The sequence below is a fragment of the Hordeum vulgare genome, chromosome 4H, assembly GCF_904849725.1.
Source record: "Hordeum vulgare subsp. vulgare chromosome 4H, MorexV3_pseudomolecules_assembly, whole genome shotgun sequence".
In the NCBI taxonomy this organism is placed as follows: Eukaryota; Viridiplantae; Streptophyta; class Magnoliopsida; order Poales; family Poaceae; genus Hordeum; species Hordeum vulgare.
The window spans coordinates 4,234,413-4,304,036 of record NC_058521.1 but is presented as its reverse complement, the minus strand read 5'-3'; the positions used below and the strand labels follow the sequence as shown (position 1 = coordinate 4,304,036).

At 46.0% G+C, this 69,624-nt stretch overlaps 7 protein-coding genes across 7 annotated transcripts; 1 reads left to right on the top strand and 6 right to left on the bottom strand.

Moving 5' to 3' along the window:
* Positions 1-6,437: 6,437 nt before the first annotated feature.
* Positions 6,438-7,853, bottom strand: LOC123448352 (probable xyloglucan galactosyltransferase GT19). The gene has a single exon (XM_045125191.1). It carries the CDS (start codon positions 7,851-7,853, stop codon positions 6,438-6,440), a length of 1,416 nt encoding a protein of 471 aa, XP_044981126.1.
* A 3,672-nt stretch (positions 7,854-11,525) lies between these two features.
* On the top strand, positions 11,526-13,683 carry LOC123446906 (serine carboxypeptidase 1-like). Its single transcript, XM_045123449.1, has 6 exons — positions 11,526-11,934; positions 12,035-12,142; positions 12,245-12,792; positions 12,913-13,019; positions 13,122-13,211; positions 13,340-13,683. Exons 1-6 carry the CDS (start codon positions 11,544-11,546, stop codon positions 13,548-13,550), a joined length of 1,455 nt encoding a protein of 484 aa, XP_044979384.1. The 5' UTR covers positions 11,526-11,543; the 3' UTR covers positions 13,551-13,683.
* A 92-nt stretch (positions 13,684-13,775) lies between these two features.
* LOC123446905 (cationic amino acid transporter 3, mitochondrial) lies at positions 13,776-18,448 on the bottom strand. The gene is made up of 14 exons (XM_045123448.1): positions 18,068-18,448; positions 16,985-17,186; positions 16,771-16,855; positions 16,520-16,660; positions 16,318-16,436; positions 16,146-16,242; positions 15,893-16,065; positions 15,741-15,807; positions 15,378-15,536; positions 15,007-15,253; positions 14,780-14,888; positions 14,511-14,623; positions 14,351-14,426; positions 13,776-14,265 (listed from the first exon to the last, which is right to left on the bottom strand). Exons 1-14 carry the CDS (start codon positions 18,207-18,209, stop codon positions 14,112-14,114), a joined length of 1,884 nt encoding a protein of 627 aa, XP_044979383.1. The 5' UTR covers positions 18,210-18,448; the 3' UTR covers positions 13,776-14,111.
* A 1,399-nt stretch (positions 18,449-19,847) lies between these two features.
* On the bottom strand, positions 19,848-24,854 carry LOC123446904. The gene is made up of 10 exons (XM_045123447.1): positions 24,557-24,854; positions 23,979-24,171; positions 23,739-23,896; positions 23,470-23,615; positions 22,369-22,431; positions 22,159-22,251; positions 21,504-21,665; positions 21,286-21,383; positions 21,056-21,207; positions 19,848-20,610 (listed from the first exon to the last, which is right to left on the bottom strand). The coding sequence occupies exons 1-10, from the start codon at positions 24,768-24,770 to the stop codon at positions 20,294-20,296; spliced, it is 1,596 nt and encodes a 531-aa protein (XP_044979382.1). The 5' UTR covers positions 24,771-24,854; the 3' UTR covers positions 19,848-20,293.
* A 7,442-nt stretch (positions 24,855-32,296) lies between these two features.
* LOC123446903 (UDP-glycosyltransferase 73C6-like) lies at positions 32,297-33,775 on the bottom strand. The gene has a single exon (XM_045123446.1). The coding sequence runs from the start codon at positions 33,755-33,757 to the stop codon at positions 32,324-32,326; it is 1,434 nt and encodes a 477-aa protein (XP_044979381.1). The 5' UTR covers positions 33,758-33,775; the 3' UTR covers positions 32,297-32,323.
* Positions 33,776-34,236: 461 nt separating this feature from the next.
* LOC123446902 (protein PHR1-LIKE 3-like) lies at positions 34,237-36,542 on the bottom strand. Its single transcript, XM_045123445.1, has 7 exons — positions 35,570-36,542; positions 35,251-35,336; positions 35,065-35,150; positions 34,891-34,951; positions 34,772-34,804; positions 34,660-34,695; positions 34,237-34,574 (listed from the first exon to the last, which is right to left on the bottom strand). Exons 1-7 carry the CDS (start codon positions 35,757-35,759, stop codon positions 34,536-34,538), a joined length of 531 nt encoding a protein of 176 aa, XP_044979380.1. The 5' UTR covers positions 35,760-36,542; the 3' UTR covers positions 34,237-34,535.
* A 92-nt stretch (positions 36,543-36,634) lies between these two features.
* LOC123446901 (chlorophyll(ide) b reductase NOL, chloroplastic) lies at positions 36,635-41,188 on the bottom strand. The gene is made up of 13 exons (XM_045123444.1): positions 40,923-41,188; positions 40,600-40,668; positions 40,198-40,259; positions 39,981-40,067; positions 39,601-39,668; positions 39,447-39,495; positions 39,274-39,359; positions 38,709-38,766; positions 38,135-38,185; positions 37,865-37,915; positions 37,732-37,773; positions 36,971-37,081; positions 36,635-36,866 (listed from the first exon to the last, which is right to left on the bottom strand). The coding sequence occupies exons 1-13, from the start codon at positions 41,179-41,181 to the stop codon at positions 36,819-36,821; spliced, it is 1,041 nt and encodes a 346-aa protein (XP_044979379.1). The 5' UTR covers positions 41,182-41,188; the 3' UTR covers positions 36,635-36,818.
* Between the last annotated feature and the right edge of the window lie 28,436 nt (positions 41,189-69,624).

The following is a 69,624-nucleotide window of genomic DNA, read 5'->3' as shown; positions in this document are numbered from 1 at the left end:
TTAGGCCCAGAAATTTTCAAAAATTCCAGAAAAAATCATACTAATTTTTCAGGACCATCGAAGAACTTTTATTTTCGAGGTATTTTTCTCCGGGACGCTAGAACAGAAAACATGAAAAAATAAAGTAATCTTATCATTTTCTTCTAAGCAACAGAAAATGAAGATTCAAAACAGAGGTATGTGACTCTTTGATTCATCCGTCTCATGGTCATCGAAAGAAATCCGTCAATGGGGTTGATCAAGTCCTTATGACAAAATTTTCTCGAATCGCAAGAGAGAACGGAGAATTTTCGAATAGCCACTAAGTCACCTCAATGGGGATATGTATCTCCCCAACAAGCAAATCATACTTCATCTTGACACGAGGAATAGGGCATTCAAAGCTCCCAATAAGAATCGATGAAGTCTTTTCAATAACATTGATGCAATGTACTGGATATCGTTTCTTCGGAAAGTGCACTGCGTGCTCATTACCGTTGACATGGAAAGTGACATTGCCTTTGTTGCAATCTATAACAGCCCCTGCAGTGTTTAAAAAGGGTCTTCCGAGGATGACAACCATGGCATCGTCCTCGGGAATATCCAAGATAACAAAGTCTGTTAAGATAGTGGTGTTAGCAACCACAACAGACACATCGTCGCAAACGCCGATAGGGAAAGCAGTTGATTTGTCGGCCATTTGCAGAGAAATTTCAGTGGGTGTCAACTTATCCAACTCAAGTCTACGATAAAGAGAGAGCGGCATAACACTAACACCGGCTCCAAGGTCACATAAGGCAGTTCTTACGTAGTTTCCTTTAATGGAGCAAGGTATAGCGGGCACTCCGGGATCACCAAGTTTCTTAGGAGTTCCACCCTTGAAAGTGTAATTGGCAAGCATGGTGGAGATCTCAAGATCTGGTATCTTCCGTTTATTAGTCACAATATCTTCCATGTGCTCGGCATACGGAGACATCTTGAGCATATCAGTTAACCGCATCTGCAGAAAGACGGGTCTTATCATCTCAACGAAGCGCTCAAAATCCTCATCATCCTTTTTCTTGGATTGCTTAGGAAGAAAGGGCATAGGTCCCTGAACCCATGGCTCTCTTTCTTTACCATGCTTCCTAGAAGTAAAGTCATTCTTGTCGTATCTCTTAGGTTGTGGATTATCAGGATTAACCGTAGGTTCAATCTCCACATCCTCATCATGGCTAGGTTGAGCATTATTATGAACATCACTGTCCACATTGTCACCAGGTTCATGTTCATCACCTGATTGTGTTTCTGCATCAGACGCAGAAATATCATTAGGTTCTTCAGGTGTGATAGTATTTGGTGAACTGGCGTGCAGGTTTCTATCATCCTTCTCCTTCTCCTTAGGATGACTAGGTGTATCAGCATTGATTCCTTGAGAATCTTGATCAATTCTCTTAGGATGACCTTCAGGATACAAAGGTTCCCGAGTCATTTTGCCTCCTCTAGTAATGACTCTGACAGAGTTGTCATTTAATTCATTGAGCAGGTCATTCTGAGCTTTAAGTACTTGTTCTACCTGATTAATAATCATAGAGGCATGTTTACTCAGAAGCTTGAGAGCATTGACATTTCTGTCTACACAAGCACTTGAATGGCGAAGCATACAAGTACTTTGTTCCAAATGTTTGCTAACATAATCATTGAAACTCTGTTATTTGGCAACAAAGTTGTCAAATTCATCAAAGCATAGGCTAGCAGGTTTATCAAAAGGAATATCACTCTCGTCAAACCTACGCAGAGAATTCACTTCTACTACCTGTATCGGGTTATCGAGACCGTGGATCTCTTAGATAGGTGGTAGATTTTTGACATCTTCAGATCTAATGCCTTTCTCTTGCATAGATTTCTTGGCTTCTTGCATATCTTCGGGACTGAGGAATATAATACCTCTTTTCTTAGGAGTTGGCTTAGGAGGTGGTTCGGGAATAGTCCAAGCATTATCGTTGATCAAGAGGTTATTCAGCACGGTCTCAGCTTGTTCTACAGTTCGTTCCCTAAAAACACAACTGGCACAACTATCTAGGTAGTCTCTAGAGGCATCGGTAAGTCCGTTATAGAGGATATCAAGTATCTTGTTCTTCTTGAGAGGGTGATCAGGCAAAGCATTCTGTAGCTGGACGAGCCTCCCCCAAGCTTGTGGAAGACTCTCTTCTTGGAGTTGAGCAAAGTTGTATATTTCCTGCAAGGCAGCTTGCTTCTTATGGGCAGGGAAATATTTCTCACAGAAGTAATAGACCATCTCCTGGGGACTACGCACACATCCAGGAGCAAGAGAGGTGAACCAGGCTTTAGCATCATCCTTTAGAGAGAAAGGAAATAGCTTAAGGATATAGTAGTGGCGGATCTTCTCCTCATTAGTGAAAAGGTTGGCTATTTCGGATAGTTTGGCAAGATGGGCTATGACCGTCTCAGACTCATAACCGTGAAAATGATTAGATTCGACTAGAGAGATTATCTCAGGGTCGACACAGAATTCATAATCCTTATCGGTGACAAAGATAGGCGAAGTGGCAAACTTCGGATCATTTTTCATCCTAACTTCCCGAGATTTTTCCTTCCACTTGAGAATTAATTTCTCAGCGTCATAGGCATCCTTACACGCTGGAAAATCCTCAGCTATCTCTCCCTCCATAACGTAACCCTTAGGTATATCAGGCAATTCATATCTAGGAGAGCTAGATCTAGCAGGAGCAAAAGAAGGTTCTATCTCAATAGCATCGGCAATTTCAGAAGCATCACGAGCATTGGCAGTAACTCTAGCAATATGAGCATCAAGGAACACTCCTAGTGGAACATCAGGCAAAGGAGCATCTGTAGCAGTATCAAGCATAGCATCATCAGGCAAAATAGCATCTCTAGCATCATCAGGCAAAGCAGTATCAAGCATAGCATCTCTAGAAGTATCAGGCATAGCATCTCTAGCAGTATCAGGCATAGTATCAAGCATAGTATCATCAGGCATAGTATCACAAGCATCATCAAGCACAGGCGACATATCAAGATTTGTAGCAGGAGGTGAAGTCGCAAACTTACTCATAACTGAAGGTGAATCAAGTGCAGAGCTAGATGGCAATTCCTTACCTCCCCTCGTAGTTGAGGGCAAGACTTTGGTCTTCGGATCCTTCAGATTCTTCATAGTGATCAGCAGATATAAATCCCAAGTGACTCACAGAATATAGCAATACCTCCCCGGCAACGGCGCCAGAAAAATGCTGACGTCAGCTTTGCTTCCCTGGCAATGGCTCCAGAAAAGGGCTGATCCTGCAATCTCTGGCGTTAGCTAGACGAATGCTTATGGCAACGAACCTTCTCCTGCAACGGCACCAGAAGAATGCTGCTAGCACTCCCCGTCAATGAAACTGGAAGAATGTTGTTGATGGCCCACCAGCGCGTGGGTTCGCAGCAGTTTTCGAGGGTAGAGTATTCGACCCAATTTGTTGGTAAGCCCGTCAGGAGGTGAGAGTATACTCTCAAGTATTAGCAGCTGAATTTGTCAGATTCAACCACACCTGAAAGATTAGTATCTGCAAGCACAGTAGTAACAGCAAAGTAATATGATAACAACGGTGTCAGAAACGATCTGTTGACGGCAGACTATTCGTAACGATTGTATCAATGGCGCTTCCGTTGCCGCGTTGACGGAAGTTGTCAATTCCCGTCAATGGTCAGACGAATCAACAGTATAGCAGGTAGCAGCAGTGTAACGAGCAATAGCAATGGCAAGGAACAACAATAGTGACAGCGGTAGCAAGTAGCAACAGTAGCAAGCGACAGTGGTAGCAACAGTAGCAGCATAGCAAAACAAGTAACAGCAATAGCAACAGTAGTAGCAGCAGCAGCAGAGCAAGACAAGTAACAGCAGTAGCAATAGTAGGACAAACTCGTAGGCAATGGGTCGGTGATTTGTTTGGATGATATTCATCATGCAACATCTATAACACGGAGAGATAAGTGGCTAGCTCCCGCTCGTCAATGTGATGTAGGCATGCATTCCGTGTGTCGTCATACGTGCTTAGGGAAAAGAACTTGCATGCCATCTATTGTCCATCCCTCCCGTGACAGCGGGGTCCAAAAGGAAACTACGGGATATTAAGGTTCTCCTTTTAATAAAGAACCGAACCAACGCATTAGCACTTGGTGAACACATGAACTCCTCAAACTATGATCATCACCGGGAGTGGTTTCGGTTGTCGTCACTCCGGGGTTGCCGGATCATAACACATAGTAGGTAACTACAACTTGCAAGATCGAATCTAAAACACACATATATTGGTGACAACATAATAATTTCAGATCTGAAATCATGGCACTCGGGCCCTAGTGACAAGCATTAAGCATGGCAAAGTAGTAGCAACATCAAATCTCAGAACATAGTAGATACTAGGGATCAAACCCCATCAAAACTAACTCGATTACATGATAGATCTCATCCTACTCATCACCGTCCAGCGATCCTACGAATAGATTACTCACGAACGACGAAGAGCTTCATGGAATTGGAGAGGGAAGAAGGCTGATGATGACGATGGCGACGAGTTCCCCTCTCCGGAGCCCAAGACGGACTCCAGATCTGCCCTCCAGATGAAGAACAGGAGGTGGCGGTGCCTACGTATCGAAAACGCGACGAAAACTTCTCTTTTTATTTTTTCTAGGACGAAAGGCAACTTATAGAGCTGGAGTTGGGGGCGGTAGGTGCCTGTTGGCCCCACAAGCCTGCCCACCGCCACCAAGGGGGTGGTGGCGGAGCAGGGGCTTGTGGCCCACTGGCCCACCCCCTGAGGTGGAACTTGGCGCAGATATTTTTGATATTTTCCAAAACTGCTCCCCGTAAATTTTCAGGACGTTTGGAGAACTTTGATTTCTGCACAAAAATAACACCAAGGCAATTCTGCTGAAAACAGCGTCAGTCCAGGTTAGTTCCATTCAAGTCATGCAAATTATAGTCCAAAACAAGGGCAAAAGAGTTTGGAAAAGTAGATACGTTAGAGATGTATCAGTCTCATGTGAGTAAAAAAAAGTCTAGTCCCTGGGAAAGAAACACCAAGTGACAAACTCCACGTCGCGTTATCCGCCCACGACACCTACCGCATCTACGCCCGCCAGCCGCAGCAGCGCCCACCTCGCGCTAACCCTGTCTTCGTCTCCTCCTCCCTGCGATGGAATATGCCACTCGATTACCTCCCCCGGGGGGTATGGAAGGATCGTCGCTGGGAGCTTCTCGACATCCGGGGCGTCCTCCTCCTCCTCCTCCTCGTCACTTCCGTGTCTTTTGACGAAGGTCTCCTCATCTGCGACCCCCTGACGCGGATCAGCAAGGTGATCGCTCCTGCGGTGTGGTTCAAGAGGTGCGATTTACTAGGCGCCTTCTTCATTGATGACGAGAACACAGGCACCGGTGCGGGCCTCAGCATGTCAAACTGCAGGGTGACGTGCGCCGTCATTCATAGTGATAATCATGTCGTCATGTGCAACGTCTACTCTACCGCTGCAGGCCACTGGACCTCCACCGGTAGGCGCGCCAAACACTCCGGATTGGATCACATCTACTTCGTAGGGAGCGATGACAGGTTCTCCCGATCCATCCTTAGAGCATCTCCAACAGTCCGTATGTTCAATCGTTGGTATAAGTGTCCACGTCAATAACCAACAACACATCATACAAGCTCTTCAATGGAGTGTTTGTTAATTGTATGTAAAATAACTGAGCGGGTCCACTAAATATTGAAGAAATAACCATGATAGCCTCGGAGCTTGTGCGTGAACCGTTGCTTCAAGTTCATACGATGTCATTCTCTCTCTTCTTTTATTATACGCCATGTCATCAAAATCATCCGCGTGACAATTTTACCAATGATGATCATACGACCATTGGAGATGCCCTTAAGAGTACTCAACGAATGCATACAGTCAAACGCAATAAGAGCATTATCACATACTTCCTCCGTTCTTAAATATAATTCTTTTCAGAGGTTTCATTGGAAGACTACATACAAATGTATATAGACATACTTTAAGATATAGATTCACTCATTCTGCTTTCTATATAGTCACCTAGTAATAAAACCTTTCAAAAGACTTGTATTTAGAAACGGAGGAGTATTAGTTTTTCAGAAATAAAGGCACTTTGCATGAACGACTTGTTGATCCCAGTCCACCAAGAACAAGCAATACTCACAACCTTATTTACTACTCCTTCCGTTTTTAAATATAAATCTTTCTATAGGTTCCACTAATGGACTATATATAAATGTATATAGACATATTTTAGAATGTAGATTCATTAATTTTGTTTCGTATGTAAACCATGAAATCTCTTAAAAAGACTTATATTTAAGAACTCGAAGGAAGTATTAGAATCGGATTCTTCCAGGAATACACTTTGGCTACTCCCTCCGCTTTCATAATAGACAGAGGGATAATTAGATCTCTTGGTTGTCGTCGTCCATTGCGTACATGGCCTCCGGCTGTCCATCCTCTAGAGCGCGCACCCGCCTCCGTATCCTCCGCAGCGCGCCCTCAACGGCGATGTCCGCGGCGTCCATGCCCATCCCCTCCGCCGCGCTCCCGTGCCGCCGGTACACCACCCTCGGCGCCAGCTCCAGCAGTCGCTCCCGCATCCTCGTCACCTCCTCCTCCGGCACCGCCGCCAGGGTCTCCGCGATCTGCACGCCCCCCAGCACCACCGCGTCCTTGGGTATGGTCACCGAGAACTCGTCGTACCTCCCCGGCGGCAGGTGCCACCCGTACTGCGTCCTCGCCGACGCGTTCTCGAAGAATACCGGCACGCACCCGGCCACGATCGCGTCGAACGTCGACCGCCGCGTCGGCGTGTCCCCCGGCGGCTCCAGGCAGAACCTCGCCTTCAGCATGGCCCGCATGTACCGCACCGGGTTGAGGTCGCAGGACCCGCCGGAGCAGTCCACGACGGTGCACGTCCTGTCCGTGCGGTTGGCGCACTCGGCCAGGATGGAGCCCCGGATGTTGGGGCGCGACGGCTTGGACACGGCGCCGGCGTAGAGCATGAGCGCCGTGCGGCGCGACCGGCGCGCGCGGGCGAGCCACGCGCGGAGCCGCGGGAGCGACGACGGGTGGAAGGACGTCGGGTGCGGCACGGCGTGCTCCTGCCACGGCCACGCGCGGGACTCGAGCGTGAGGAAGGTGAAGTTGTCAAACTCGGGGTGGCGGAGCAGCGAGGTGGTGCCCCAGAGCCTGGGGTCGGTGTCCGGCGGCTGCGCGTAGTCCCAGGCCGGGCCGGCGAGCACGAGGAAGTGGTCGTGGCCGTGCCGGCGCTCGAGGATCCGCGGGCGGTCGCGCTTGAGGAAGTCGGCGAGCGGGGCGCCGTGGGCGGCGGACAAGTTGAGCATGGCGGGGTCGAGGAGGAAGGGGAGCGCGTCGAGGGAGGCGTAGTAGGGGAGGAAGACGGCGTCGGCGCGGGCGGGGTCGTCGGCGAGGCAGGCGCCGCGGTCGAGGAGGCGGCGGTGGAACAAGGGCTCGAGGAGGCGCGCGTCGGTGCGGTACCACGACCGGGAGCGGTTGTGGGTGCGCGGGCCGAGGCCGTGGTTGGCGAGCGAGGCGCAGGACGGCGTGGCGGACGGGTGGTCGGCCAGCGGGAAGGCGCCGTCGCAGTGCCGGAGGAGGTCCGTGTTGAAGCGCGCCGGGAGGCGACGGACGTGGATGCGCCGCCCGGCGCATGGGTCCGGCTCCGGCGGAGGCACGGCGGCGGTGAACGAGAGGATCAGCAGCGCCAGCACGGTTGTCAGGATTTGGAGATCGCGCGGCATGCCGATGCCAATGCCAATGCCATGCATGTTGGTTGCACGCGCGAATCCCTCCATCGGATCGAATCCAACGTAAGAAGAAGAAGAAGAGCGCGTGGATGCAAGCCTGTTTACCGGATCGGATCGATCAGGACCCGAATTTTCATGCCAATAATCCTTCATTTTCTTTTTATTAATATAATAACAGTAGCCAAGTGTATGAAACTTCCATGCGTGCCTAGAATTGAACTACCTTTTGCCTTTCCTTTTTGTTGGAAACGTGCCTAAAACTACCATGAATTAGTTTTTTTTTTAGTAAAACTATCATGTATTACTAGCTGATAAGGATTTGTGATTGGATGGTTAGAAGATGACTTCGTAAAATCTTAAAATGTCATATCGGTTCAGTCTTTCGAAGGTGTTCATAGAAGTAGGATGCATGTGCGTACAATCATAAAAATACGTGTATATTCATGTATGTGTATGATTTTAGTTGTACCGTGTTAAAAAAATTGATTAACAACTTCGTTAACTTATGCGCATTAATTACAAGAAACACAAATTGGTTAATTTTCATTTATACCTACTCAATCACATAGAAACTGTGACAACAAATCTCGAAATATCTTCTCCTCGTGTCAATGCCTTCGTTGCACACACGACGAACATGATCTTGTTTGCACATACACTTCTTTTCCTTGCACGCCACGCCACTAAGATCCACTCGGGCTCATTGTGTGAAAGCCAGCGATGAAAGTCGACAGAAACTGTCCGGTAAACACTTGGCAAACCTGATGATTGAAAATAGAAACCTCAACGAAAAACATAGTTGTGGGCACGTCAAAGAAGAGTAGAAGACGTAGCACAAGAGGCGGAGCTCGTTGGCCGCGATATGACTATAGAGGCTAGGGTGATATCCTATATCTAATGACCCGGAAAAAGGGTATGTATGTAGGGTAGGCTTTGCGAAGTGTAACACTAGGCGAAGCCCTTTGTCGATCGGATATCGGCCTTTGTCGAGTATTCCTGGTGCGAAGGGGGTTATCAACATTGCTTTTTTTTTTAGTGAACTTAGATCAACAAATCGTCCATGAATAAGATTAGGAAAGCTCTGGCAGTAATTGATGCTGGGAATGGTTCATGTGCCCTGTCAAGAATAGACGTTCAATCTGCAGTTCACCACTTTCTTTGTGACAGGTGTTGGCGTCCCTCCGTCTCCTACACGTACCTAGGCCTACAATGTCGTATGTGCACGTGTATTAGTTGATCAGCATTACTGAACTGACATGCGTACTGCCTGGTTTTCCGATTGCTATACGATTTTCTCATAAAGTTTTCAAATAAGTTTGTCATGGAGGCACCAGTGGTCTAGTGGTAGAATAGTACCCTGCCACGGTACAGACCCGGGTTCTAGTGGTAGAATAGATTGCTGGTGCACTTTTTTTAGTCTTTTTTGTATCATAGGTATGTTGTTTCATTTGATCTTGATATTAAACCATATATACAAGTTTATTTTGCTTTATACTTTCTTTGTATCTAAATACTTGTAGTTAGGGACAACTAGGTATTATAGGTATGTTGTTTCATTTGATCTTGATGTTAAACCATATATACAAGTTTATTTTGCTTTATACTTTCTTTGTATCTAAATACTTATAGTTAGGGACAACTAGGTATCATAGGTATGTTGTTTCATTTGATCTTGATGTTAAACCATATATACAAGTTTATTTTGCTTTATACTTTCTCTGTATGTAAATATTTGTAGGTAGGGACAACAAGGTATAGAAAGAGTAAACATCAGGAGCAGATAAAGAAGAATAGTGAGAGCGAAATCATGTTGTGCTTGTGCCCACTCTTCCCGCTAGCTCCCCTCACCGATCCAACACTTTCCATTCTTGCCGTTGTACATCACTTTTTTTTTAGTTCGGTATAATATCACGGTGGCATTTGTGTGTGTATTGCGAAATTCTAGTGGCATATTTCATAAGTGATATTTTCTAAAAGGGATGCTACCGCCTTACGGGAAGGCGTAGTTTTTGTTCTCCGTTTGAGATGTTCTAATCTCATGTCTTGTAGCCGAGTTTCATAATTGTGAGAGCACATATTTCATCTAATGAATAACATTACGCTTTCGGTCTCTGCATCAAGAAGATGTACCCTGACTACAAGTTTGATTATCCTGTTAAACCCAATACATTTGTTGGAAAAGCCCTAATAAACACTTACAGGGAAGGTTTTTTTTTTTTTGAAAGCTGTTGCTAGTGCTCTTATTATAACATAGTAAACAATTAGTGACTATAACATGGTATAACCTAGTAAACAAGCGGCTATAGCATGGTAATTACTAGTAAAAGTTAAAACATATCAATGTGTGATCTAATTTTATAGATTAGTCATAACAAAATGAATGTTGAAACTGATCGTCGATCAATACACCGTTGAGAAAACTACTGAAAATCCAAAAGAAAAAAAAATCTCAATGTTGGCACGCTTGCATTGTTTGATATTTTTGGTTGCATGCGTATTTGAAGGAAAGAGAAGGTATGGTGCAGAATTGGCACAAAATATAATAGTATGCATATTTGGTTTTTTTAATTATAGTAGATGTTTGATACCACTAGCTTGATGTATTTATAGTTTTTTGATTGTATAAGGGAAATGATTAGGATCATCCGACGGATAACGACGTGCGCTTGCGTTGTCTTCATGGTGTTGGATCTGATTTTAGTCAGATGGCTAGGAGCAACATATTGCGTACATTAGATTTAGCAACCGAGTCATTGTTGCAATCTTCTTCACTGCAACAACTGGTGTATTGCGGGATCTGGATATGGATCCTCATGAGAGTAGTGGCCACCCGTGCTCCTCCCGAGCTGCCCATCGAGGCGATGCCTCCTCGAGCTGCTTTGACCTCCGCCATCGACGCTCGCCGCCGGCAGTACGCGCCGGCGTGGGTGCCATCGCTGCCGCTCACCGTCACCATGAACTCAGCTATCACGGTGCGCCCGCGTCAAGCTGTATCCGCCGCCCCGTGGACGCATCGGCGTCCGCGCCCACCACGATGAGTTGCGTCCATCTTTGCCCCGTTGTCCCGGGGTCATAGTCCTTTCCTTCGGCCGACATGATCATTGCTTGCTGCTCACTAGAATAAATTTCTGCAACAAGGTCTCTGTTGCAAAAAAAAATGTAACAGGATCTCTATTACAAAACAAATTAAATTCTAACAAAATCTACGTTGCCAAAAAAATGCAACAATACCTATGTTGCAAAAAAACTGAAACAAGATATATATGTGTGTGTGTGTTGCAAAAATAATCTATAAGTTGACCTATGTTGCAAAATTTTCCGCAACATAACCCGCGTTGTGGAAATTTTCTGCAACACGATATGTCTTGCAGTGGTAGACGATGACTCTCAACCGATCCATCCGCCAGATCTGACGGCTCGCTAGGCGGTGGATCTTTTAAAAAGATCCATCGGCCAATGCGTAGAGGCGCCCATAGTATAGTGTAATTAAAGCATGAAATCTCTGGTAAATATATGAGACAAAAGAAAATCCCATCCAATCTGTATAGTTATAAAACATAGTATCATGGTAGATCTGGATTTGATATTGTGCAGATGATATGGAGCATTGGTCATAAATACATATATACGCTCCAGCAAAATATATCACAACCTCCACTCTTCCATGGCCTATAAAAACCTTCCACCATCATCGATCTCACTCACACACGATCATTGGGGAGATCCGAGATATTGGTCATGAAGTTTGCTGCTGCTGCATTGCACGTTTTGCTTTTTATTCCCGCTTTGGCATTGCACGCCCGTGCATCTCAAGAGGCCCATCTCACAAAATTCCTTTTATCTAGAACAACGAGCAGCACCACCACTAGTGATCCTAGTTTACATGACAAGCCATTTCTCGAAATCATCAGTGACCTCCGAACAGATGAGTACCCGGTCTCCGACCCCGGCGCTCAAAAGGCGTCCGACAAGATCACGGCGCTGCCGGGGCAGCCGGAGGGCGTCGACTTCGGACAATACGGCGGGTACGTGACCGTCGACAGCCACAACGGCCGTGCTCTCTTCTACTACTTCGTGGAATCGCCCGACGATGCAATGGCGAAGCCACTCCTCCTGTGGCTCAACGGAGGTAAGGAAGATGCTAAAAAAAGGGTTGCTACATCTATTGTTGAATTGTGTTGCACCGTGATTGTACAGTTGCAACATCACAAGGGTTTGGTGTGGAGCAGGGCCTGGATGCTCATCGCTCGGCCACGGAGCGATGCGAGAATTGGGTCCGTTCCGTGCAAACAGGGATGGAAAAACCCTCACGGTGAACAAGCATGCCTGGAACAAGGGTAATTTTCAATGACCATCCATTCCGTTCCGCCTTTTGAAATTAATGTCATTCGAATGTCATTCGATCTGCCTCCATCACATATATAAGATGTGATCTGCAGTGGCCAATGTCATCTTCCTGGAATCACCCGCCGGTGTGGGATTCTCCTACTCCAACACCTCCTCCGATTACGATAGGATGGGGGATCCAATGGCTGCCCAGGACGCCTACATCTTCCTTCTCAACTGGCTCGACAGGTTCCCCGAGTACAAGGCGCGCCCCTTGTACATCACCGGGGAGAGCTACGCCGGCCACTACATCCCCCAACTCGCCGCCACCATCTTAGCACACAACAACAACAACAAAAGCAACAACAACAACAACAACAACAACAACACCATTAATCTCAAGGGTATCATGGTCGGCAACCCTTACCTCGACAAGATGAAGAACCTCATAGGGCACTACGAGTACCTGTGGAGCCACGGTGCCATCTCCGACGAGGTCTGGGCCGACATCGCCAGCAGCTGCAGCATCGATCGCTCCTCGATCAACGTGAGGTGCTACCATGCCGTCATCGAATGCCAAGACGGCATCCTGGATCACGACAACATATACGGTCCCACCTGCATCATCGACGCCAACGGCTCCTACTATTCCAGCACTTACGTACGTAACCAAAAAACGTGCAAGTTTTATCGATTTGTTTTCTTCCTTTTTAAGCGGTACAATCGTGGATGCTTACATACAATCACCCCTATGGACACGCGCACGCATTATCATTTTCAGTTGCCCGGGTATGATCCGTGCAGCTATGTGCCTACCAAGGCCTACCTCAACAGCCCTCAAGTTCAGAAGGCTCTCCATGCCAGAGAAACCAAATGGCTCGATTGCAGGTTAGCCAGTGTTGAAGATTTTAGCTTTGATCAGCCTGCTACTTCAACTTGCCTGTACATTCTTCTTTCTTTCATTCCTCAACTTGCCCCTGTGCTGTGCAGATCCTTTGAGGATTTCAAGGACTCACCGGACACCATGGTGCCAACCTTGAAACGGCTAATCAACCGCGGCCTGCCCATATGGCTCTTCAGGTACGCCGGCACGAGGATTTCGCAGACCATCGGACAAAGATGCCGTCATTTTCTGTTCTTTTCCTTTCTTGCATGACAAAGATGTCGTTCTTATTGGTTGATGCTGAAACTGACGAAATGATTTTCAGTGGGGATTTCGACTCCGTTTGCCCCTTCACCGGCACGAGGTACACGGTCCGCGACCTCAACCTCTCCGTCGTGGAGCCGTGGCGCCCGTGGACAGCCGGGCACGAGGTAGGGGGCTATGTCCAGCAGTACGCCCGAGGGTTCACCTTCGCCACCTGCTCCAGTCCTTCCTCACAGGGATCCTTCCTCCATTCAACAGGGAATACTAGCTAGTTACTTCCGTTTTTTGTTTTTGTTTTGTTTTTGTTTTGAGAGAAAGCACAAATTGTTGCAGCAGTGACCTATCAATGCTTCAAAATCCAGACCTCCAGACATTTCTGCTTTGTTCCGGCTTCACCGTGTTTGTTTCAAGGTTCACATTTATACAGAGACAAAACAGCAAATGCACATTTTTTGTTGTTGTTGTTGTTGGTAATAACTGTATAACACTTGAAACTCTGAAAGAAATGGTTTGTGTTGCAAATTTTGTAAGATTCCATCCATCACCTGTTTTCAGTCAGTATTCACCCGTTCCAGTACAAGGGGCTTTTTCACCTCTTATACATGAATGAATTACAAACAATCACACACGCCACCACCCAATCCAAACTCTACTTTGTATGCTGATCATTCTCATGCACGGTCCCCAAAAAAACTGCATCAATCAGACCCTGTCGTCGACTAGGCTCCAACAATTCAACAGGCCCTTCCGGGCTGGCTGATATCCGGCTGCACATCTATGAGCATCTGAGGGCCGGCGAGGTTTTGTCAGCTCCACGGTGTGACGGTTCTTTTCTAGGACATGAAACCAGATGAACTCCTGCGTGCATCGGCCTTAGCCACAGGGGCGTACACAACGTCGACTAGCGAGCTGCGGGTTCGCCCGTAGAAAATGTAGACGAGAATACCTATCAGCAGCCATATCCCGACTCTCAGCCACGCATCACCGCTGAAAAACACATTGAAACTGATTATTCAGGATACTTGACAGAAAAAAAAGGAAACGAAGTAAGCATCTAATTATGTGCACTTACCCCAGGTTTATCAACAGATATGTATTTATGAGGATGCACACAACAGGTAGAAACGGAACAAAGGGGCACATGAATCCTGCAAGCAAAGACAGATTTCAGCCTAAAGAAACTCGCATCCTCTTCAACTGGGAAAAAAAAAAAGACAAGCAGTTTAAGGTACCTCCAGAATGACCAAAAGAGTGCCTGCCATCATCTTGGTCAATCCAGCAGAGTACAACAAGACCAGGTATGAGTAGCACACCGCCAACAATGCAACCAATGCAAAGCGGTAGGCTGACAATAAGAGACAAACATATATTTGTCAAGACTTTCTGGTGACTTGTAATAAACTGCACAATTATAGAGACTGGGGGTAATAAAGCTTCCATTTTCTTTAAAAAAAACAATGAGGCATATGAATATCTCTTTCCCAACTATATGCATACTTACAAAGGTAGCCATGTGGCAGAAGCTGAAGCCGTGAGGACCAGAACTCCTAGACAAACAGACCCTATGCTGAAAGCGGCTATCTTTCGACGCTTCATCTCATCCATCGTGCCTAATATATTATAAGGAAAGGCCATTTATCTTGGTTAGCTTTCGTTATAAAAAACGCACTGCTTGTGGGGAAAATGGAACGACTAGTTTAAATCTGAAAGCAACTATGTGCACATTACCTTTGTATTGCTTCTTCTCGAGAAGAGGGTCCTTCATTGGTTCTGTCACAATCAAATCCTTTATTTGAGATGTGTCGCGGATCTCATCTCCAAGTGGATCCCTGCCCTTTTCTTCATCATATTCTTGGTTCAAACCCATTGACTCTCGCTGAGATGATGATAGAGGGACCTCCTCTGGAGGAACATATCTGAGTATCAAGATCGATACTGCCACTATGGTGAACGCGAGGAGTGTGCCCACACTGACCTGAAACCATCAAGCGTTTAAATTTCTCTTCATGTTACTTAAATCTATGCAGCACTGTTATTTTTATTTGTACAAGACCATCAGATCAAAATATGCAAATGACAACGGCTTGATGTTTTCTTACCATTCCTGCCAACTGAGAAACATCCATGAAAAACGCTAGAGCAGCAGCACAGATACCAGCCACAACTGTGCCCTTGACAGGTACTTGTGTCTGCTTGTTCACGTCGGAGAAGAAAGATGGTAACAGTCCATCTCTTGCCATGGCCATCAGTATTCTAGGCTGCGAGGATGAAAAACTCAAGTATTTTAGCAACTATTTTGAAAGTCACTCAGCTTCAGCTAGCTACAAGGCTATGTTTGCTTGCGTACTGCGGAATAGTAGCTGCCCCAAGTACGGCAATTCCATATAGACTAAATGTTGTAGGGTAGAAGACTGCTAATTATCATTAGTTTGAGTCACACACCAAGTGATGTGTTTGTATACCTGTGGAAGAAGTGAGCCCATCAAGGTTGAACACAGTGCAAGAACAGCACCACTCGTGACAACATACCTAAAATAGTGAATAATTCAGTCAGAAACACGCTAGATGACCATTATAGCCAACAGCATAGAAAAAAAGGGAATTGAGTCCTTACATTGCCCACTGCATTCCATGTTTTGCAAAGGCGGATGAAATAGGTGTATCTGGGTCCATAGCAAAATACGGTACAATCCCAACAATAACAACAGCGACCATCATGTACAAGAAACAGCAAATAGACAATGCTGCTCCTATTCCCAGAGGTAGATCTCGTTGTGGGTTCTTCACCTGTAGAAGTAAAAACAACAAAAGTCAAATATCTCCTCAGCGGAGGTGGACAAAGTCAATAAGTAGGACCTTCTCCTTACCTCCTCAGCAGTACTGGCTACTGTGTCAAAGCCGATGTATGCAAAGAAAACAGTTGCTGATCCAGCAAGCACTCCATTTACTCCGTACGGAAAATACCTGAAAAGTATAGCTCCGTGAAATTTTTCCACTAGCAACCTCTCTGCAGTATGTGCGAGCTTTTAGGGTACATACCCGTCAGTGACCTTATAGCCATCCCATCCAATCTGGAAACCAATATAACAACCTGCTATTATCACAAATAGCATCACACAGGCATTCAGAATGGTCACAATCCCTTGTACAAACGAGCTCTGCAAGAAATTCAAATACAACAGTCATTGACGGTCCTATATTTTGGGGAAACGAGCAATCTCATAACCTGAGCAATACCAACCTCTTTTATCCCTAGGCATAATAAAGCAGTGACAGCAAGAACAAGAGCAGCAGCACAGGGATCAACAATAATGTCAAACCATGGAAGTTGATGCCGTGCTAAAATCCATGGCAAGCTATCTGGTCCTCCAAAAAACAAGGCCTGAAAAGAGAAATGTAAGTTCACAGAATAAGGAATATAGCAGAGTGGTAGTTGAAGCATTGACCAAACTTGCACAGGACAAAGCTCTAAGAAAGAGAGATGACACTCACTAAATTGGGGGATATGCCACGGGCAACAGCAGATCCGCCAAGAGTATATTCCAGCACTAAAGACCAGCCAATCAGCCAGGCAACGCTAGATAAATACAACGTGTGAACCATGTTAGATCATGCTGGCCTTATAAGATCTTATTAAATGTAACATGATAACAGAATTCACCATGGTATAGAATGCAATCTATGCCATGGGGCCAGTAATTTTTACCCTTCGCCAATGCAGATATATGAATAGTGATAGGCGCTTCCAGCAGAGGGGCAACGGCTAGCAAGCTCGGCATAACAGAATGCTGAAAGTGCAGCAGCTATTCCAGCTATCAGGAACGAAACTGCCAATGCTGGACCAGCATGCTCCCTGGCAACTGTTCCGACAAGAACATATACTCCAGCTCCAATTGTCGAACCAACCCCTGGTAAATAACGCAAGGGTTCATCAACAATCTTCAATCAATATATATAAAAAATTCACACAAGAAATGCATGTAGTAGGGAAAAATACTTCATTAAATCTAGAATCTCAAATATTTGCCAATGCCATTTGTCTATCAGATATTTGTCTAACAAAAATGTTTATACTCCATGGCTGTTTTATTTTATTATACTTTTCTGCAGCAGATTATAAGAATAGTTGTGCAACCACAATTGTGCTTAAGCAAGGAGGCAGCATACAAGCACGCAGCACGAGCGGAACTATGATTTAAGCTAATGAGTATATATACTGCACAAGATGACGACAAAATCAAGGTTGCAGTATGATGATGACCACCTTCCAGTGGCCAAACCAACAAGGACCTCCCTTTTGTTTCTGAATTTGAACTGATTTCAGCACCAGTTAACAGGTTGAAACAAAACAACTACGTAGTACCAAAAATAGAAGTGCTAATATAAGCATCCAGTTTTTTAAGATACTAATGTAAAAGCTGATTTATTTTATTCACTGTAATTTGTTTACATAGAGGAGAACAGAGTACCATGGCAAAGGAATTTAGAAAAGGTCTGTCCTAAGTAGAAACAATTTACCCCGATAATAAACTCTCAAAAGTAAGTATTGAAACGCATATAAGCAGAATAATCTGGAAAAATAAAGCAAATCCTCCAAATTAATCTAGCGGCTCCGGTGATCCAAGACCCGTGGGTTTAGTACAAACAGGAGCGTTTCCACCAGGAAACCTGCAGTCCCCAAACCACAAAAAAAGGGGCTCGCTTTTTTCCATTACAGATATACGCTACGGGCAGAAAAGAAGAGGGCAGAAAAAGGCGGAGGGAAGGGAAGGGAAGGACGTCGCCGCACCGATCGCGACCAGCTCGAGGACGTTGAGCTCCTTGGCGAGCTGCTGCTGCTGCCCCTCGGCGCGGGCCCTGTCGGAGTCGACCGGCTTCCGCCGCATCAGGCCCCGCAACCCGCCGCCGCCGCCGCCAATCTGCAATGCCATCGGGGGTGGGATTGCCGACGCCGAGAGCCAAGGAGTCTCGATCAGAGGGCGGATAAGGGCATCGGGTTCCGGCGGTTTACGCGGGGATTGGGCGGCGAGAAAGCGACGCAAGTGTTGGTTTCGTGAGGAGGAGGAGGAGGAGGAATATCGCGAGTCAAAGAAGGATTGAGATTCAGTCGCCGCCGTCCTCCTCAATACTACTCGTGGATTCTGTTTTTATGGAATACAATTACAGGATTAGTACAATACTAGTAATAGGAGTAGTACATTATTTCCTTTTATGAGTAGGAGTGCCTACAAAATTTCTAAAACACTCTAATATCTTTTTTTTAGGATTGTTAGGGAAAAAAAGCACTCTATTATCTGGCGACCGGTCGCCGGAGGAGAGGGCCGATCGAACGATTTCGTTCGCCGGGGGAGCAGCTCCCGGCGAACGTCTCGCCTCCCTCGATTGTTCGTCGCGGGTGGGTCAAGGCGAACCCTATTGATACAGAGGCCGAGTTTACTGTTTTTGCAAATGCAGTGATCAAAAAACACATTGTCTTATAAAAAAAACAAGAAAGCACAAAATGAATTATTGCCATGAGAAGAAAACATTTTTTTCTCATGAAAAACAGAGGAAACATGAATGTATAATTGCCATGATATGAAAAATATAGAAAAGGTCATGCTAATTTATAAAACTGTCATTGCTTTGCAAATTATAAATTTCCAGATGGTATGATTAAAACAATGTCCCCCTGTGAATCTGAAAAATAAATTTATGATTTTTTATGTTGAGTTGTTTCACTGCACAAGAAAATCATGTTTTGGAGAATTGTTTTCTTTATTTTTTGCCAAGGACGAAAAACACAAGTAAAGAACGAGAATAGTAGAACATTGCTACCTTTTGTAAGTAATACAAATTTGAAAGGACTCTAACATCTGCCGACCCGATCAAATGATTTCGTTCGTCAAGGGAGCAGCTTCGAGCGAACACTTCGTGTGTGCTCGGTAGGATGCATGGAGGATACATGAGCTTAATTTTTTTCCGCAGAACCTGCTTTATATTGTTTGGCAAGGTGTATGGATTCACCTCGACTATGCACATCTCATGCAAAAGGGCCTCCCAGTGGATAGAGCATGCCCAGATAGGGTGCATGGGCCAGCCATGCTCGCCCCGAACCTCAGAAAATGTTTACATTTTCAAAATTTCTTTCAATTCTCAGAAAATGTTCAAACTTTCAAAGCAAATCTAATAAAATGTTTGGAATTCCAAAATGTATTTAAATTCACAAAAAATATTCAGAATTTTGTTTAAATTCTTAAAAAATGTTTTGAATTCTAAAATGTATTTAAATTCACAAAAAATATTCAGAAATTCGAATTTCGTTTAAATTCTCAAACAATGTTTGGAATTCCAAAAAAATAATCTAAAAGATGTTCATAATTTAAAATTTTGCTTAAATTCTCAAAAAAATATTCATAATTTCAATTTTTGTTTAAGAATTTCAAAATTGTTCAGAATTTCCACAGTACATGTTTCCACAAAAACTGCTTCAGCCCAAGTGGTAAAGCGTGTGCGCCTCTCTGCAGGATGCCTCGAGCTTGAATTCCAGAAAACGGTTTTTTTTGTGTGTGTGTGGGTCCAGCGAACGGTTTACAGCAACCAACTCCAGTTGATCTACATGCCCAAACAATCTGGTTTACATGCCTGGCTAACAACAGATAAAGATCCTTGAAATGCTACCCTCACACCTGAGAATGAAACATGAGATGTTCAACAAGACAATGGCAAGATCCCGACAGGATCGAAGGTCCCTAATCCATCGAATGGCACCGGCCCATGTCCCCTGATGCATCGGCTAAAACTTAAAGATCCATGGATGGCAGACTGCCGGCTAAACCTAACATCAGTTGTCGAATTGAGATGGATGACGGTGGTTAACCAACCAGCTAACAGCCTACAGTCACCAAGCATTCTGCCGCAATGGCGAACCGCGTGGAGACGATGAACTTCCACCTCCTACTAGCTACTGCTACCAAGTTCCCAATCCTACCTTATACACATCGTCCGCAAAAGCAGCTTTAGTCGGGTGACGATATCACATGAACCTGCCCAACAGACTAGAAGCTTTTCCGCCTTTCTCGGCCTCTTCGGAAGAGCCTGAGGAGGTCTCAATCGACTCGTCCTCGGACGAGTCGTCCCGCTCCACCCGCAGCCGGTGAGCGTTGTCAGCAGCCCATTGGGCAAACTCTGGGGTGGCTGTGTGCTCCATCAGTGCGTTTCTGGTCGATTCCTCGGTGAACTCCTCCCATTCTCTCTTTGAGTACTTCCGTGGTTCGATGTTGTGGAAGGTGGAGTAGTAGTCTTCGTCTTGATTGGGTGCTAGCCTCTTTACCAGTGCTGAGGAGGCCAGACCTGCAAAGACAACAACAACAGTTGGCTAGTTATTATGTCAAATGCTTCAATGCGCCAGAGTTGAGGGTTTTATAGGTTTTCTGGAGTTAAATATGCCTAAAACATCATTACTAGTTCCTAGTACCAATTACCAAAGACAAGCAGAGAGCAACACAAGAATATGTGGCCCAGGGATGCAAATGGGTACCCTCCGACACTAACTAGTTCAATCAAATGAAGTAAAAATTCCCAAAACACGTATTTTCAAAAAAATAAAATGCTTCATTTGATTGAACTAGCTGGGGGCAGAGGGCACCCGAGCATCCACCAATTTTATTTTATATTTGCGATGGGAGCATCCACCAATTTGCATCCTTAAATATGCTGAGGTTACTTACGACTTACGAGTTGTGGCAGTTACACTGGACTCACAGTAGTATGCAGACAATGATAGTGGTTACTATACCTCCATTGGCTAAATAGTTCCAACCATACTGTGTTGTTGTGGCTCTTCCAGTACCCGCCCTTGATGATGGACTTAAGAACTGGACCTGGCGAGTGTTCGGTGATACTTGAGTAAACCTTGGATGAGAAGAAACATTTGATTGTTTTCGCTTCCTGCAGCAGAATCAGCATATTCAGGGCTTCAATAGCAACAGCAAATTCACAACAGTGATTAACTCAAGGGACACTCACGGTGCCGTTGGCTTGTGAACTTTCTTTGTTGTCAATACAGAGCAAACCCACGAGGTAGCAGCTAGAGCAGCGAATGCTAGAATAGGGTCGAGTGTGCTCTACAAGATAATGTCAAACATGAATTTCAAAGAGAATAAAATCTGATGTAGGCACTGACTGAGATTCAGAGTCCTCATAGATGCATGAGAAGAATACTTAGCATTTGAAAAGAAGACCACCTGCATAACAAAGAACATTCCAACAACACGCATAGCCCACTTGACAAACTGTGCTATCCCGGCATCAACACAGCCATCTTTTGAAATGATATATCTCCTCACCATCCAATAGCCAAAACCAGCTCCAGTCAAGACAACTGCTACCAGCAGGAAGATTGACACCTATAATTCATTTCAATACATTGTGTTATTTGAAGAGCTTAAAGATTACCCAAAGTAGTGGAAATGAGTATTATTACTAGACAAGACAAAATAATGTGAACCATTTCTGACAAGAAAAATAATTGAGAAGTCAGAAGATTGCTAGCAAATGATATAGTACCATGCAAAAGGGCGAACAAAAACTAGGCTAAATCGTATCCTAGGAACTAGGTCAGTCCATCACAAATATGGACAAGGACAATACAATGTCTTCCTCACACTCAACGGTGCTTTCATAATTATGCATTTCTGTGATGGCATTGGGATAATTAATTCTTGATGTAACATGTGGCTTCTGGCCCATGTGGCCTTTACATATCATACCATGATTATCCTTTTCTATTTCTATTAATATAATATACCGTAAGAGCCTCTCATGCTGTTTGCTGGGTAAAAAGAAGTATTATTCGATCACCAATTCTATAGTTGATACTTGGATGGATGAATTACTTACAGGATTGTGCATCTCCTCACTCAAGCCAAAGTTTTCCAGAATAGAAGCAACCACTGAGGAGAAGTAGTGTGCAGCGTAGGAGCCAACACCCAACTAAATATTGGAAAAGAAATGAACATATATCAAGAATTAGAGAGAATATATTCAGATAGGCATATTTATGGTGTAATAAAATGTTATAGCAGAATGCTGACGATATAGAAAACTTACAACAGATCCGTAAATTGTAAGGTAAAATAAACCTTTCTTGCCCATTGGTAGCAGTTTCATCCCCTATAACAAGAACAAGGTCAAAACATTAAGGGACCCAATTATCCATCAGCAAATAAATAGAAACATGATTGAGAATGACTGTTCTTTATCATAAATTGTAGCCAGGGCCACACTGATAACTTGGCATCATGTGCACTGAGCAAAGATTATGGAACTTGGGGGTGTACAGTTTTGATTACTGTAACATCAAATTAAATCAGTAACTAGTTATCTACAAGAGTAGAGAACAAACAAACAAACAGGAACATAATAAAAAATTAACTCCCTCGTCAGAAATGCTCACGATTCCCCAACCAGCAAAATCAGTACCAGTTACAAGAAAATATTCCGTATTAATTAAATGTACTAAAGTAAACACCAAACTTCGTTGTTGGTTGATCAATCAGACCCTCCCACTGATACACTAAAAAACTTCACATGGTTCAAACACTGAAGACTCACAAGATGCTAGTCCATCTGTACACAACCTGATGCTACAAGGAGCTACAAAGTTCAATAAAATAAGAGACACCGTTAAGGTATTATCTTAAAAAGCTTGCTGTTCATGTCTAAATCACCAAGATGGACCTGACTTTCAAGTATTTGTACAAGAGAACTTCAGATACTACTACGGCATGGTTGATCGAGGGACTACTGAATTACTATAGTGCTATGTTGAATCTCCATCGAAATCAAGTTTACAGGGCATAAGTATCTTACTTAATGTAGTGTACTCAAGTTTCTAGGTTTGCTAAAAAATGTCAGCATTAACACTTTGCATATAACTGCAAGAATCCTCATGGTGCCAAGCTTTAAACTTGATTCATGGCGTACTCTACTTGAAACTAGCATAATAACAAAGCCTATTTAACCTGCATCCATGCAGCTTACATGTACTTAAGAATATGGAACATCAATCAACTAGATTAATAGAAAAACTTTCAAGAAAGCCTTGAAAAATAGGTCATCCTAACATAATGCATTAATTTCATTTCACTTCTTTTAATAATGAAATCTTTATCAAGAGAATCATATACAAGTATTTGACTAAAACAGTACCTGGAAAAGGACAATCAGCACCACAAGTAGGATTCCAAGAGCCATAGAGCTGCTATAGTAAAATGGTGCCCATTTACTAACGATGGGTGACAGGAATAGCAGAACAAATCCAATACCAAGGCAAGCTAAACGCCACTTCTGAAGCTCTGCAAATTTTGATTACACGGAACGAGGATGAATTAGTATTTCAGAGAAAAGGGCAGATACATATGCTCTTAAATATGTATGACTGGTAGAAACAGAAGGGTTTCAGGGAAAGAAATCTTTACCTTCTTGAATGGAAAGGCTGAAGACAGCAGATTTCTTATCAGTAAGTTTCACATCAACATATCTGCTGTTATACGGAGACTTGACAGCATTCCACGTGCCACCTTGCAGAGCTTGCCATTCACCCATCTCACATTGGCACAGACCGGTAGAAACATTCCTGGAAATGAAAACCGCTTCAATTTGCTGCATAGCAAAGATGCATATATTCATTCTTTTTCTTCAGACAATGCAAGACTTACCCATGAAAGCAAATCTGTATTTTCCAATGGAACTTTTCTGGCAATGAATGCGAGACATTCATTCTTATATGTATTTGATTTGCATAGCTTTGAAACTGCCACCTTGGTATTTTAGATATGCGGATTCGCTCACAGAAAATTCCACCCATGGATGAGGGAGCAAAAGTCACCTCCGGATATTCCAAGCTAACGTCTGCAGTAATGAATAAATAGTTAGTCCAACATTGGTACAGGCGTGTGTGTGATACTGCGACAAGAAGAAATGAACACTCGACCCCCCCAGTAGTTGACCCCAGATCACGAGTTCTGAGGGCAAATTGCTGAACATATTTGACCAAAAAGAAGGTGACGCAATACTGCAAGCGAAGAGAAAATCGACCTAAAAAAATCCTATTCGGAAACGAAGCCCCAACCAACAGTCACGGGGAGGGGACGCATCCCGAACTCGAAGGCAGGCAGGACCGCGGAAAAACCCTAAACCCTAGCGGGAGGCCGGAACCGATCCCCACGCGCGCGCGCAGCACGGACCCAAATCCGAGCACAGAGAGCGGTCGCGGGGCGGGGCGGGGCGCGCGAACCTTTGAGGGGGCGCCCGGAGTCGGCGTCGGGGTCGTGGGCCTCGCCGGAGGAGAGGATGAGGAGAGCGGCGAGGGAGATGAAGAGGAGGAGCGCCGGGACCGTGCGCCTGGGCGGCGACTGGGAGGAGGAGGCGGTGGAGGGCGGGCGCGCGGAGCTCGCCGACGAGGAGCAGGCGGTGGCGGCCGGCGCCGGCGCCGCGGCGGCGGGGGCCATCGTCTCCACCCCGCGGCGGCGCGTGCCTTCTCTTCCGTCGAGTTTAAGAAACCCGCTTCATTTGTGGCGTGTGCGTATCTACTTACCAACTTGCTTAGCCGAGTTAGTATTAAAAAAAGGGAATTATGGTTTGACAGTTGCAAATAGACACAAGATCTTATGGCCGTCCAAACCCAAACTTGCATTATATTCTCAAAAATACAAAAAGCTAGCATACCACTAGGCAAAAAAAAAAAAAAAAAAAGAGGGGGAAATGACTAAAATCGACCGACTGTTTACGGTCAACCTACACCCGCCTCCATCGACCGACACATGCCCCTTGGCCCACCCATCGACCTCCGCCTCTCCCACGATCCAGTCTCGTCCCCTCATCTTGAAAATCTCCGCTCCTTCGTCTTTCCTGGCACCCTCTCCCATTGCGACGGACGTCGCCGGCTGAGCTCGCTCTACATATCCGGGCCGTGCTGCTGCAAGGCGACCACGGGATGCTGCAAGCCCCGCCTCCCTGTGCTTCGTTGCCCAAATCTCATGGCCATCTAGGAGTGCTTCAAGTGAATGTTGCGAACGCCAATGACGGGGCGGTTAGGGTTTTTTGTTGCGGTTGCGTCGATTCGGTTCGATTTGAGCCAAGCCGTTATGACTATGATCGGTGTATAATTGCTAAGATTTTTAGGATTGCTGGTGCGTGTTCATGGCTATGATTGTTGTAGAATCGATAGGGTTGCTTGCCTAGAATGTGCATTGATCATTGGGGGTGCTCGCATGGACTCTCTGGACACCGTTCGCAATAAACTTGTGCTTCAACGTGTTCTTCTTCGACGTGCCACTGATGCGGTGTTTAAAATGTGTCGTTACCTGCAGCTTTGGCGGTCACTTAGCCACTCCCGGGAACGAGCCACCATCAACTCCATCATCGCCGACCTACGCTCGATGGCCCTTTGCTTGGCGCCACCGCTTCCTCCACCCCCCCCCCCCCCCGAGCCGGATTAGCCTTGTTGAGGCCCGCTTGTTGTTGTTTTTGTTTGTTCTTCCTTTAGGGCTTGTTGAGTTGTTCCCTCAGCAGAACCCTGCGATACTATCTTGTGCCACTCCGTTTGTGTGTGTGTGTGTGTGTGTGTGTATGTCTGTGTCTGTGTGTTCGGTGAACATTTGTTGGATACTGTGCTCTGGTGATTTGTTTTACATATAAAGCGGGACGAAAGCCTTTTTCGGTATGTAGTGTTATAGTTGTGCTCCTGTAATATGTTTTTTCCTTTTTTCTCTTGGTTTGCTGCTTGGGGATCTAACTTGGACTATCCAGGTTTTCTCCCGCGTTCTTGTATGACTCGTGATTTCTTTTTTCTTTAATCCAAAGGCAGAGCTCCTGTTGTTCACCTCAAAAAATGCCAAAGCAAGAGAGGGGACGAGGAAGAAGATGACTAATACTGACATGTGGGGTCCACCAGTCATAACGGTCTGAAATAACAAAGTTAACTTTTTCAGCACGTCATCACTGACAAACGGGCCCATCCGTCATAAGTGTGTTTAAATCGTCTAAACCGGCCATTATTCGAAACTGGTAGTTTTTAATAACAAAATTATGAATTTTTTAGTAGTTTTCAATCACTTTTTTTGAAAATGATAGCTCTTTGGGATGACAGCCCCTAAAGTGATAGTTTTTTCGTCAATCACTCTAAAATATAAGACTCTTTTTAGTTTAATTTTAGACTAAAAAGGTCTTATATATTTTGATAGGGAGGGAAGTCCAATGTAAAATGATTAGCATCCATCGACGGATTGCTCCTGGGCGTCAACCGCATCCATCATCTACCACGTGTCTATGTGGCCTCATCCGTTCTCCACCTTTCCTTTCCCAGAAACATATCCATTTTATATAAGAAAAGTTGCAGGGCCTCGACTCGTACGTACATCGATTATAAAAAGACTATAAATTTTTGTCACAAGATCTTCATTGCAGAATAATTCTGCAACAAGACCTTTGCTGTGAAAAAATTATACAATTTTTTTCTATAATAAGACTTTTGTCATGAAAATTTATGCAACAAGGGAAAAATTGCAGCAAGATTTTTATTGTAAAAACGATTCTACAACTTGACCTATGTTGTAAAAATTTATGCAACATGACCCGTATTATAGAAAATTTATGCAACGAAACCTAGCAAGATGCTCGGCCACTCAATCTTTGATATCCGACGGTTTGCGAGGTGACGGGTCTTTCCAAAATTTCCGTTGGCTGACCCGTCGCAGCGCCCCCCCCCCCCCCCTCCTAAACTAGCTTGTGTCTGATTTGGTTCAAGTTTTAACCCTAAACTCTTCTGAAAACAGCCGAGAATTTACCTCCTTTATTAATCCTTTCATATTTACACAAGCTGATGTAGAAGGTTTGCAAAAGAGGACGACCGACTCGGTTTACTACGGCGTGGACTGCAAAGAAATTAAGTATTAGAAAGAGGAGGCCAAAAAAAAAACAAAAAACGAGAGACCGACTTGATCCCGGTCTGTCCATATCTCTCCCAATTAATCTCCGTGCGGGCAAGCAAACCCTACCTCGTCTCTCCTCGCCGCAGTCGCCGCCGGCCGTGCAAGCAAACCCTACCTCGTCTCGTCTCTCTGCAGTCGCCGCCGGCCGTGCAAGCAAACCCTACCTCGTCTCGTCTCCCCGCAGTCGCCGCCGGCCGTGCAAGCAAACCCTACCTCGTCTCTCCTCGCCGCAGTCGCCGCCGGCCGTGCAAGCAAACCCTACCTCGTCTCGTCTCCCCGCAGTCGCCGCCGGCCGTGCAAGCAAACCCTACCTCGTCTCGTCTCCCCGCAGTCGCCGCCGGCCGTGCAAGCAAACCCTACCTCGTCTCTCCTCGCCGCAGTCGCCGCCGGCCGTGCAAGCAAACCCTACCTCGTCTCGTCTCCCCGCAGTCGCCGCCGGCCGTGCAAGCAAACCCTACCTCGTCTCGTCTCCCCGCAGTCGCCGCCGGCCGTGCAAGCAAACCCTACCTCGTCTCTCCTCGCCGCAGTCGCCGCCGGCCGTGCAAGCAAACCCTACCTCGTCTCGTCTCCCCGCAGTCGCCGCCGGCCGTGCAAGCAAACCCTACCTCGTCTCGTCTCCCCGCAGTCGCCGCCGGCCGTGCAAGCAAACCCTACCTCGTCTCGCCTCGCCGCAGTCGCCGCCGGCCGTGCAAGCAAACCCTACCTCGTCTCTCCTCGCCGCAGTCGCCGCCGGCCGTGCAAGCAAACCCTACCTCGTCTCTCCTCGCCGCAGTCGCCGCCGGCCGTGCAAGCAAACCCTACCTCGTCTCTCCTCGCCGCAGTCGCCGCCGGCCGTGCAAGCAAACCCTACCTCGTCTCGTCTCCCCGCAGTCGCCGCCGGCCGTGCAAGCAAACCCTACCTCGTCTCTCCTCGCCGCAGTCGCCGCCGGCCGTGCAAGCAAACCCTACCTCGTCTCGCCTCGCCGCAGTCGCCGCCGGCCGTGCAAGCAAACCCTACCTCGTCTCTCCTCGCCGCAGTCGCCGCCGGCCGTGCAAGCAAACCCTACCTCGTCTCGTCTCCCCGCAGTCGCCGCCGGCCGTGCAAGCAAACCCTACCTCGTCTCTCCTCGCCGCAGTCGCCGCCGGCCGTGCAAGCAAACCCTACCTCGTCTCGTCTCCCCGCAGTCGCCGCCGGCCGTGCAAGCAAACCCTACCTCGTCTCGTCTCCCCGCAGTCGCCGCCGGCCGTGCAAGCAAACCCTACCTCGTCTCTCCTCGCCGCAGTCGCCGCCGGCCGTGCAAGCAAACCCTACCTCGTCTCGTCTCCCCGCAGTCGCCGCCGGCCGTGCAAGCAAACCCTACCTCGTCTCGCCTCGCCGCAGTCGCCGCCGGCCGTGCAAGCAAACCCTACCTCGTCTCTCCTCGCCGCAGTCGCCGCCGGCCGTGCAAGCAAACCCTACCTCGTCTCTCCTCGCCGCAGTCGCCGCCGGCCGTGCAAGCAAACCCTACCTCGTCTCTCCTCGCCGCAGTCGCCGCCGGCCGTGCAAGCAAACCCTACCTCGTCTCGTCTCCCCGCAGTCGCCGCCGGCCGTGCAAGCAAACCCTACCTCGTCTCTCCTCGCCGCAGTCGCCGCCGGCCGTGCAAGCAAACCCTACCTCGTCTCTCCTCGCCGCAGTCGCCGCCGGCCGTGCAAGCAAACCCTACCTCGTCTCTCCTCGCCGCAGTCGCCGCCGGCCGTGCAAGCAAACCCTACCTCGTCTCTCCTCGCCGCAGTCGCCGCCGGCCGTGCAAGCAAACCCTACCTCGTCTCGTCTCCCCGCAGTCGCCGCCGGCCGTGCAAGCAAACCCTACCTCGTCTCTCCTCGCCGCAGATGGCGTCTTCTTCCGGCAGCTCCGTATCCGTTCCACCTGGGACTGGTCGGAGGGGGCTCATCTCGTGCCTGCACAGCCTCAACTGCCGCGACGAGGACGAGCCTCTTCTCCACGACGACGACTTGCAACAAGCCATGTACGAGCTCATCGTCGGTTTCTACGACGAGGCGTTCGCCCGGCTCCGGCTGCCCTGCGAGGCCATGCCGGACCTCTACGGCCTCCTCAGCAACGCCGGCATCTGCCTCGGCCTCCTCGACCCTGTCTCCAACATCATCCTCAACACCCTCGCCCTCCTAAACCCCGAACCCCAACCCCCCAAACACACCGACACCAGCAGCGACGACGACGACGACAGTGACAGCGACAACGACGACAACGACGACAACGACGACGACGACGCTAACAGTAACAGAGGAGGTTCCAGGAGAAAGAGACGCAGGCACGGTTTCAACCCGTGGCACCAGGTGGCAAGGAGGTCCGCCCACAGCCTCATGGCTTTCCTGGTGGCATACTTCGGATGCCTCAAGGAGGCACAGGCCATCCGCTACCTCTACAGGGCCAAGGCCAACCTCCTCCTCGCCGTCATGCTCGTCCAGCACGATCTCTACTATGCTGAGCCGCTGGACCCTGAGTCCGACAGGACGCAGGCCGCCCTCGAGTGGGCGGCCACCTCAGCGGGCCACGGTTCGCCCGCCACCTTGGCTCAGGTCATGGCAATCCGGCTCAAAAACGGCGACCTCGACCTTGTCAAGACGAAGCTGTTTTCAGCCGCCCCTCTCACGGCCGAGGATGTGCAAGCAATCCACCGCGTCTTGCACATGATGATGACCCCGATGTGTGTTGCCAACATCACCCACGCCAAGGACGGGCTGGTTGTCCATGTCCGTCAGAACCTCGACGACGACGCCATCTGGTCCGAGACAAAGTCCGTCGTCGTCTCCGCAGACGGCGCCGCCAGGATCACCTCCACCGCCTTCCGATGGGACGGGACGGCCATCTCGTCCCTGCAATCCGGACTGCCTAGCAAGCTGCTGGATTGCCTGAGGCTAGCAGACGGCCAGAAGCACATTCTCAGGACCCCGTGCGGCGCCGGCGACGACGCATGCCATTACGTGCGCTCTCTCAAGATATACCTCCATGGCATGATACACAACCTGTACGTCCAGGCGCTCAAGTTGCTGCACGCACCCTCGGGCTCGCTCATGCGCAGCATCCTCATGGCCGGCCACTGCTACGGCCCCTGCAGTGACCCTCTCTCCAACATCATCCTTAACTCAATCTGGCATGAGACGTGTGGCTCCGTCCTCTCGTCTGCTGACCGCATGGTGTTGAACGAGTACAACGACGTCCTCGACCCCCTATCTCTGCTCCGCCTAGTTGTTCGTTCCCTCGAGGGGCTCGTAAACCTCGCCTTGTCCGTCGACCCCCGATCCTCGATTGCCCGTGCTCTGGAGAAACTCTGCGGCGCGAAATGCGCCGTCCTTGTTGGCGACATGTTATCACCTGCAACAACAACAACAACAACAACAGAGAGGTCTGAAAAGAACCCCTTCCACGAGGCGGCCATGGCGGCTAGGCACCCGCTGCCCCTTGAGCTCGGTGAGTTTCACCGGATGCTGCTGCTCGAGCCCGATGGCCGGAGAGAGCTGCTCTCACATATAACCAAGGCGCAAACCGGTGGCGGTGTGTTGTGCATCGATGACATGAGAGCCCTTATGTCGGCCTTGTGGTTCAAGTCTCAAACTAGTGGCACCGTGCAAGCTCCTGCTCCTGCTCCTGAACTCTGTGTCGACGAGGCCGCCTTGAGGGCGGTATCAAGCGGGAGATCACAGTATGAGGGGCAGAGGAGATGGTTGCGTTCAAAGATTGAACAGGTGCTCAAGGATTACACGGACCAACATTTTTGGGTAGGCATATATATATATATTGAGCTTCTTCTCTTGTTTTCAATCAATCATTATTCATTAGCTGCTACTTAGGCTCGTACGTATATATATTAGCTAGCTTTAAAGTAGTAATTACCTTGATCGATTTGACCAACAAATTTCCTCTTGCTTGTTGCAGGGACCAAAGTATGAAGTTGATTTCATACTAGGTGTGGAGAAAAGAGGCGGTGGCCGGCCCCGCTTCTGTGATACGTGCCACCGCATCAACTTCATGGCAACTTCCGATGAGAATGTTCCGGGGACCCTATTTTACGCCGAGTTGTGGTCATGGCCCTCGCGTGAGCCAAGGACAGACTTGTGCTGCCCTCTACCCTATGCATACGCGGGTAAGCCGTCTACTTCGATCATCAAGTGATGATATATATATATTCAGCTTTAGGACAAGTATTTTCGAACGGATGGAGTATATATCATTTGGTCACGGCGATCTGCTTCTCATCATGTGCTTGCTTGCATTCATCGCTAAATCTGAATTTGCTTACTAGCTAGCTATAATGATAATCATCATCATCTTGCTGAATGATAATCGATCACTGTCGGGTCGGGTTTCATTTATTTTGTTGTTAACATGCAGGACGTTGCTACTATGACAAGATTGTCGCAAGGAAGATGGTGTATCCAGATGACGCCAAGTACATCCCCGGCGACATCACCTCCAAGGGAACCGGCGACGTGGATGGCGTGCTGGAGATGGACCTCGTGCACTTCAGCCCCGAGCTGGACGTGGAGCTCGCGCGGAAGTATTCTCAGGACCTGTTAGCTATGCATCTGTAAGTTACATTGGTATTTTTGATACACCTGTATTTAATATAGAAAGGGTTGAACCGAAGCAGAGGAGTTTGTTGACATATATCCTTGTTTGGTGTTGTGTTGCCGGGATTAGATGTGTTTTTTAGGGGGGGGGGGGGGGGGGGGGGGGGGGCAACTTTCTCTCAAACGAAAAAAGGACACATGAGGAGGAAGGTAATGTTTGTTGCGCAGCTCTGGTTGTATTGTATTGCATGTTGCAGTCTTAACGGCAACCTGTGGCGTACGTGGTTTCTGCTGATTTTGTTTGTTCAGAGTCAGTAATCTTGCGGACCCCAAGATAATCTTATAGCTCCTCCAACTATTTGCGTCCAAGAAAAAAAAAAGCATAGAAAGGAATTGTTGGCTTCACCTTCCATGAAAACATAATCTTATAGCTTTGTTTATACGTCAAACGTATAAATAAACTCTTTATTCAATCCAAGTGCAAAAACTTAAACAGGGGTAGCAAAACTTATAAATTCTTCATCATATCTGAGGTGACCATGTTGATGCATCCTCGGGCATCACTGCTTGGTAATGCTTCACCAAACGACGCAGGTTGATGAACGCCGACCCTCCCTCCCGGACGGCCTCTCTCGCCGTCCTCGCGAGCGCCGTCGCCCTCCTCCGTCTCTCCACCGCCTCGTCCTCCCCGCCCATGATGCTCCTCACCGCCTCCTCCACCACCCATCGCTCCACCAGCGCCACCTCCACCCCCTCCTCCTCCTCCGACCACTCCACCCCGATGCCCACGCCGGTCTCCATCGAGTGTACGGCCAAGGTCTGGTTCAAGAACTGGTGCGCAAGGTGCGGCCATGTCACCATCGGAAGCCCCGCCGCGACCGCCTCCATCATCGAGTTCCACCCGCAGTGCGTCACGACGCCGCCCACCGACGCGTGGGAGAGGACCAACAGCTGCGGCGACCAGCCCCTGATCAGAAGCCCGCGGCCGGCGACCCGGGCCTCCAGCTCCTCGAGGAACCTGCCGACCTCATGGTCAGTGTCCTGGTCGGCCTTCTCCGGTGATGATGATACCACCCAGATGAACGGGTGCCCCGACGCCTCGAGGCCGAGCCCGATCTCCACCACCTGCTTCGGGTCCGCGTGCACGATGCTGCTCCCGAAGCTCACGTAGACGACAGAGGACGGCGCCTTGCCGTCAAGCCATTGCATGCACTCGTCGGCGTCGAGGGCGGGCACGTTCCCTCTCGCCGCCAGCGCCGCCGCGTGCTCATGACGGTGGAAGAGTGACACCGGACCGACGGCCCACACAGCGACATTCCTGACCTCCGCGCAGTCAACCACCGTCCCCGGCTCCAGCTCAAGGAAGGTGTTGAGGACGACGCCGTCGACGTCGGCGCACGCCCGCTCGACGGCGTACGCCAGCTTCTCGTAGGAAGGCAGCCGGAGGAACCCGGGGGCGGCGGTGGGCATCTTCACCTCGACCGGATCCTCGGGCATGAGGTGCCAGTAGGGGTCCATGGCGGCGTAGGCGTTGTGCATGGCCGCAGCATGGTGCTCCGTCTGCAGGCACATGAGGCAGTAGGCAGACATGCCGAGGAAGCTGAGCCGCGGGACACCGAGGCCGGCGGCGAGGCCTGCCGTCCACGGGTGGCAAATGTCGGACACGATGCACGTCGCGGGCGGCGCGTGGGCGCGGAGGTGTCGCTCCAGCGGGTCCCGAAGGCGCGACGCGGTGAGGAGGTAGGCGGCCTCCTCGTCCAGCGGGATCCGGCCGACGTCGTCGGTGCCGGCGAGGTCGAGCGGGAGCTCTACGAGCCACACCGGCAGGCCAGACGACTCAACCGTGGGGCGGAGGCGCGTAGCGTAGGACGGCGTGACGACGATGCTTGCGAGCGCGCCATGGGCGGCCAGCTGCAGCGCCGCGTCCACAGCCGGGATCAGGTGGCCGTGGTGCATCAGCGGGACAAACACGAAGTGCGCGCTCGTCGGCGTCGGCGTGGCCACCACGGCGGCCACCTCGTCGGAGGCCATCCTGCGCCTGGAGCGCGACGGGGAGGCGACGACGGTGTGCCGCGGGAGTTGGAACGGCCGTGTGGTGCTGGCCCGTCGTGCTAGAAGATGGCCGGGGTTGGGGTTGGGTTGCCACAGATGCAGATACCTGCAGGCGAGGACAGACATCCTATGGTGATCCTAAACCTGCCTGGTATGGCAAGTGTGATCCTAACATGATCTTATATGGCCCTGAAATGTTTAAGACTGATGACCAGGTCTTGCATTTGGATCACTTGCTTGTCCACTGTCCATCAGCGATGGTAACAAGGCCGGATCAGACCCATTGTTAGATGAAAACCGAGAAAACTACAACAGGCACAGCAAAACATACGGCTGCCGCCGACCGCAAAGCACCAAGATGCTTCGCGCCACCAAGAGTAGTATCTGTTCTTATCACTTTAATATCTGATACATGGATGCGGGACATGTGCCCACAACGATGTTATATTTATTTTTCACGGGGGGCGGCGCACCCCATCCCAACCAAGTTGAAACCAATTTAGTGAGTACATAGATACAGGCCAAAGTTAACCATGCTGCTGAAACGGGTAATCGCTTTTATCAGCTATATATACACGGAGGGAAACATTTTTATCGGAAACGTTGTATATGAACCGGTTCGGCACGCCTTACAGTGAACAGGGTGGTTAATAGGTTTTCCGAGAACAATCCATTCTGCCATTCATGCCTGGATCGCATTCATCAGTTCCTTCTCCATCATCTGTATCAAAATTTAATTTTTTGGTTTATGTTACATAGAACAAGAGATGGTTTTGTGGTGTACTACTCCTATGATTTGAATGTACCTGCAACTCATCCGCAGAAAAAGCGTTATTCACCATCTGCAACAGATAGTAGGTTGTCATCACACCTTCGCATAGATCAAGTGCATTTCCAGGTATGCGAAGAAAACTGTACCTCCGTGTCATCCATAAGCAAATGCTTCGCCATCTAAATCCCAGGTTATATGGCCTCAATTAGGAACGGGTGATGAAGAATTTCAAAAAATTCAATTCAAGAAGAAAGCATTTATATACCTCCAATTCAGTCAGATTCATTGCTGTGTCACTGTCCACCACCGTCTCCGGTTCAGATGTCCTACACATCAAAAAGTTACAGTACTTATTGAACAAGCACAATAATCAATCAGTGAGTCGGTTCTAAAATAAATAAATAAACAAATAGAGAACACAGAGCATGCTGGACCATACACATTATCTACTTCCTTGCTTGGTGATGCACTGCCTAGGACATCCCGAGGAGGTTCAGCTCCTAAGCCGCACTTCTCCCTGTATCTCTGGCACGCAAGAGCAAGCCAAGTGTGTTGAGATCCCGCCACGGCGGAATGAAAACCCTCAAAAGTATCTGATGAAGAGCTGCAAGAGGGCAGGAGGTACTTGGAGGTGGCTTTTTATGTTCCAGATTGTCAGGCCTGCGACTCCCATAGCTTCCATTCTCTGCTTCACCGCAGTTGGCTTCGCCTCTAAGGAATTGGGACCGTTGAACAGCACATCATCAGTTTCATCGAGAAATTTCCGATCCAAGGAACAGAAAATGAATCGTTTGGCATCGTATGCCTCTAAGGAGTTGCGAGAGTTGAGTATACAGCATCAGTTTCATCGAGAAATTTCAGATCCAAAGTTCAAGAAACAGAAGAATTGTTTGACAGAGAATGAATTGTTTGACATTGTATGCTCAAAGTTCAAGAAACCAAACCATGAGGGCCTCCTTGATACTCTACAGCTTCAACGAAGATCATATGGAGATCATCGGTCCAGCGAAGTAAACTCCTTGTCGGCTGCATTGCCCTGAGAAGGCAGCAGGTCGGTATGCCCGACATGTAAGAAGAGTCACTGTTTTCTGTCGGCTTGCCGTTGGACATCATTCTGCGAATCAAGCTCACCATGTGTCAGCAAAGATCAAGGAAATCAGAAAAGCTTATATTATGGAACTCTCTTTAGAAGCAAGGCAGTGCAAACTGGCAAGTATGGCTGTGTGCATCAGGATGATGCAGAGGCTGGGGCTATCCCCTTTCATAAAAAAGCAGGATGTGTGCCTCATGACGATGCAGTATGGCTGTGTGTTGAGATTCTGTAACTAAAAGAGATGTAATCCATCAAGATTTGTTTATTTTGAAAAACGTCTGCATGTGCCCTGCCCATATAGATACAGAAAATATTTCCAAATACAAAGTGGAGATCAAGCAGAACATCTATTCTCTAGCACCCTATATTAGAGAAACGAATGCACTAAAACACCATAAGGGACACCAAAACTCATTAAAATGCTCATACCCGTATGTGCGAGGAAGCAAAAGGAACTGGGAATGTATGTCATATCTTTTAGCGAGAAGAGTGAGTGATGGTGGGTGTCCTTCTCTACAAGCCAGTCACCCTTTTATACAGTTCTTCTTGTAAGAGACTAGAGATACCGCACTAGCTTTGTGTAGACATATTCTATCACACTAACATAACTCATCACAATTCACAGTTGGTTTGTATGGGTACAAAGGTTGGCAGAGAAGTAAAGCTTTCTCAAAATGGTAACGAAGCAACAAGAGTGATTACCTGATATTAATCATGACATGTCACGAGTTGATGTTGTAATAGCACAAGTTAGGCAAGACTACACAAGTTATAAAAGTAACAGGGAAAAATGGCTTCAGCCTTAATGTGTAGGTGCGTAGATGTATCATGGCCTGCTCCTGCATGGAAAATGCAACATGCAACTAGATAATAAGGGCCATAAATGATCCACATGAACTGTAAATGATTCAATCAATGGCAATAAATTTGATGAGGATTCATCAAATTACATGTATTGAATATATGAGGAGTACATTGTTGTGCTCTCAAGATGCCCTCGGTGATACATCCTATTTTTACAGGAAAAGAATGGACTTCTAAAATATGATAACAAGAATATCCCTAGGTTTCTTCTGGGTTGGAAGATGGCAGTAAGAAAACTAATCCTCGGCAACATACTTGTTCCTACGAGCACCAAAAGCAATTCTCTGCAAATAAAATCAGGACGAATGATTATTACAGTAAATCTGGCATTGGTTGAGGATGCCCAAGATTAATAAACGACTCTCCCCGGATTTCAGAGAGTTCTTACTGAAAATATTCTGGAGTAGGCTTTCAAGCCTGTGAGAAAGCGGATGTAAGTCGGCTTCATGGATTGATTGGTAGGGATTTCCCTGATGTTTGGAACAAGGTAATCCGCGACCTATTATAATAGTCAACATGATTCTTATTATATTACCCGTATAACCAAACAGATAATATGATTAAAAAATGTACACAGATAACATTAAAGGCAGGTAAGCTGAATCATTAACAGATATCCATCGCAAAATGAACCTAGAGGCTACCGCTCATTCGCTGTACAAAGAAAATGTGCCTGTAATGGATAGACTGTAAGATTTTTAAGCTAAGTTATAAGCTGTGAAGGCTAACTTTGTCAATTTATATTAGACTATTTATTTGTTCAGATCAACACATTTGATAATTATGGACGTGTGTTCACCCTGAAACTAACATATGAATAACACATGCCTGCCTTGCGATGTCATATGAAGAACTTCGTGTTACCATTTTTGAACTTTGTTAAAGCAGGCACAAAAGGTCAACAGCCCTTAGACAACGACGGAATGACCACATCACAAATTTCAGGAACGTATAAACAAGACTGGAGGCCACGTTCAAGCTAATTGGCCGGACGCTTCTACATGCCAAATGGACACAGGCCTAAAGCAGCTAAAAATGATTATTGCTGGAACCACACAGAAGCTTTAGAGTTTTGAAGAAGAGTAAACAGTGTTCTGGAGAAAAAGGACAACGGCCCTGTACAAAAAGGAACAATGGTATAGCACTCACCACATCAGGAGGTTCAGCTAATATATTGATGAAAAACTTTGCCTGCCATTAGTGAAATTTACAATTTAATAACCCTGATTTACTTTATCAACAATGGTAAGAATGTCAGAAAGAGATTGTGTTTATCCCTTACTTGCTTTGTGGTGGCACCAGACATAAGAAGATCAGTTGTAACCATACCAGGCTGCACAGATTAGTTATGTACTTACTGTTAGTGTGTAACTGTCCTTTTCAGAGTTATAAACAAAACTTAGAACCAAAAAGCAATCATTTACTAATGTACATATTCCATGGACCAATGCTTGCAGCCTAACACAAACTAGTTAGTTAAACCACACCAACTTCTAATAATCAGGAAGTCTAGAATACAAAAGATAACTAAAGAAAGGGTGGAGCTGTGTACCGACAAATTATGCACCACGACATTATTCATTTCGTTCATCTGCAACTCAGCCTGCAATAAGAATCATGTTATCTTCTCCACACAATTTCTAATAGTGCTGCAAAACTGTGACCTGTACCAGTATACTGCCTTCTCTTTTGGATTTTCGCAGTTTTTGTGGGGTTTCATCTCTAGCCTACCCCAACTTGCTTGGGACAAAAGGTTTTGTTGTTGCGCAAATAAATGCAAACGTAAGTTATGAGTTCTTAATAAAAATTTGTGCCACTGAGACAAGTTCAAGCGCACATCAATAAATCGCCTATGATTTTCTCTATGGATGATTACAGCTTTACGATTTCCCAAATATGAGTTTTGGTTAGTGATTAATGAGCAACTATTTGGGAATTGAACATGGCTCTAAATATTGATAAAACAGTAGTTATCACATTCTACTGTTGAATGTTTGTTGTGCGTCAAGGCTATCGACAATTTCATGAAGTTACAATACAGCAAATAGTTCATTATTTCTAAATGCCACATTGAACTGCGCAAACAGAAACTAATCTTTCATGACCTCATTGAACTTCATTATTACCTGTAGAGACTTTGTAAGGTGCACCACACTTCTCTTCGTTGCACCATAAGCAGCAAACCTGGTGATTACAATAAAATAATTACCTAAAATTCAAGACTAATATTTCAACAAAAGATGATTGAGTTTGTCTCCTTCGTATTTCGTTTTGTCCACAACCTTCATTTAATACAAATAACTGATACAGTACTACCATACGTCCATGCAACTTCAATACGTCAAGTACAATACACACATGTGGAGAAAAATGAAAGGAGATACTAATATCAGTGTCAAAAGAACAGGGTATATTACATTATGTTCAATTCCACAGGTTCAAACTATATGAGCAGTTAAACTAAATCATGTGATAACACACTCAGCTGAGTATCCAGAATTTCTACTTCCTCCATTCCTAAATATAAGTCTTTCTAGAGATTCTACTATAGACTACATACGGAGTAAAATGAGTGAATCTACGCTCTAAAATATGTCTATATTCATCCGTATGTAGTTCGTAGTGGAATCTCTAGAAAGACTTATATTTAGGAACGGAGGGAGTACATAAGAGAACGAACGGAAATGGTACCTTGGGGTTGGCCTTCCATCAGAGCCAGCACCATCAATGTTAAATACGTGACCGCCTCGAGGTTGCTTCCACATCATATTTATTGCCTAAGATGGCAAGAGGATGAATGTTGGAATTCTTCAGCAGTCATCATACTATACGACAAATATCTAATATTGAGTGGAAAGTAATACCTCACGGCAACATAGCATCAATCCAAGAGTGTTAGTGGTGATCACCTCACTGTTAAATCAAAGGAAAAAGGTCACTGAACTATTGGCACTCGAAAGTACAACTGAATGGAGGTGTGCTTGTTCAAGCCTTGCCAATATAGAGATAGAGAATTACATTAGAGCCTCATCAGAGGTTTCCACCAATGGTTTGTAACTATATGCATTTGATCCGGCATTGTTGATCTGCATCAATAGAAATAATTCAGACGAAATTCCAAAAATAAGATTATGACATAACAGAGCCCTTCAATTTAATGCATGAACCTTGAACAGTTAAGGAAAGCTGACTGTCAATTTGCAAGTTTTTTTTTACAGCAATGTGGATTGCACAGCACAATCCAAACTATCAAATATTTCAAATAAGGGACAATTGCAGTGAGCATCAGTGTCATTTCATAGCCGAGTGGTTGTCATAGTTGTACGTAAAAAAGAAGGAACAGGAATAAAAGTGCACATGCAATGCAAGTGTTTGGTGAGGGAGGGGTGACCATGTACCCAGATATCGATATACTCCAGCTTGTCACGTGCAAAATCCACAAGCGCCTTTACATCCTTTCCTTCTCTAACATCACAGACAGTCCCCTGTGATAGCACAAAAAAGGCGACAACAGAGACTATGGAATTAAACATGTTGCGCTGTACTATTTTGACGATTTTTACGAATAAAACTTGAACGAAAAATACAAGAAGCAAGCAGCTCAGCGGTAGGTACCCACACATGCTGCTCTCCGAATTCCTTTTTCAAGTCATTGGCTACAGATTCCACCCTTTCAGCTGTAGAGGATAGAGTAGACTGCATGTCAAGGAATGACTAAACTGGTATAAATTGGAGCTTGCATGTGTCCATTTCATTCTTTCTGGAAGTTGCCACAATAACGTTGAAACAGTTAATTTGTTTTTCATTTAGAGAAAACATGAAAAGCCTCTTTGAACAGATCCATGGTCTAAAATAGCTCGAACCTACACTGGGTAGGTTCTGTGATATATTATTAGAATAAGTGCAGGAACTGTTAAACGCCGATCAATTTGACAGGCATCTTAAACATCATTTTTTGTAATGAAATACCTAAAAACTAAAAAGAGTAACAATTGAAAGCAGATGTTTCTTTTTAACCTGATCTTGAGCATATTACAACATTATCACCAGCCTTGAGAAACTTCCTTGCCAGTGCATATCCTATACCTGTTGAAGAAGAAGAAGAACATGCATCCAGAGGTCAGTGGAATTTACAAGTGTTAATCGAAGCCAATGTAATCTCCACAAGTGATATATTATGCCTCTTATCATCCTCTAATAATCTACGCCGCAATAGAATCGCAAATCAACCCTTGTCCCCAGTTTGAAGCTGAACCCTCCATTGATTGATCGATTCAGCAAAAATCAAATCTTGTTCGGAGCAAGAAACAAAATCGGTGTGAAACGGACATGGGCAGCACCTTTGGTGGAGCCGGTGATGAGGACGTTGTAAGGAGGCGCCATGGGCTCCCTCCGCGGCGGCCCTCCGCCGGCGCCGCCGCCGGAGAGGGCCTCCGCCCGGGACCACCCCGCGGGGTCCCGGGGGCGGGCCCTCGCCGCCAGCCCGCGCTGCCACGGGCGGCCCGGGAAGAAGGCTGCGTCGGAGGGCGGCAGGCGGGACGGCGCCGGGCCCGCGCCGGCGGCCGCCCGGAGCGGGAGCGAGGCGGCGACGGTGGCCATCCTGGAGCGAGCGGGCGGGCGGGCGACGCGTGTGCGTGCGCGCTGCGGCGCTCGCCGAGATAACGAGCCGGAGAGAGAGTGGCGTGCCGACGGCGCGATGGCCCCGCATGTCGGCGTCGGCGAGCGGCCCGTCGCCCGCAAACTCTCGGGTCGGGTTGTCGTCTTCCTCGTCTCCTTTTTCTTCTCCGACGAACAAAAAGTTTCCAATTTTCTCAAAAAAAAGTCTTCATCTTTCGTTTTGATAAATGAACGCCGATTACAACATAGACGCGCATTAACAATTCGACAAAAATGCCTACCGAAAATCTAATTAAAATTGGGTTTTTTAAGATTGAGGGACGAAGTCTTATCGACAAAAATGTCGCCTCTCGCGGGAATAATAATCCACATTGATAAAACGCCTACCGCAACGTTAAGCCTGTAATTTGATCTTTGTTGGGCTGGTGATACCATCGTCCGTTGAATCATCTGATCACGGTTGGTTTCTAGCTTTGGAATATTGAAAATTATGGAGACTGTGCAAAATATTTGCCCACACGAAGGTCTAAAAGAAAAAATAACTAAATTCTGAATTCACTTTTGGTTTTAGCTTTGGGTCGACATCACAAGGCCAGTGAAGGAGTTTTGCACGTAACGGTTTGGTTTAGTGGACCGTAGTGTAGTGTGTGTTCGTCGCATCCCGAGAATGGGGTCACATATGTGTTCTATTGATTTAAGCAAAGTAGTTCGATCAATCACGACCACAAAATTCGTTTAAACATGATAGATAAAAATTATGGACGAAGTAATTCCAAACCAAGAAATTATAGGTGTACTTGACATATGCTTTTATCTTGTTTATTAGTCACACGTGGCGCACTCATATATATATATATATATATATATATATATATATATATATATATATATATATATATATATATATATATATATATACTCATCCATATAAACGTGTACACAAATCCTATCCTATGAACACCTTTAAAAGATTGAGCCGGCATATAATCACTGTAGGTGCCTCCGCGTTGATGGAATCGTCTCGTTTCATTGAACGTGCATCGCCGAAGATATCGAAATAAGTTAAAAAATAATGCAAGCATCATGATTTGTATCTTGATGGGTTGGGTATATCATTGTCCGTCTAATCATCCAATTACAGATATGTTCGTATTGGATGATTTATTAGGAGTTGGGACTTTGACACACATTGAAAAGTCTCAGATGACCTGGACTTGGCAAAATATTCAGAATTTTTGTCCAAAAGGACCAGGAGCTGACTCGAATTGCTAAAAAGGACCACATGCTGCATGGTTTCCACTGTGATGGCAGGCGCGCCAGGCGACACGTGTCACTTGCCGCCACCGCCCGAGGCGGCTGGGGCCTGCGGCCACGGCACCAGGCGACCGAAGCAACTTTCCGTTTCAGCGTCGCGGCAACGTAACGGTAAGAGAGTGGTGGGTCATGCCGCCTCGGCAGCGGCCAGGCAGGCCCTGCCGCCTCGAGAGGAGGCGGTCGGAACTGTTTCGACGCGGATTTCCGTGGACACTGTTGCTGACTGCGCTAATTTCCACATTCGCTAATTCCCACCCTGAGACAGTCTCCACCGACGAAACAGTGGGGAATTTTCCCGCTCCCACCTACGAAACAGTGCGAAACTTCTTTTTTATAAACGAACGGCGTCGCTGCCTCCTCTCTCACTCTCTTCTCCTGTCGTTGCCTCCTCTCTCACTCTCTTCTCTTTATCTTTCTCATTCTCTTCTCTTTCTTTCAATAACTACTCCATATGAAGGTTTAAGTGGCGATTTAGGATGGTTTAAAGTTAGATTTTGAAGACGTTGTAGTTGAAGAAAAGATAGATCAAGGTAAGAGCTTTCCATTTTTTGTTGGTCGTGTTTGCATGCATGCTGATTTTATTTTGTTTGATTAATTTCTAAGTATGTGTTTTCTTTTGTCTCAGGGAGTGTATTATCACTTTTGTGGAACTATTTTGAATACGTTGTAGTTGAAGAAAAGATAGATCAAGGTAAGAGCTTTTCATTTCTGTTGGTCGTGTTTGCATGCATGATGTTTTTATTTTGTTTGATTAGTTTCTAAGTATGTGTTTTCTTTTGTCTTAGGGAGTGTATTATCAGTTTTGTGAAACTATTTTGTCATGCGGTATGAACTACTCAGTTGAAGATCAAGGTATGAGCCTCTGTTCATATTTGTGTTCATGTGATAATAGGTCGATTCTGTTCATATATTACCGGTGATTTGTTCGTGTTTGCACGCAACTGGTATTTAGAAAGCAGCCGAAAAAATATTTGTGTAACTAGCATTTTTGTTAAACATGTAATTGTTGGGTAACGTAGCATAAATTCAAAATTTTCCTACGCATGTTCATATCTTCCTATGAAGAGACCAGCAACGAGAGAGGGGTAAGAGCATCTTCATACCTTTGAAGATCGCTAAGCGGAAGCGTTGCTGGAACGCGGTTGATGGAGTCGTACTCGCAGCGATTCCGATCTAGTGCCGAACAACGGCACCTCCGCGTTCAACACACGTGCAGCCCGGTGACGTCTCCCGCACCTTGATCCAGCAAGGAGGAGGGAGAGGTTAGGGAAGAAGACCAGCAACACGACGGCGTGGTGTTGGTGGAGAGACGAGGTCTCCCGGCAGGGCTTCGCCAAGCGCCGGCAGAGAGGACGAGGAAGAAGTGCAGGGCTGCGCCGAGGGAGAGGGAAAACCGTGTCCTCCAAAGGTCAAAAGTGCCCACTATATATAGGGGAAGAGGAGAGAGGGTGCCACCCCTAGGGTTCCCACCCTAAGGGGTGCGGCAGCCCTCCTAGAGGGGGGTTGTGGCGGCCAGATGGGGAGGAGGGGGTGGCGCACCCCTCTGGTGGGCCTAAGGCCCACCTAAGTTAGGGTTTCCCCCTCTCCCCCTTTTTCTGGTGCACATGGGCTGGATGGGGGGCGCACCAGCCCACTTAGGGGCTGGTTCCCTTCCCCACTTAGCCCATCTAGCCTCCCGGGGTCGTCACCCCCCTTCGGTGGTCCCGGTGGTCCCGGTACGTTACCGGTGATGCCCGAAACACTTCTGGTGTCCGAAACCATCCGTCCTATATATCAATCTTTACCTCCGGACCATTCCGGAGCTCCTCGTGACGTCCGGGATCTCATCCGGGACTCCGAACAACTTTCGGTAATCTCATATAACAATTCCCTATAACCCTAGCGTCATCGAACCTTAAGTGTGTAGACCCTACGGGTTCGGGAGACAGGCAGACATGACCGAGACACCTCTCTGGCCAATAACCATCAGCGGGGTCTGGATACCCATGGTGGCTCCCACTAGCTCCACGATGATCTCATCGGATGAACCACGATGTCAAGGATTCAATCAATCCCGTATACGATTCCCTTTGTCTGTCGATATAGAACTTGCCCGAGATTCGATCGTCGGTATACCTATACCTTGTTCAATCTCGTTACCGGTAAGTCTCTTTACTCGTTCCGTAGCACGTCATCGTGTGACTAACTCCTTAGTCACATTGAGCTCATGATGATGTTCTACCGAGTGGGCCCAGAGATACCTCTCCGTCACACGGAGTGACAAATCCCGATCTCGATTCGTGCCAACCCAACAGACACTTTCGGAGGTACCCGTAGTGCACCTTTATAGTCACCCAGTTACGTTGTGACGTTTGATACACCCAAAGCACTCCTACGGTATCCGGGAGTTGCACAATCTCACGGTCGAAGGAAAAGATACTTGACATTAGAAAAGCATTAGCATACGAACAATACGATCTAGTGCTAGGCTTAGGATTGGGTCTTGTCCACCACATCATTCTCCCAATGATGTGATCCCGTTATCAATGACATCCAATGTCCATGATCAGGAAACCATGTGTTGGGTAACGTAGCATAAATTCAAAAAAATTCCTACGCATGTTCAGATCTTCCTATGGAGAGACCAGCAACGAGAGAGGGGTAAGAGCATCTTCGTACCTTTGAAGATCGCTAAGCGGAAGCGTTGCTATAACGCGGTTGATGGAGTCGTACTCGCAGTGATTCCGATCTAGTGCCGAACAACGGCACCTCCGCGTTCAACACACGTGCAGCCCGGTGACGTCTCCCGCACCTTGATCCAGCAAGGAGGAGGGAGAGGTTGGGGAAGAAGACCAGCAACACGACGGCGTGGTGTTGGTGGAGAGACGAGGTCTCCCGGCAGGGCTTCGCCAAGCGCCGGCAGAGAGGAGGAGGAAGAAGTGCAGGGCTGCGCCGAGGGAGAGGGAAAACTGTGTCCTCCAAAGGCCAAAAGTGCCCACTATATATAGGGGAAGGGGAGAGGGGGTGCCACCCCTAGGGTTCCCACCCTAGGGGGTGCGGCAGCCCTCCCAGATGGGGGGTGTGGCGGCCAGATGAGGGAGGAGGGGTGGCGCACCCCTCTGGTGGGCCTAAGGCCCACCTAAGTTAGGGTTCCCCCCTCTTTTTCTTTCCCGTGCGCCATGGGCTGAGTGGGGAGGCGCACCAGCCCAACTAGGGGCTGGTTCCCACCCCCACTTAGCCCATCTTACCTCTTGGGGTCGCAGCCCCCCTTCGGTGGTCCCCCGGGACCACCTCCGGTGGCCCCGGTGGTCCCGGTACGTTACCGGTGATGCCCGAAACACTTCCGGTGTCCGAAACCATCCGTCCTATATATCAATCTTTACCTCCGGACCATTCCGGAGCTCCTCGTGACGTCCGAGATCTCATCCGGGACTCTGAACAACTTTCGGTAACCTCATACAACAATTCCCTATAACCCTAGCGTCATCGGACCTTAAGTGTGTAGACCCTACGGGTTCGGGAAACAGGCAGACATGACCGAGACACCTCTCTGGCCAATAACCATCAGCGGGGTCTGGATACCCATGGTGGCTCCCACTAGCTCCACGATGATCTCATCGGATGAACCACGATGTCAAGGATTCAATCAATCCCGTATACGATTCCCTTTGTCTGTCGGTATAGAACTTGCCCGAGATTCGATCGTCGGTATACCTATACCTTGTTCAATCTCGTTACCGGTAAGTCTCTTTACTCGTTCCGTAGCACGTCATCATGTGACTAACTCCTTAGTCACATTGAGCTCATGATGATGTTCTACCGAGTGGGCCCAGAGATACCTCTCCGTCACACGGAGTGACAAATCCCGATCTCGATTCGTGCCAACCCAACAGACACTTTCGGAGGTACCCGTAGTGCACCTTTATAGTCACCCAGTTACGTTGTGACGTTTGATACACCCAAAGCACTCCTACGGTATCCGGGAGTTGCACAATCTCACGGTCGAAGGAAAAGATACTTGACATTAGAAAAGCATTAGCATACGAACAATACGATCTAGTGCTAGGCTTAGTATTGGGTCTTGTCCACCACATCATTCTCCCAATGATGTGATCCCGTTATCAATGACATTCAATGTCCATGATCAGGAAACCATGATCATCTATTGACTAACGAGCTAGCCAACTAGAGGCTTGCTAGGGACACACTGTGATCTATTCATTCACACATGTATTACTGTTTCCTCTTAATAAAATTATAGCATGAACGATAGACGATTATCATGAACAAGGAAATATGATAATAACCATTTTATTATTGCCTCTAGGGCATATTTCCAACAGTCTCCCACTTGCACTAGAGTCAATAATCTAGTTACATTGTGATGTATCGAACACCCATAGCATTATGGTGCTGATCATGTTTTGCTCGTGGAAGAGGTTTAGTCAACGGGTCTGCAATATTCAGATCCGTGTGTACTTTACAAATATCTATTACTCCACTCTGGACATGGTCCTGGATGGAGTTGTAGCGGCGCTTGATGTGCTTCGTCTTCCGGTGAAACCTGGGCTCCTTGGCTATGGCAATGGCTCCAGTGTTATCACAGAAGAGTGTCATAGGACCCGACGCGCTTGGAACCACTCCAAGGTCGGTGATGAGCTCCTTCATCCAAATTCCTTCATGAGCCGCTTCTGAAGCAGCTATGTACTCCGCTTCACATGTAGATGCTGCCACGACTTCTTGCTTGCTGCTGCACCAGCTCACTGCCCCACCATTCAACACATATACGTATCCGGTTTGTGACTTAGATTCATCCGGATCTGTGTCGAAGCTAGCCTCGACGTAACCCTTTACGACGAGCTCTTCGTCACCTCCATAAACGAGAAACATTTCCTTAGTCTTTTTCAGGTACTTCAGGATATTCTTGACCGATGTCCAGTGTTCCGCACCGGGATTACTTTGGTACCTCCCTACCAAGCTTATCGCAAGGTTTATATCAGGTCTGGTACACAGCATGGCATACATTAGAGAGCCCACGGTTGAAGCGTAGGGGACAGAACTCATCTTCTCTCTATCTGCTGCCGTGGTCGGCGACTGAGTCTTACTCAATCTCATACCTTGCAAAACTGGCAAGAACCCTTTCTTTGAGTTTTCCATATTGAACTTCTTCAATATCTTGTCAAGGTATGTACTTTGCGAAAGACCTATGAGGCGTCTCGATCTATCTCTATAGATCTTGATGCCTAATATGTATGCAGCTTCTCCAAGGTCCTTCATTGAAAAACTCTTGTTCAAATAGGCCTTTATGCTCTCCAACATCTCTATATCATTCCCCATCAATAATATGTCATCCACATATAGTACGAGGAAAGCTACAGAGCTCCCACTCACTTTCTTGTACAGACAGGCTTCTCCGTAAACCTGTATGAACCCAAACGCTTTAATCACCTCATTAAAGCGAATGTTCCAACTCCGAGATGCTTGCACCAGCCCATAGATGGAGCGCTGGAGCTTGCACACTTTGTTAGCACCCTTAGGGTCGACAAAACCTTCTGGTTGCATCATATACAACTCTTCCTTAAGGTTCCCGTTAAGGAACGCTGTTTTGACGTCCATTTGCCAGATTTCATAATCATAAAAGGCGGCAATTGCTAACATGATTCAGACTGATTTCAGCTTCGCTACAGGAGAGAAAGTCTCTTCGTAGTCAACTCCTTGAATTTGTCGAAAACCCTTTGCGACAAGTCGAGCTTTGTAAACGGTTACATTACCGTTTGCATCAGTCTTCTTCTTGAAGATCCATTTATTTTCTATGGCTCGCCGGTCATCGGGCAAGTCCACCAAAGTCCATACTTTGTTCTCATACATGGATCCTATCTCGGATTTCATGGCCTCAAGCCATTTGTTGGAATCCGGGCCCGCCATCGCTTCTTCATAGTTCGAAGGTTCACCGTTGTCTAACAACATGATTTCCATCACAGGGTTGCCGTACCACTCTGGTGCGGAGCGTACCCTCATGGACCTTCGCGGTTCAGTAGTAACTTGATCCGAAGCTTCATGATCATCATCATTAACTTCCTCTTCAGTCGGTGTAGGCACCACAGGAACAACTTCTTGCGCTGCGCTACTTTCCTGTTCGAGAGGGGGTGTAATTACCTCATCAAGTTCTACCTTCCTCCCACTTACTTCTTTCGAGAGAAACTCTTTCTCTAAAAAGGATCCGTTCTTGGCAACAAAGGTTTTACCTTCGGATCTAAGATAGAAGGTATACCCAATAGTTTCCTTAGGGTATCCTATGAATACGCATTTCTCCGCTTTGGGTTCGAGCTTTTCTGGTTGAAGTTTCTTCACATAAGCATCGCAGCCCCAAACTTTAAGAAACGACAACTTAGGTTTCTTGCCAAACCACAGTTCATACGGTGTCGTCTCAACGGATTTAGACGGTGCCCTATTTAAAGTGAATGCTGCAGTTTCTAATGCGTATCCCCAAAATGATAGCGGTAAGTCGGTGAGAGACATCATAGATCGTACCATATCTAATAAAGTGCGATTACGACGTTCAGACACTCCGTTGCGCTGCGGTGTGCCAGGCGGCGTCAGTTGTGAAACGATTCCACACTTTCTTAGGTGTGTGCCAAACTCGTGACTCAAATATTCTCCTCCACGATCAGATCGTAGACATTTAATCTTTCTGTCACGTTGATTCTCAACCTCACTCTGAAATTCCTTGAACTTTTCAAACGTCTCAGATTTGTGCTTCATCAAGTAGATATACCCATACCTACTCAAATCATCGGTGAGAGTGAGAACATAACGATAACCACCGCGAGCTTCAATGTTCATTGGACCACACACATCAGTATGCATTATTTCCAATAAGTCGGTGGCTCCCTCCATTATTCCTGAGAATGGAGTCTTAGTCATCTTGCCCATGAGGCACGGTTCGCATGTGTCAAATGATTCAAAGTCAAGAGACTCTAGCAGTCCATCAGTATGGAGCTTCTTCATGCGCTTAACGCCGATATGACCAAGGCGGCAGTGCCACAAGTATGTGGGACTATCATTATCAACTTTGCATCTTTTGGTACTCACACTATGAATATGTGTAACATCACGATCGAGATTCATCAAGAATAAACCATTCACCAGCGGAGCATGACCATAAAACATATCACTCATGTAAATAGAACAACCATTATTCTCTGACTTAAATGAGTAGCCGTCTCGCATTAAGCAAGACCCTCATACAATGTTCATGCTTAAAGCTGGTACTAAATAACAATTATTAAGGTTTAAAACTAATCCCGACGGTAGATGTAGAGGTAGCGTGCCGACGGCGATCACATCGACCTTTGAACCATTCCCGACGCGCATCGTCACCTCGTCCTTGGCCAGTCTCCGCTTATTCCGCAGTTCCTGCTTTGAGTTGCATATGTGAGCAACAGCACCGGTATCAAATACCCAGGAGCTACTACGAGCTTTGGTAAGGTACACATCAATAACATGTATATCACATATACCTTTAACGTTGCCGGCCTTCTTGTCCGCTAAGTATTTGGGGCAGTTCCGCTTCCAGTGACCTTTTCCCTTGCAGTAGAAGCACTCAGTCTCAGGCTTGGGTCCGTTCTTTTTCTTCTTCCCGGCATCTGGCTTACCGGGCGCGGCAACAGCTTTGCCGTCTTTCTTGAAGTTCTTCTTACCCCTGCCTTTCTTGAAACTAGTGGTCTTGTTGACCATCAACACTTGATGCTCCTTTTTGATTTCTACCTCTGCAGACTTGAGCATCGAGTACAACTCGGGAATGGTTTTCTCCATCCCTTGCATGTTGTAGTTAAGCACAAAGCCTTTGTAGCTTGGTGGGAGAGACTGGAGGATTCTGTCAATGATAGCATCATCCGGAAGTTCGACTCCAAGTGAAGTCAGACGACCGTGTAACCCAGACATTTTGAGTATGTGCTCACTAACAGAACTGTTCTCCTCCATCTTACAGCTGAAGAACTTGTCAGAGACTTCATATCTCTCGACACGGGCATGAGCTTGAAAAACTAGCTTCAGCTCTTGGAACATCTCATATGCCCCGTGTTGCTCAAAACGTCTTTGGAGCCCCGTTTCTAAACTGTATAACATCCCACACCTGACCAGAGAGTAGTCATCATCCGCGCTTGCCAGACGTTTAGAACGTCCTGCACTGCTGCGGGAGCGGGAGGGTCACCTAACGGCGCATTAAGGACATAAGCCTTTTTAGCTGCTTCAAGGATGAGCTTCACGTTGCGAACCCAGTCCGCATAGTTGCTACCATCATCTTTCAGCTTGTTTTTCTCTAGGAATGCGTTGAAGTTGAGGTTGACGTTGGACATCTTTAATATTTATAAAGACAACTTTTAGACTAAGTTCATGACAATTAAGTTCATTTAATCAAATTAAGTATGAACTCCCACTTAAATCGACATCCCTCTAGTCATCTAAGTGTTACATGATCCATGTTGACTAACCCGTGTCCGATCATCACGTGAGACGGACTAGTCAGCATGGTGAGCAACTCATGCTGATCGTATTCAACCATACGACTCATGTTCGACCTTTCGGTCTCTTGTATTCGAGGTCATGTCTGTACATGCTAAGCTCGTCGAGTCAACCTAAGTGTTTCGCGTGTGTAAATCTGGCTTACACCCGTTGTATGCGAACGTTAGAATCTATCACACCCGATCATCACGTGGTGCTTCGAGACAACGAACCTTCGCAACGGTGCACACTTAGGGGAATACGTTCTCGAAATTTTAAGAGGGATCATCTTATTATGCTACCGTCGTTCTAAGCAATAAGATGTAAAACATGATAAACATCACAATGCAATCATATAGTGACATGATATGGCCATTATCATCTTTGCTCTTTCGATCTCCATCTTCAGGCATCGCATGATCATCATCGTCACCGGCGTGACACCATGATCTCCATCATCATGATCTCCATCATCGTGTCTCCGTGAAGTCATCACGCCAACTACTACTATCACTACTATTATAGCTAACCGTTAGTAATGAAGTAAAAGTAGTAAGCACATGGCGTTGCATCTCATACAATAAATTAAGACAACTCCTATGGCTCCTGCCGGTTGTCATACTCAACGACATGCAAGTCGTGAAACCTATTACAATAACATGATCATCTCATACATCATACATGCAACATCACAACTCTGGCCATATCACATCACATGTCAAACCCTGCAAAAACAAGTTAGACGTCCTCTAATTGTTGTTGCAAGTTTTACGTGGCTGATTTGGGTTTCTAGCAAGAACGCCTTCTTACCTACGTGACAGCCACAACGATGATATGCCAAAGTTATTTACCCTTCATAAGGACCCTTTTCATCAAATCCAATCCGACTAGAGTAGGAGAGACAGACACCCGCTAGCCACCTTTATGCACGATGTGCATGTTTGTTGGTGGAACCAGTCTCACGTAAGAGTACGTGTAAGGTCGGTCCGGGCCGCTTCATCCCACAATACCGCCGGAAAAGAATAAGACTAGTAACGGCAAGCAAATTGACAAACCATCGCCCACAACTTTTGTGTTCTACTCGTGCATAGAATCTACGCATAGAAAACCTGGCTCGGATGCCACTGTTGGGTAACGTAGCATAAATTCAAAAAATTTCCTACGCATGTTCAGATCTTCCTATGGAGAGACCAGCAACGAGAGAGGGGTAAGAGCATCTTCGTACATTTGAAGATCGCTAAGCGGAAGCGTTGCTATAACGCGGTTGATGGAGTCGTACTCGCAGCGATTCCGATCTAGTGCCGAACAACAGCACCTCCGCGTTCAACACACGTGCATCCCGGTGACGTCTCCCGCACCTTGATCCAGCAAGGAGGAGGGAGAGGTTGGGGAAGAAGACCAGCAACACGACGGCGTGGTGTTGGTGGAGAGACGAGGTCTCCCGGCAGGGCTTCGCCAAGCGCCGGCAGAGAGGAGGAGGAAGAAGTGCAGGGCTGCGCCGAGGGAGAGGGAAAACTGTGTCCTCCAAAGGCCAAAAGTGCCCACTATATATAGGGGAAGGGGAGAGGGGGTGCCACCCCTAGGGTTCCCACCCTAGGGGGTGCGGCAGCCCTCCCAGATGGGGGGTGTGGCGGCCAGATGAGGGAGGAGGGGTGGCGCACCCCTCTGGTGGGCCTAAGGCCCACCTAAGTTAGGGTTCCCCCCTCTTTTTCTTTCCCCTGCGCCATGGGCTGAGTGGGGAGGCGCACCAGCCCAACTAGGGGCTGGTTCCCACCCCCACTTAGCCCATCTTACCTCTTGGGGTCGCAGCCCCCCTTCGGTGGTCCCCCGGGACCACCTCCGGTGGCCCCGGTGGTCCCGGTACGTTACCGGTGATGCCCGAAACACTTCCGGTGTCCGAAACCATCCGTCCTATATATCAATCTTTACCTCCGGACCATTCCGGAGCTCCTCGTGACGTCCGGGATCTCATCCGGGACTCTGAACAACTTTCGGTAACCTCATACAACAATTCCCTATAACCCTAGCGTCATCGGACCTTAAGTGTGTAGACCCTACGGGTTCGGGAAACAGGCAGACATGACCGAGACACCTCTCTGGCCAATAACCATCAGCGGGGTCTGGATACCCATGGTGGCTCCCACTAGCTCCACGATGATCTCATCGGATGAACCACGATGTCAAGGATTCAATCAATCCCGTATACGATTCCCTTTGTCTGTCGGTATAGAACTTGCCCGAGATTCGATCGTCGGTATACCTATACCTTGTTCAATCTCGTTACCGGTAAGTCTCTTTACTCGTTCCGTAGCACGTCATCATGTGACTAACTCCTTAGTCACATTGAGCTCATGATGATGTTCTACCGAGTGGGCCCAGAGATACCTCTCCGTCACACGGAGTGACAAATCCCGATCTCGATTCGTGCCAACCCAACAGACACTTTCGGAGGTACCCGTAGTGCACCTTTATAGTCACCCAGTTACGTTGTGACGTTTGATACACCCAAAGCACTCCTACGGTATCCGGGAGTTGCACAATCTCACGGTCGAAGGAAAAGATACTTGACATTAGAAAAGCATTAGCATACGAACAATACGATCTAGTGCTAGGCTTAGTATTGGGTCTTGTCCACCACATCATTCTCCCAATGATGTGATCCCGTTATCAATGACATTCAATGTCCATGATCAGGAAACCATGATCATCTATTGACTAACGAGCTAGCCAACTAGAGGCTTGCTAGGGACACATTGTGATCTATTCATTCACACATGTATTACTGTTTCCTCTTAATACAATTATAGCATGAACGATAGACGATTATCATGAACAAGGAAATATGATAATGACCATTTTATTATTGCCTCTAGGGCATATTTCCAACACCATGATCATCTATTGACTAACGAGCTAGCCAACTAGAGGCTTGCTAGGGACACTTGTGATCTATTCATTCACACATGTATTACTGTTTCCTGTTAATACAATTATAGCATGAACGATAGACGATTATCATGAACAAGGAAATATGATAATAACCATTTTATTATTGCCTCTAGGGCATATTTCCAATAGTCTCCCACTTGCACTAGAGTCAATAATCTAGTTACATTGTGATGTATCAAACACCCATAACATTATGGTGCTGATCATGTTTTGCTCGTGGAAGAGGTTTAGTCAACGGGTCTGCAATATTCAGATCCGTGTGTACTTTACAAATATCTATCACTCCACTCTAGACATGGTCCTGGATGGAGTTGTAGCGGCGCTTGATGTGCTTCGTCTTCCGGTGAAACCTGGGCTCTTTGACTATGGCAATGGCTCGAGTGTTATCACAGAAGAGTGTCATAGGACCCGACGCGCTTGGAACCACTCCAAGGTCGGTGATGAGCTCCTTCATCCAAATTCCTTCATGAGCCGCTTCTGAAGCAGCTATGTACTCCGCTTCACATGTAGATGTTGCCACGACTTCTTGTTTGCTGCTACACCAGCTCACTGCCCCACCATTCAACACATATACGTATCCGGTTTGTGACTTAGAGTCATCCAGATCTGTGTCGAAGCTAGCATCGACGTAACCCTTTACGACGAGCTCTTTGTCACCTCCATAAACGAGAAACATTTCCTTAGTCCTTTTCAGGTACTTAAGGATATTCTTGACCGCTGTCCAGTGTTCCGCACCGGGATTACTTTGGTACCTCCCTACCAAGCTTATCGCAAGGTTTATATCAGGTCTGGTACACAGCATGGCATACATTAGAGAGCCCACGGCTGAAGCGTAGGGGACATAACTCATCTTCTCTCTATCTGCTGCCGTGGTCGGCGACTGAGTCTTAGTCAATCTCATACCTTGCAAAACTGGCAAGAACCCTTTCTTTGAGTTTTCCATATTGAACTTCTTCAATATCTTGTCAAGGTATGTACTTTGCGAAAGACCTATGAGGCGTCTCGATCTATCTCTATAGATCTTGATGCCTAATATGTATGCAACTTCTCCAAGGTCCTTCATTGAAAAACTCTTCTTCAAATAGGCCTTTATGCTCTCCAACATCTCTATATCATTCCCCATCAATAATATGCCATCCACATATAGTACGAGGAAAGCTACAGAGCTCCCACTCACTTTCTTGTACAGACAGGCTTCTCCGTAAACCTGTATGAACCCAAACGCTTTAATCACCTCATTAAAGCGAATGTTCCAACTCCGAGATGCTTGCACCAGCCCATAGATGGAGCGCTGGAGCTTGCACACTTTGTTAGCACCCTTAGGGTCGACAAAACCTTCTGGTTGCATCATATACAACTCTTCCTTAAGGTTCCCGTTAAGGAACGCTGTTTTGACGTCCATTTGCCAAATTTCATAATCATGAAAGGCGGCAATTGCTAACATAATTCGGACTGATTTCAGCTTCGCTACGGGAGAGAAAGTCTCATCGTAGTCAACTCCTTGAATTTGTCGAAAACCCTTTGCGACAAGTCGAGCTTTGTAAACGGTTACATTACCGTTCGCATCAGTCTTCTTCTTGAAGATCCATTTATTCTCTATGGCTCGCCGTTCATCGGGCAAGTCCACCAAAGTCCATACTTTGTTCTCATACATGGATCCTATCTCGGATTTCATGGCCTCAAGCCATTTGTTGGAATCCGGGCCCGCCATCGCTTCTTCATAATTCGAAGGTTCACCGTTGTCTAACAACATGATTTCCATCACAGGGTTGTCGTACCACTCTGGTGCGGAGCGTACCCTTGTGGACCTTCGCGGTTCAGTAGTAACTTGATGCGAAGCTTCATGATCATCATCATTAACTTCCTCTTCAGTCGGTGTAGGCACCACAGGAACAACTTCTTGCGCTGCGCTACTTTCCTGTTCGAGAGGGGGTGTAATTACCTCATCAAGTTCTACCTTCCTCCCACTTACTTCTTTCGAGAGAAACTCTTTCTCTAGAAAGGATCCGTTCTTGGCAACAAAGGTTTTACCTTCGGATCTATGATAGAAGGTATACCCAATAGTTTCCTTAGGGTATCCTATTAATACGCATTTCTCCGCTTTGGGTTCGAGCTTTTCTGTGTAACATCCCAATTTTCCTAAATTCGGATGTTAATAGATCATTCATATGCATCTCATATTTTTATGCATTTTTGTTCTTCTGAAAATTTTATTCTTTTTGCAACTTCGGGCAATTTATTTGAGTGGAGATAATATGACTTCTCCCGTGTGAAATAAAAAGTTTATGATATTTAAAATGTCATTTGGAGTTATCGTCTTGGTTTCGCAAATTTTATAATGCCCGAAATTTATTTTTAGTTAAGTTTTTAAATGCTATTTGTGTGGCCTATTGCATTAAAACTTTTTTTTCAAAATTTTGCGTTAGGTGGAACTAGGTTTCCTTTAGTATTTATTAGGATATTATTTTTATACTTATATATATATACCTATATTAGATTTTAATATATGTATCTATATATATCTATAATTATAAATTACTATATGCGATTGTTTTAATATACATACATATGTATTTTTGTATACGTATATTATCGCTATTATTTTCTTTTTCTCTGTTTGTTTTTCTTTAAAGAAATTATATATATATATTATTTTTAATACTTTTTATTTTTTTTCTCTGTATTTTTTTTTTTTTACTAAAAAAAAAAAAGTCTAGCCCACCAGCTGGCCAGGCCGAGCCAGGCTCAGCCAGCCAGCTCCAGCGAGCCAGATGGGGCATTGCACCACGTGCACCAGCCACCAGAGCAACATGCTCCACCGAGCCACATCTCCAGCTAGCACATCCCAGGAACCGAGCCCCAGCGTTGACCACGCAGGCTCCTGTCCAGGTGGCCACGAGCACTAGGGCCCTTGCCCGAGCCGGACGAGGAGACCGCCCAGGACTCCTCCTCGCATGACTTCTTCCCGCGATAAAGTCCAGGAGCCCGATCTCCCCTGTCCCGATTCTCTCCTGTCACCCCATCTCGCCTAGATCGCAGAGGAGCCGCCCCTCACCGCGCCGACGCCGGAGCCGCCATCGCCGGAGCACCTCACCATCCACCGGAGTTCGCGAAGCCGTTCACCGGAGTTTGCGTACGTCACCGGAGTTTGTCCGACCGCCACCGGAGAAGCACCATCAGAGGCACCACACCGAGACGGTTCCGTTTTTCCCCGCTGTTCGTGGTGAGAACGCCCGCACGAGCGATTCATCAAGTCCTGATGAACAGCTTCAGGACGAATTTCAATCTATTTTAATCTGTTTTTAGCTCTGTCAGATTCTCGGTATAATTTTGAAACGCGTTTATCTTTTTACTCGTAACTCCGATTCAGGAAATTCTTTTTCCTGTGATCTCGTATTGATGAGTAGAACATGTTAGAACCAGTACTTTTCAGTTTTACGAAAATTAATTTTTTTGTTAAAACAGATTATTTTAAACCTACCGGAGGCCATATTTTGCAAACCGTTCATCCGGTTTAGTTGATTCTTTTTGCGTTGTCATCGTATCAGCATGTAGATGATTTTATACCTGCTGCCATGCTATTTATGCTTTGGTTTTAAACAAGTTGTTTTATTGCCGATGATCTTATTTGGTGTTATGTGATTGTGGTGATTGATTGGTGTGATTGTTTGCAACGTGTAGATTGTGCGGAGTGCGACGCAAACTATTGTCAGGAGTGTGACTTTCTGAATCAGAATCAAGGCAAGTTACATGTTGATCATCCTTTACCTATTATTTTTTTCTATGCATGTAGTATTATATCACCCTATGAAAATTATGCATGTATAGGAATATTATCATTGCTATGCTATTAAGCTATATCCCCTCGTCATTGAAGATTGTGGTATTTGTAGTTTTGCTATGCTATGTAGACGGGGATTGGTTCCTGTATTCATTGAGATTATGTGAGGATTACTACAAAATAAATTGAGTAGTAATTCAGGATATAATACACCTCTGGGCGGATATGGTATTGCTGGGTGGTTTCAAGAACATCATGGTTTCTACCCTCTGAATGTAAGTGGAATGCCGCCCAGGTTCAAAAAGATCAGACAGACTTAGTGACTAGTAGCTTCCGTGCGCAACCACTAGCTATATGGGCTCTAGCTTAGTTGAGTAGGTTGTGGGAACCTTGCCTGGGCAAAGCTAGCAGATGTAGATATAAATAGGTGTACCGGCTTGCCGTTGGGTGGAGGTGACTGCTTCTGAAAGACTTCGTCTCAATCTTCGGGTTGGGTCTAGTGGGTACAGTGTGCAAACCTCTGCAGAGTGTATAAACTAATCATGATTAGCCGTGTCCCCGGTTATGGACAATTTTGAGCAGCTAGGCCATTACAGTTGTTGGATGATCTTGACAGATGACACACTTAATAAAAATTGATGGGAAACTTAATAATGGTAATAGGTTGGAGTTGGAGATGCCAATTCAACCATATGTGAGTTATTGTAGCAAACAAACTAAAACTTGACTATTAGGTAGCTATGAGGATAAAATCAGCTTTCTGCAAAATAACCATCAACCTTTCTCTTGTTATACTATGCATATACATGTAGGTCTGTTATATTATTTTCCTGTGCAACTTGCCAATACATTCAAAGTATTGACCTATATGGCTGCAACGTATCATGTTGCAGGATATTCAGACGAGGAGTAAGGTACCGTTAGGGTCGCGAGTCTTCACTCAACATCGCCAGTGGGCTATGATGGGACTCATCGTTATTATTCTGCTACTTTTCCGCTGTTTATTAGAATAAAGCTAGCTAAGTGCTATGCAGATTGTTATATTTTATAAATTCTGGATCATACGTTATTATAAATGATGCACTTGCTATTCTGGTTTTCATCTATACTGTGTGTGCTAGCGAGTCGATCCAGGGACTAGCACAGTAAAGCACAGAGACTCAAATCCTTCGAGGTTTGGTCGTTACAGATGGCATCAGAGCAATGCGTTGACTGTAGGTCGTGACCCTAGAAAATGGATTAGAAAAGCCATAGGAGTGAAAGTTTATTCTATTAACTTTGTCTACATCTTACTCTTTCATTAGACAACCACTCTAGTATCTTGACCAGCTTAAGTAGGAACTAGTGTTGAGACCACCACTTATCTTGTTTTATTTGCGCTATTAACGTGTTAGCGTATCTGATTATGCCCGCTTTGTGGCATGACGATACTAGGTTGCTTGCTTGATTGTTATCTTGCTTGTTTGTTAAATTAGGATCTTGTTAGAATTATTCGACTATATATATAGATATGTTTGATTATTGTTATGCTTGTTTGTGTTACTTGTTATGATGTTTTGTTGCCTCATATATATTACCTTGATCATAATATGCATATGGGTAGAATATCTATATTCCGTTAGACCTATTCTATCTATTTTCTTATCTATTCTTGCCCACCAGATGCGGCCGAGACGTGAGCCTAGGGACGGGAATGCAGGAGCAGGCAACAATGATGGCAATGGCAATGATGCACCGCAATATGTGCGGCAGATACTTGAGGGACAAGGCCAGTTGATCCAGTTGCTTGCCCAGAGTTTGGCCAACAATAACAACAACAACCCACCGCCTCCGCCACCTATGGATATGCTTACTAGGTTCTTGAGGTTGAATCCTCAGAGGTTCTCCAGCAGCCCTGAACCTATTATGGCGGATGATTGGCTTCGTTCTATTGGTAGGAACCTGCAGACCGTTGGATGCACAGATGCAGAGAGGGTGAGGTTTGCCTCACATCTATTGGAGGGTCCTGCCGCAGCTTGGTGGGACAACTACTTGGTCACCTATCCCATTGATACTATCACATGGGCGCAGTTTGAGGCAGCTTTCCGCGCCGCACATGTGTCTGCTGGCGCCATGAGTCTAAAGAAGAAGGAGTTTCGCAGCTTGCGTCAGGGAGGTCGCTCAGTTAATGAGTATGTGGAGGAGTTCAACAAACTTGCACGTTATGCTCCTAATGATGTTAATACTGATGCAGCTAGACAAGAGAAGTTCTTGGAGGGCCTGAATGATGATTTGGGAGTTCAGTTGACTGTGGCCACTTTTGGTAATTATCAGGAGCTTGTTGATAAGGCTATTGTGCTTGAGGGAAAGCATCAGGCAATAGAGAACTGCAAGAGGAAGTATAGCAACAACAAGTTTAATTCAGGACCACAGCAGAAGCCACACACTTCATATCATAATCATGGAGGTAATGGACATCATCATCATGGAGGTAATGGACATCATCATCATGGAGGTAATGGCCACAATCATAATGGCCACCATCATCATAATGGACACAAGGGCAACAATGGCAATGGTAATGGTAATGGAGGTAATAATAACCAGAACCGCCAGAATGTGCCAGTGCAGAGGGACCTTAATCAGGTCCAGTGCTTCAAGTGCAGAAAGATGGGCCACTACTCCAATGCATGCCCAGAGAGCAATAATGGTAAGGGGAGTTCTGGAGTCATCAAGCCAAACCCCTTTCAAAAGGGTCATGTTAACCACGTTAATGTGGAGGAGGTCTATAATGAGCCTGATGCAGTGATTGGTAAGTTCTTGATCAATTCAGTACCCGCTCTTGTTCTTTTTGATACTGGTGCATCGCATTCATTCATATCACGGGTATTTGTGGATAAACATAAGCTGCCTACCGTAGTCCTTAAGTCACCTATTCTAGTAAGTTCTCCTGGGGCTAAGATGGCAGCAAGTTTGGGATGTTTTCAGATGCCCTTGTCTATTGGGAAGCATGTTTTCCCGACAGATTTGATCATATTGAAGTCACAAGGTCTTGATATTATTTTGGGTATGGATTGGATGGCCAAATATGAAGGAGTTATCGATTGTGCTAGTCGATCTATTTCTCTCAGTGCACCAGGAGGGAAGAGAGTCAAATATGTATGTAAGTACCAGCATAAGAGGATGCAGGTGAACTCTCTTAAGGGGGGTAGCCTGGAAGAGGTGCCAGTTGTGAAGGATTATCCAGATGTGTTTCCGGAGGAGTTGCCAGGTATGCCACCAGATAGAGATATTGAGTTTCTTATTGATTTAATACCTGGTACTGGACCTATTGCAAAGAGACCATACAGAATGCCTCCTCAAGAGTTGGAGGAATTGAAGAAGCAGTTGAGGGAGTTACAAGCACAAGGATTTATTCGCCCAAGTTCATCACCTTGGGGAGCCCCTGTTTTGTTTGTGGAGAAGAAGGATGGAACCTTGAGGATGTGTGTTGATTATCGTTCTCTGAATGAGGTAACCATTAAGAATAAGTATCCTTTGCCTATGATAAATGATCTGTTTGACCAGTTGGAGGGAGCTACTGTGTTTTCTAAGATTGATCTTCGTTCTGGTTATCATCAATTAAAGATTCGTGAGCAAGATATTCCAAAGACTGCTTTCACTACGAGGTATGGGCTGTATGAGTATACTGTTATGTCATTTGGATTGACTAATGCCCCAGCATACTTCATGAATATGATGAACAAGGTGTTTATGGAGTTCTTGGATAAATTTGTGGTTGTTTTCATTGATGATATATTGGTGTTTTCCAAGAATAAGCAAGAGCATGAAGCACATTTACGTTTGGTGTTGGAGAAACTAAGGGAGCACCAATTGTTTGCCAAGTTCAGTAAATGTGAGTTTTGGTTGGATGAGGTAGCATTCCTTGGCCATGTTATATCAGGTAATGGAGTTGCAGTTGATCCATCCAAGGTTGCGGCTGTTACAGAGTGGGAGACACCCACGTCAGTTGGTGAGATTCGCAGCTTTTTGGGCTTAGCAGGTTATTACAGAAGGTTTATTGAGAATTTCTCGAAGATTGCAAAGCCTATGACTGAATTGTTGAAGAAGGAAAGTAAGTTTGTTTGGACTGATGATTGTGAATCTAGCTTTCAGGAGTTGAAGCAACGTTTAGTCACAACACCAGTTTTAACTTTGCCAGATATACATAAAGACTTCCAGGTATATTGTGATGCTTCTCGTCAGGGACTTGGGAGTGTTTTGATGCAGGAAGGTAAAGTTGTTTCTTATGCTTCACGTCAGCTTAAGAATCATGAGCATAATTATCCTACACATGATTTGGAGTTAGCCTCAGTTGTGCATGCATTGAAAACTTGGAGGCATTATCTCGTTGGTAATCATTGTGATATATTTACTGATCATAAGAGCTTGAAGTACATATTTACTCAGAGGGAGTTGAACCTTAGACAGAGGAGATGGTTGGAGCTTATTAAGGATTATGATTTGAATGTGCAGTATCATCCTGGTAAGGCTAATGTTGTTGCTGATGCATTGAGCCGTAGGAGCCATGCTAATGCAATTGATATTGAGGATCTGCCACCGGAGTTATGTGAGCAGTTCAGAAATCTGAGATTGGATATGGTCCCTAGAGGCTATTTGGCTACACTTGAGGTAAGACCTACTTTGCTTGACAGAATTAGAGAAGCTCAAAAGGATGATAAGTATATTGCTGAGATAAAGGAGAATATGCTAAAAGGGAAAGCAAAGGATTTCCATGAGGATGAACATGGAGCCATATGGTTTGAGAAGCGTATTTGTGTACCTCAGGATGCAGATATAAGGAAATTGATTCTTCAGGAGGCGCATGATTCACCTTATTCTATCCACCCAGGTAATACTAAGATGTATTTGGATTTGAGGGAGAGATTTTGGTGGCCTAGCCTGAAGAGGGAAATTGCTGAGTATATTGCAGTATGTGATGTGTGCCAGAGAGTTAAAGCAGAACATCAGAAACCAGCAGGTTTGTTACAACCATTGCCTATACCTGATTGGAAGTGGGATCAGATTGGTATGGATTTCATCACTGGATTACCCAGGACTCGATCAGGTTATGATTCTATTTGGGTAGTTGTTGATCGTTTGACTAAAGTCGCTCACTTCATCCCGGTAAAGACTACCTATACCAGTGCTAAGCTAGCTAAGATTTATATGTCCAGAATTGTCTGTCTGCATGGAGTTCCAAAGAAGGTAGTGTCTGATAGAGGTACTCAGTTCACTTCTAAATTTTGGCGTCAGTTGCATGAATCATTGGGTACTAGACTGGAGTTCAGTACAGCATTCCATCCACAGACAGATGGGCAGACTGAGAGGGTGAATCAGATATTGGAGGATATGTTGAGAGCTTGTGCTTTGGACTACGGGTTCAGTTGGGATGATAATTTACCATATGCAGAGTTCTCATATAATAACAGTTATCAGGCTAGTCTGCAGATGGCACCGTTTGAGTTTCTGTATGGCAGGAAGTGCAGGACGCCATTGATGTGGGATGAGGTTGGAGAGCGTCAGTTCTTTGGACCAGACTTGATTAGAGATGCTGAAGAGAAAGTCAGGTTGGTTCGTGACAGGCTAAAGATAGCACAGTCCAGACAGAAGAGTTATGCTGATGCAAAGCGCAAGGAGGTGACATATGAGGTAGGAGACCGTGCATACCTTAGAGTTTCACCGCTTCGTGGAATTAAGAGGTTTGGAATCAAAGGTAAGTTAGCACCACGCTTTGTGGGGCCTTACAAGATCTTGGAGCGTCGAGGAGAAGTAGCTTATCAGCTGGAGTTGCCAGAAGCTTTGTCAGGAGTTCATAATGTGTTTCACGTATCCCAGCTAAAGAAGTGTCATGCCGAGATGGCAGATGTTCCTTTGAGAGATACAGTGCCACTTGAGGCAATTCAGTTGGAGACTGACTTGACATATGAAGAGAAGCCTGTTAAGATTCTGGAGACAGCAGAGAGAGTTACTCGCACCAAGACAATCAGGTTATGCAAAGTTCAGTGGGATCATCATACCGAAGAAGAGGCTACTTGGGAACGAGAGGAGGATCTCAAGCAGGAGCACCCACACCTATTTGCTAGCCAACCCGAATCTCGAGGGCGAGATTCATCCTAAGGGGGGTAGGTTTGTAACATCCCAATTTTCCTAAATTCGGATGTTAATAGATCATTCATATGCATCTCATATTTTTATGCATTTTTGTTCTTCTGAAAATTTTATTCTTTTTGCAACTTCGGGCAATTTATTTGAGTGGAGATAATATGACTTCTCCCGTGTGAAATAAAAAGTTTATGATATTTAAAATGTCATTTGGAGTTATCGTCTTGGTTTCGCAAATTTTATAATGCCCGAAATTTATTTTTAGTTAAGTTTTTAAATGCTATTTGTGTGGCCTATTGCATTAAAACTTTTTTTTCAAAATTTTGCGTTAGGTGGAACTAGGTTTCCTTTAGTATTTATTAGGATATTATTTTTATACTTATATATATATACCTATATTAGATTTTAATATATGTATCTATATATATCTATAATTATAAATTACTATATGCGATTGTTTTAATATACATACATATGTATTTTTGTATACGTATATTATCGCTATTATTTTCTTTTTCTCTGTTTGTTTTTCTTTAAAGAAATTATATATATATATTATTTTTAATACTTTTTATTTTTTTTCTCTGTATTTTTTTTTTTTTACTAAAAAAAAAAAAGTCTAGCCCACCAGCTGGCCAGGCCGAGCCAGGCTCAGCCAGCCAGCTCCAGCGAGCCAGATGGGGCATTGCACCACGTGCACCAGCCACCAGAGCAACATGCTCCACCGAGCCACATCTCCAGCTAGCACATCCCAGGAACCGAGCCCCAGCGTTGACCACGCAGGCTCCTGTCCAGGTGGCCACGAGCACTAGGGCCCTTGCCCGAGCCGGACGAGGAGACCGCCCAGGACTCCTCCTCGCATGACTTCTTCCCGCGATAAAGTCCAGGAGCCCGATCTCCCCTGTCCCGATTCTCTCCTGTCACCCCATCTCGCCTAGATCGCAGAGGAGCCGCCCCTCACCGCGCCGACGCCGGAGCCGCCATCGCCGGAGCACCTCACCATCCACCGGAGTTCGCGAAGCCGTTCACCGGAGTTTGCGTACGTCACCGGAGTTTGTCCGACCGCCACCGGAGAAGCACCATCAGAGGCACCACACCGAGACGGTTCCGTTTTTCCCCGCTGTTCGTGGTGAGAACGCCCGCACGAGCGATTCATCAAGTCCTGATGAACAGCTTCAGGACGAATTTCAATCTATTTTAATCTGTTTTTAGCTCTGTCAGATTCTCGGTATAATTTTGAAACGCGTTTATCTTTTTACTCGTAACTCCGATTCAGGAAATTCTTTTTCCTGTGATCTCGTATTGATGAGTAGAACATGTTAGAACCAGTACTTTTCAGTTTTACGAAAATTAATTTTTTTGTTAAAACAGATTATTTTAAACCTACCGGAGGCCATATTTTGCAAACCGTTCATCCGGTTTAGTTGATTCTTTTTGCGTTGTCATCGTATCAGCATGTAGATGATTTTATACCTGCTGCCATGCTATTTATGCTTTGGTTTTAAACAAGTTGTTTTATTGCCGATGATCTTATTTGGTGTTATGTGATTGTGGTGATTGATTGGTGTGATTGTTTGCAACGTGTAGATTGTGCGGAGTGCGACGCAAACTATTGTCAGGAGTGTGACTTTCTGAATCAGAATCAAGGCAAGTTACATGTTGATCATCCTTTACCTATTATTTTTTTCTATGCATGTAGTATTATATCACCCTATGAAAATTATGCATGTATAGGAATATTATCATTGCTATGCTATTAAGCTATATCCCCTCGTCATTGAAGATTGTGGTATTTGTAGTTTTGCTATGCTATGTAGACGGGGATTGGTTCCTGTATTCATTGAGATTATGTGAGGATTACTACAAAATAAATTGAGTAGTAATTCAGGATATAATACACCTCTGGGCGGATATGGTATTGCTGGGTGGTTTCAAGAACATCATGGTTTCTACCCTCTGAATGTAAGTGGAATGCCGCCCAGGTTCAAAAAGATCAGACAGACTTAGTGACTAGTAGCTTCCGTGCGCAACCACTAGCTATATGGGCTCTAGCTTAGTTGAGTAGGTTGTGGGAACCTTGCCTGGGCAAAGCTAGCAGATGTAGATATAAATAGGTGTACCGGCTTGCCGTTGGGTGGAGGTGACTGCTTCTGAAAGACTTCGTCTCAATCTTCGGGTTGGGTCTAGTGGGTACAGTGTGCAAACCTCTGCAGAGTGTATAAACTAATCATGATTAGCCGTGTCCCCGGTTATGGACAATTTTGAGCAGCTAGGCCATTACAGTTGTTGGATGATCTTGACAGATGACACACTTAATAAAAATTGATGGGAAACTTAATAATGGTAATAGGTTGGAGTTGGAGATGCCAATTCAACCATATGTGAGTTATTGTAGCAAACAAACTAAAACTTGACTATTAGGTAGCTATGAGGATAAAATCAGCTTTCTGCAAAATAACCATCAGCCTTTCTCTTGTTATACTATGCATATACATGTAGGTCTGTTATATTATTTTCCTGTGCAACTTGCCAATACATTCAAAGTATTGACCTATATGGCTGCAACGTATCATGTTGCAGGATATTCAGACGAGGAGTAAGGTACCGTTAGGGTCGCGAGTCTTCACTCAACATCGCCAGTGGGCTATGATGGGACTCATCGTTATTATTCTGCTACTTTTCCGCTGTTTATTAGAATAAAGCTAGCTAAGTGCTATGCAGATTGTTATATTTTATAAATTCTGGATCATACGTTATTATAAATGATGCACTTGCTATTCTGGTTTTCATCTATACTGTGTGTGCTAGCGAGTCGATCCAGGGACTAGCACAGTAAAGCACAGAGACTCAAATCCTTCGAGGTTTGGTCGTTACATTCTGGTTGAAGTTTCTTCACATAAGCATCGCAGCCCCAAACTTTAAGAAACGACAACTTAAGTTTCTTGCCAAACCACAGTTCATACGGTGTCGTCTCAACGGATTTAGACGGTGCCCTATTTAAAGTGAATGCTGCAGTTTCTAATGCGTATCCCCAAAATGATAGCGGTAAGTCGGTGAGAGACATCATAGCTCGTACCATATCTAATAAAGTACGATTACGACGTTTAGACACTCCGTTGTGCTGCGGTGTGCAAGGCGGCGTCAGTTGTGAAACGATTCCACACTTTCTTAGATGTTTGCCAAACTCGTGACTCAAATATTCTCCTCCACGATCAGATCGTAGACATTTAATTTTTCTGTCACGTTGATTCTCAACCTCACTCTGAAATTCCTTGAACTTTTCAAACGTCTCAGATTTGTGCTTCATCAAGTAGATATACCCATACCTACTCAAATCATCGGTGAGAGTGAGAACATAACGATAACCACCGCGAGCTTCAACGTTCATTGGACCACACACACCAGTATGTATTATTTCCAATAAGTCGGTTTCTCTCTCCATTATTCCTGAGAATGGAGTCTTAGTCATCTTGCCCAGGAGGCACGGTTCGCATGTGTCAAATGATTCAAAGTCAAGAGACTCTACCAGTCCATCAGTATGGAGCTTCTTCATGCGCTTAACGCCGACATGACCAAGGCGGCAGTGCCACAAGTATGTGGGACTATCATTATCAACTTTGCATCTTTTGGTACTCACACTATGAATACGTGTAACATCACAATCGAGATTCATTAAGAATAAACCATTCACCAGCGGAGCATGACCATAAAACATATCACTCATATAAATAGAACAACCATTATTCTCTGACTTAAATGAGTAGCCGTATCGCATTAAGCAAGACCCTCATACAATGTTCATGCTTAAAGTTGGTACTAAATAACAATTATTAAGGTTTAAAACTAATCCCGACGGTAGATGTAGAGGTAGCGTGCCGACGGCGATCACATCGACCTTTGAACCATTCCGGACGCGCATCGTCACCTCATCCTTGGCCAGTCTCCGCTTATTCCGCAGTTTCTGCTTTGAGTTGCAAATGTGAGCAACAACACCGATATCAAATACCCAGGTGCTACTACGAGCGCTGGTAAGGTACACATCAATAACATGTATATCACATATACCTTTAATGTTGCCGGCCTTCTTGTCCGCTAAGTATTTGGGGCAGTTCCGCTTCCAGTGACCTTTTCCCTTGCAGTAGAAGCACTCAGTCTCAGGCTTGGGTCCGTTCTTTTTTCTTCTTCCCGGCATCTGGCTTACCGGGCGCGGCAACAACTTTACCGTCTTTCTTGAAGTTCTTCTTACCCCTGCCTTTCTTGAAACTAGTGGTCTTGTTGACCATCAACACTTGATGCTCCTTCTTGGTTTCTACTTCTGCAGACTTGAGCATCGAGTACAACTCGGGAATGGTTTTCTCCATCCCTTGCATGTTGTAGTTAAGCACAAAGCCTTTGTAGCTTGGTGGGAGAGACTGGAGGATTCTGTCAATAATAGCATCATCCGGAAGTTCGACTCCAAGTGAAGTCAGACGACCGTGTAACCCAGACATTTTGAGTATGTGCTCACTGACAGAACTGTTCTCCTCCATCTTACAGCTGAAGAACTTGTCAGAGACTTCATATCTCTCGACACGGGCATGAGCTTGAAAAACTAGCTTCAGCTCTTGGAACATCTCATATGCCCCGTGTTGCTCAAAACGTCTTTGGAGCCCCGTTTCTAAACTGTATAACATCCCACACCTGACCAGAGAGTAGTCATCATCCGCGCTTGCCAGACGTTTAGAACGTCCTGCACTGCTGCGGGAGCGGGAGGGTCACCTAACGGCGCATTAAGGACATAAGCCTTTTTAGCTGCTTCAAGGATGAGCTTCACGTTGCGAACCCAGTCCGCATAGTTGCTACCATCATCTTTCAGCTTGTTTTTCTCTAGGAATGCGTTGAAGTTGAGGTTGACGTTGGACATCTACAATATTTGTAAAGACAACTTTTAGACTAAGTTCATGACAATTAAGTTCATTTAATCAAATTAAGTATGAACTCCCACTTAAATCGACATCCCTCTAGTCATCTAAGTGAAACATGATCCATGTTGACTAACCCGTGTCCGATCATCACGTGAGACGGATTAGTCACCATGGTGAGCAACTTCATGCTGATCGTATTCAACCATACGACTCATGTTCGACCTTTCGGTCTCTTGTATTCGAGGTCATGTCTGTACATGCTAAGCTCGTCGAGTCAACCTAAGTGTTTCGCGTGTGTAAATCTGACTTACACCCGTTGTATGCGAACGTTAGAATCTATCACACCCGATCATCACGTGGTGCTTCGAGACAACGAACCTTCGCAACGGTGCACACTTAGGGGAATACGTTCTCGAAATTTTAAGAGGGATCATCTTATTATGCTACCGTCGTTTTAAGCAATAAGATGTAAAACATGATAAACATCACAATGCAATCATATAGTGACATGATATGGCCATTATCATCTTTGCTCATTCGATCTCCATCTTCAGGCATCGCATGATCATCATCGTCACCGGCGTGACACCATGATCTCCATCATCATGATCTCCATCATCGTGTCTCCGTGAAGTCGTCACGCCAACTACTACTATCACTACTACTATGGCTAACGGTTAGCAATGAAGTAAAAGTAGTAAGCACATGGCGTTGCATCTCATACAATAAATTAAGACAACTCCTATGGCTCCTGCCGGTTGTCATACTCATCGACATGCAAGTCGTGAAACCTATTACAATAACATGATCATCTCATACATCATACATGCAACATCACAACTCTGGCCATATCACATCACATGTCAAACCCTG

What these genes read in the sequence shown, in the direction of transcription:
- LOC123446905 (XM_045123448.1), bottom strand. Translation starts at nt 18,209, where the DNA reads ATGGCATTGCAGATTGGCGGCGGCGGCGGCGGGTTGCGGGGCCTGATG. An exon ending in TATATCTGCATTGGCGAAGG is followed by an intron (nt 16,856 to 16,984) that starts GTAAAAATTACT and finishes GTATTTATCTAG; the next exon opens with CGTTGCCTGGCTGATTGGCT. An exon ending in TCTGCCACATGGCTACCTTT is followed by an intron (nt 14,624 to 14,779) that starts GTAAGTATGCAT and finishes TCTTATTGTCAG; the next exon opens with CCTACCGCTTTGCATTGGTT.
- LOC123448352 (XM_045125191.1), bottom strand. Translation starts at nt 7,853, where the DNA reads ATGGAGGGATTCGCGCGTGCAACCAACATGCATGGCATTGGCATTGGC.
- LOC123446906 (XM_045123449.1), top strand. Translation starts at nt 11,544, where the DNA reads ATGAAGTTTGCTGCTGCTGCATTGCACGTTTTGCTTTTTATTCCCGCT. An exon ending in CAAGCATGCCTGGAACAAGG is followed by an intron (nt 12,143 to 12,244) that starts GTAATTTTCAAT and finishes TGTGATCTGCAG; the next exon opens with TGGCCAATGTCATCTTCCTG. An exon ending in CTGCCCATATGGCTCTTCAG is followed by an intron (nt 13,212 to 13,339) that starts GTACGCCGGCAC and finishes AATGATTTTCAG; the next exon opens with TGGGGATTTCGACTCCGTTT.
- LOC123446904 (XM_045123447.1), bottom strand. Translation starts at nt 24,770, where the DNA reads ATGGCCCCCGCCGCCGCGGCGCCGGCGCCGGCCGCCACCGCCTGCTCC. An exon ending in TGCTGATTGTCCTTTTCCAG is followed by an intron (nt 22,432 to 23,469) that starts GTACTGTTTTAG and finishes TTCTTGTTATAG; the next exon opens with GGGATGAAACTGCTACCAAT. An exon ending in TTACAATTTACGGATCTGTT is followed by an intron (nt 22,252 to 22,368) that starts GTAAGTTTTCTA and finishes TCCAATATTTAG; the next exon opens with TTGGGTGTTGGCTCCTACGC.
- LOC123446901 (XM_045123444.1), bottom strand. Translation starts at nt 41,181, where the DNA reads ATGGCCACCGTCGCCGCCTCGCTCCCGCTCCGGGCGGCCGCCGGCGCG. An exon ending in TGTAATATGCTCAAGATCAG is followed by an intron (nt 40,260 to 40,599) that starts GTTAAAAAGAAA and finishes TATCCTCTACAG; the next exon opens with CTGAAAGGGTGGAATCTGTA. An exon ending in ACCTTACAAAGTCTCTACAG is followed by an intron (nt 38,186 to 38,708) that starts GTAATAATGAAG and finishes TTCTTATTGCAG; the next exon opens with GCTGAGTTGCAGATGAACGA.
- LOC123446902 (XM_045123445.1), bottom strand. Translation starts at nt 35,759, where the DNA reads ATGGTGAGCTTGATTCGCAGAATGATGTCCAACGGCAAGCCGACAGAA. An exon ending in GTATCAAGGAGGCCCTCATG is followed by an intron (nt 35,337 to 35,569) that starts GTTTGGTTTCTT and finishes CCAATTCCTTAG; the next exon opens with AGGCGAAGCCAACTGCGGTG. An exon ending in TGCTTATGGATGACACGGAG is followed by an intron (nt 34,696 to 34,771) that starts GTACAGTTTTCT and finishes TATCTGTTGCAG; the next exon opens with ATGGTGAATAACGCTTTTTC.
- LOC123446903 (XM_045123446.1), bottom strand. Translation starts at nt 33,757, where the DNA reads ATGCACCACGGCCACCTGATCCCGGCTGTGGACGCGGCGCTGCAGCTG.